General features: G+C 41.2%; 1 protein-coding gene across 4 annotated transcripts; it reads left to right on the top strand.

Moving 5' to 3' along the window:
• Positions 1-4,120: 4,120 nt before the first annotated feature.
• usp2a (ubiquitin specific peptidase 2a) lies at positions 4,121-51,936 on the top strand. 4 transcript variants are annotated; one of them, XM_061073002.1, is made up of 14 exons: positions 4,121-4,276; positions 7,934-8,053; positions 22,541-23,366; positions 42,353-42,403; positions 43,560-43,683; positions 44,024-44,135; positions 44,298-44,408; positions 45,780-45,844; positions 46,055-46,158; positions 46,537-46,614; positions 47,113-47,191; positions 48,386-48,490; positions 49,004-49,124; positions 50,591-51,936. In XM_061073002.1, exons 3-14 carry the CDS (start codon positions 22,596-22,598, stop codon positions 50,673-50,675), a joined length of 1,806 nt encoding a protein of 601 aa, XP_060928985.1. In that variant the 5' UTR covers positions 4,121-4,276; positions 7,934-8,053; positions 22,541-22,595; the 3' UTR covers positions 50,676-51,936. The 4 variants fall into 4 exon arrangements, with proteins under 4 accessions (XP_060928985.1, XP_060928983.1, XP_060928987.1 ...); XM_061073000.1 differs by having other exon boundaries at positions 46,534-46,614; XM_061073004.1 differs by lacking the exons at positions 4,121-4,276; positions 7,934-8,053; positions 22,541-23,366 and adding an exon at positions 32,602-33,090.
• Positions 51,937-52,624: the final 688 nt, after the last annotated feature.

Here is a 52,624-nt window from a genome sequence, read left to right as displayed (position 1 = left end):
GATGGAACTTTGTTTGACATTAAGGCAGAGGGAAATATTCTCAATGTAAATTCATTGGTTACCTGTTGAGTTCATATAGTTTTTGTTATGATGTTATTTATCATGTTCCTTGCTTACTTCCCAAGCTGCTACATGCCAAAAATATTTGCTAAGCCATTTTATAGCCCTTAAAGCCCCTAAAATTTATATTTTGGGTTTGAAGTATTCTTTTTTGTTATCATTTAGAATAAAAGGCTAATACAGCGACAATGAAAGTTATGATTTACATTTAAGAGTATCTTAAATCATATCATATCTCAAAACTCAGCCAATCTGCTTCATCAGGACTGTTTGAGAGAGGTTTGACCCAAAATTGAATGGATTCTTTCTTGACCCATCCACCAGGTTTTGGGATAATCCATCCTGTAGATTTTACATAATCATGCTTGCAAACATGCAAACAAACAGACAGGGGTGAAAACAACCTCATTGGCCGAGTTTAAAAACCAGCAAACGAAGCAAAACAGTGTTGACCCCATCGCTCACAGCAAGAAGCTGGTTGAGAAATTGGTTTTCAGGCCATTACCAGAAATTGCCGACCGAATACCCCTTTAACAGCAGCTATTGGAGATGTGCTGTTTGGTTGTTCCTTCTGTTGTGTTTTTAGCCGTGCTATTCCTCTGCAGTACAGGTCAGCTCAAAATACAGGTCGCTCAGCTAAACCATGAGCAGCAGTGCAGCCGGTAATCGATCAGTCAGCAATCCTACAGGGAGATACCCATTTCAGAGGCAGAGGTAATAACTCCACCAGCAGTACAGTCACAAGACAAGTCCTGCTTCAGGGCCGAGTCAGAAGTGACTGTTCCTTGTGAATACTCTTAATTTTCTAAATCACGATTTCTTATTGTTTTCATTCCATGTATGAAAGTGCATTTAAAGGAAATAGGCTCATTGTTTTTCTAGCTTAGAATTCAATGAGAAGATAAAGAACAATCGTATATGTGTGAAAAATTATAAGCTACCGCAAAATATGCTTACAATTTCATTAGCAACCTATACCTCATTTGTTTTAATCTCTATAAAAAGTGTAGTTTAAAGAAGCTGTGGTTGTATGTGCTGGGCCAAGATTTTTCTTGGCTTTGAAATATCCTGGTAGCCTCCTATGATATCGGAACTTGTTGTTTATACACTTAGTAGTGATCTGTTGACGTGCTGGAGGGTGAAATTGGTTTTCACATTGAGCCGGGCATGTTTTTACTAGTCCTGAGCTATTTGAAAGTTTTTGTGCTAAGCTATGCTAACTGCTGATTGGTGTAGCTTCATATTAGCTGTGTCTCAATTCTGGGGCTGAATGCTTCCGCCCCACTAAGGCTTCATGGGCCACGTTGACCTCGAAGGCCAAACCGAAGTAAGACTGGTCTACTGAGGATTTTCCATGATCGACATCACCAGCTCATCCCGCCCTTACTGGTGTTGCCTAGCAATAGAGCTGAAGCTGGGCACAATGATAAAATGTTAATGCTGTTTGTTTTTTTAACATGTGCCGTTAGCTGTTCGGTTAAGTTGAATTGGATACTCAAACATCGGACATCATGTCGCTTGCCAGTGCCATTAGCTCTTTAAAAAATGGTTTGTTACTGAAGTGCAGTGAATCCTGGAATACTTTGGGCCGGGAAGGATCCACCCTTTGGAGCCTTAATTTGTTGGACGGATGGAAGGATGCAGTAATCTGTCGCATTTTAAGTGCAGCCTCTAAAGGATGCAGCCACTGAATTGAGACACAACAATTTAGTGTACTCATCTGACTCGCTCCTGAGCAATGAATAGGCTTTTTTTCAAAAATATAAAACTACTGATTTAAGTACAAGTTAAGTCATTGAGGATGACAAAATGCATTTAAAGGTTCAGAGTGTAGAATTTAGTGACATCTAGTGGTGGAGTTGCATGTTGAAGCTTAATTTTCCTCATCTCACCCTCCCTTTCCAAACATGAAAGAGCCTGTGAAAGCCTTCAGTTGACATAAAAACTCAAAAGTGTTTAGTTTGTCCAGTATGGGCTACTGTAAAAAAACATGGCGGCCTCCGTAGAGAGGACTCACACCTGGTGAAAAATATAAAGCATTTAAATATAAAGGGTCCATTCTAAGGTAAAAAAAACAACAATTCGAACAATTCAGTTGAAACACACTAGTCATCATTAGGATTATTTTATATTCAATTTCTTCAAATCAATCCCTTTTACCTAAATCTTACACACTGGATTTCAAAAACGAAAATAGAAGATATGACTAATCAAAGTTGATGACATACCTCCTGAAGATCGACTGATGGTGGGTTTTTCCTTCAATTTCAAAACCAGTGCAGTGTTTTCATACTGTAAGAACCAATAGAACAAATGAATAGCAGAAAATGTCGGTAAAAATTTAAACAACCTCTCACAGTGATAAATGTATATTGTGACTGTTTAACACTAATGAAACTCTGGCAGCTTTCAAAACTGCATATTCTATTTGAATGGAGACCCAACAATCTAAACAGCTAGTCTGGATGTATCCATTAGTACACTGCCTGAGTTATCATTTGCCTCTCAAAGTGGTACACCAGAGCTCATGTGGATCTCAGAAGGCTGTGTTTGTCTTTGATTATAGTCTTGTAGATTTTGGTTAGACTGTATGTTGAGGATGCCAAGGTTTCACCACTGCTCAGACCAACACACCAGTGCTTAAGCTAATCAGCTCACCCAGCTATGTAACTGCTCATGATCTGTGGCGTTTATAGGAACCTATATGAAGTATCAAATGGAAAAGAGTGTGTCCTCTTTGCTTGTGTTAGTATGTGTAGAGGAAGATGTGTCACTGAATAGTAATAAATGGAATTCTCCTGACTCAATGTGTGACACTCTCCATCACAACAGCAGCTTTGGAATCATGTCAGGGCTCCAGATGTGTTTCATGGTAGAGATGGATATACTGCAGTATTTTCTATGACTCATTCACTTACTGCAGACCCATTCCCTCCAGCATGAATTACTACTCTGCTGGGGAATACTGATACTAATAGAGGATTAGCATGTCTTAACTCAAAATATGATTTATTAAAGACCTCTTTCAAAATTTGACCCAACCAATCGTGTTAAATGTGGTCATAACTGCACATAAATATATTATAATGTGACTTTAAATGAAAAAACAGGGCAGATGTGGCATATTCCTCACTAGTAAATACTTATCTAAATTTATCAGAGTTCCAGAATAATTTGATTATTTTCATTTCATCATATTGGACTGTCACAGACATCCACAATCGCAGAGTAGCGGGTGCTGATTTCCATGATATAATATTCATAGAATAACATCCTGTGGCCATTTGTCTTCAAAGTAAAAGCACAACATTCGTTGTCGTAATGCTTTATATTGAGCTGAATTACAGAGATTTTTATCTGAAAAAGTTGTGAACTTGGGTCTGGACATCTGAAAAAGGCAACATGCAATGTGTGAAAAACAACATTACAGCACATAATTTAAACTTATATAAAATCCATATACGTTTCGCAATAATAAATAAATATTATTTCATTTCATGAAAACAACTTTTATAAACTTTCAGTGTAGATAAACCAGGTAGGGTGAACACGAAGTTGTCTGACATCACTCTGCACCATAAACTGTTTCCAAACAGGCAGGTTTAGAACGGACATTGCACTAGTCAAACAAAATGAAGTTGTTGTTGTTGTTTTACTGTGTACATTGCTATTAACATTCCTGAATAATTAAACACTTGCACTTAAAGAGCACTATTTCATGGAATGGTATTTCATTCTACAAAGAGCAGGTGTTTCTGTTTCTGTTCAGGCCCAAGACTCTGAAGCCACCATGTAAACTGACTTTTGGAAACAAGTGTCGCACTCTCCCACAAGTGTGAATGTAGCATTAAGCTCAATGAAAGACGCTTCTGATGTTTACGCTCGTCACCATGGTGACTGTGTGGGCGGAGGCTCGCAGCTCCGGGTGATGACGCGCACAGGGAGGTGTGAACCAACCAGAATCGAGCTCCGTCGGCGGACTGACGTCACCTTTAAAGCGCAACGCACCGTTACTCGGACTCGGTAACTCTAACTCGGAACTGCACCGGGGACAGAAGACATGGCTGGACACCAGGCTTCATGAGCAGAGACCATGGCGGTGGAGTCCTCACTGCAACAGCACCGACCACCCTTCACTGCAGCGTAGTTACCGGTGCACATAGGAGCACCAAGCGGGCAGAAAGACACGTTACCGGGGGCGATCTCCAGCTGCGGGGTGAGTGGATGCAGTTACCTTACACCAGCATGGTGCTGATACTCTACGTGCTGGTGTCTCACAAAAAACAAACTCCTACCACATTCTGCCCAAATTGCCTCCCCCTGCTTACTTTGATGAGCCATGTACCCCACCGAGCGCCATCTTAAACGTTCCAGAAGTCACTGCGAGTCCCCAACACATTCGGCAGCAGTGTGAGTGTGAAGTAGCTCCTCATTTTAGAGTAAGAGTGTCATGTTTGAAGACTTGTCAGCTGCAGTAAGTGAAGTGCGTGTGTTATGTACGCAGTGTGGTGAAGTGATAATAAGCAGTGAATTACACTGCAGTTTGGCGGGGGGGGGGCTACATCAGCTAGTTGACTACCGTTTACTGCGACTACACACCGTTAATAACCACACATTGTTTGTTAATAAACGTAACTTTGTAAGTGTCTTCCGCTCACTTCAGGTGACTTGGGGGGGCGGCTAAGTTTCCTCTGCTCCGATCCCCCTCTTTGCCCCCTGTCACTGGGTAACACACTGTCAACGCTGCCCCGCTTCCATGACGCTCCCGGTCTGCCTGCTTATCTAATCCCCTGTGTGTTAATAATAACAGTATGGTGGCGTATGTCTAATACACCGACGTGTGGCCCAGCCCGGGCTCTGGAGAACCATGTATAAACGCATCGAGTGTGGCTGCTTGGCCGGTGTCGTCCCATCTCCTCTCAGTGTCATGTAACGCTACACCCCTCACAGAGACCATCCACCACAGCACTGCTCCGGTCTTTTTCCATTGTCTCACACGCATACCTCAACCGCGTTGTGCTGCTGCAGTCACCCCATTTCATCTGGTCATTTACTGTAAATCCGCCTCTCTCACTGGACAGTAACTACACGATCCAGTTAAACCGGGTGCATCACAGTGCTTTTTTTTATAAATAGAAAGAGGGTTTGGCATCAAGTTTCTTAATAATAATTGATAGTAATTTTTGCTCAAGCCCCAGATATATTACCTATTTACCTTAAAGTATCAATGCCAGTTGCAATATTACAAAGTCAAAGATTTTATTTTTGTATAAAATAAAGCATTATTATACAACTTTTGCTGCTCCTTCATACTTACACATTTAACCTATACCGTATGGAAGTGTGGGGGAAATACTTGCAAAACACACGCAAAATCAGTCTTCATCCTTCATAAAAGAGCCATAAGAATAGGAAATAAAATCACTAATATAGTAAGGAATAACCCACTCTGTATGAAATTTAAAGTAATGAAATGTAGAGATCTATATTTCAGAACTGTCAAAATTATGTAAGTAATTATCACCCATCAGTATCCAATAGTTGTTTCAAATGAAAGAAAACCAGCAGCTTATGGGAGACAGTTTGTAAAAAAAAAAAAAAAAAAAAAGGGAGAACCACCAAAAAACATCATCGAATCACAGTCAAATTAGTTAATTTATGGAATAACGGTACTAAGGAATTTTTTTCTTTTTGTCTGAATGCTCTTAATTGTTACTCTATTAGCTTGATTTGACTGACGTGTTTTGAGTGGTGTATGGTAGCTGAAGCAGGAAGTTTGAATGAGTATGTTTAACATACATTTTGAAGAAAAAATATAACGAAGGGGTAGGACTTGAAAAATTCACACTTAATCACATCCTACACCTTTCTGACGTAGAATGTGCACTTGAATTGTTGTTATTGTTCTTTTTGTTCTTGTCTAAAATGCTCAAATTAACTCTCCATTCATTCATTCATTTTATCCCAAATTACTAATTTGGTACTCAACATAGTCTCGGTATCACTTAGTTGGATGGACATCCTTACAGTTAAGAAGAAACTCATGTTATTCATTTATAAAGCTCTACTGCAGCAGCTTCCGAGCTACTTCACTTCTCTTCTCCTTTTTAAAACGAGACACCACATCACCTTAGATATCCCCTTCACTCACACTAATGCTGGTAGAACTGGGTTTAGTTGTAATGCACCATTTAAAATGAATGAGCTGCAATCTGTCCTACAACTACAGTCTAATCATCTGATGTTATTAATTCTCATTTTAATCAGGTACTTGTTGTTTTGCTTTTATTTGTTGAGTCTTTGTTGTGTTGTATTTACTTATTTATTATTATTTGTATTATTTATCCAATATCTCAATGAGACTGCCTAATCAAATAAAGATTAGATTGAAACTGTGCATGGGTATAAATGTAACCAAAATGACTGTATGAAAATACAATCAGAATAAGACATGACTGATTTTGTAGAAAGTAAAGTTGTGTGTTAATAAGTCATACCAAACAGTTATCACTTTGATATTTGAAATGTCAGAGCCATTGCAGTACAACATAGAATAACAAAGTGCTGCGAATAGATGCACTGTATGAATGTTTGTTTGAATGGGTGAATGTAAAACTGTACTGTAAAGAGCTTTGAGTGGTCATAAAAGACTAGAAAAGCCCTATATAAATACAAAACCATTTACCATTTACCATTTAACAGTGTCTACAGTATCTGTAGCTTCATGCCCTGACACTATTACTGGTGGAACTCAGATGCTTTCTCCTCCTTTCAGACTCTAATTTCAATGAAAGCAGCCAATCTGCTGGCCACCGCAGTGTGCTGTTCTTCATGCTTATCCAGCTTGGCTTATAAACAGCCTCAATGCTAGTCCTTTAAGAGCAAATTGGAACGCCACTGAGTGTGGAGTGACCTGTAGAGGTCATAGGCGTCTGCTATATTTACTGGCTCTGTAACTTGAGCTATGGCATTCTGGTTCGCTGTGCTCATGCTATCCTCTCACACTCTGGGGCCACAGCCTCCCAAGTAGCACCCGTTGCTTTTTGTCCGTTGGCTCGGTGGCTCAGAACAACAAGGGTGAGCCTCTTACAAAACATTTTTTAACTGCTACTCTTCCTCCCTTTTCTTCTCCCAGGTACCCGCTGGTCAGTTAAAAGCATACAGTGTGGGCTGTTAGCTCAGCTGTAATATGGTGTATCTTCTTGAGGAAATGATGACAGATCAAAGGGGATAGCATTTCAGAAAGATCTGGATTTCTCTAGATGGTCTGAGAAGAGCTGTCCGTGGGGTGTAAAACCAGGTGATATGTCGTTGTAGTGAAAATATATCCAGAAGCAGCTGGTTCGGATTGAAAAATGTGAGCTTAGGTTCTGGAAGTGACACATAATAAAGGTTTCAAAGACAGAGTCAACTCTTAATGATCATTTGACAGTTTTTCCAGATGCGATTATACAAACAGCTGATGGATGCGGCATCAATCTTTCTTGGTTGGCCATGAACTCCGGAGAATGCGTGTGCAGGTGGCCCGTACTTTCACTTCATGCTTAACATGTCTGCTATGAAGTGTCACATTTTCCTGTGAGAGAAAACACAAGCAAGGAGACATTGACTTCTGTTATGTTGGTCAATTCCTGGGTCTGCAGGCAATCTGATATTTCTCCTGTGGTGCATTTGCGATCCACAGGCGGGGATTTTCTCACCGAGCAGGCTGTAAGATTGTTGGTGTTTGACAGCATATGTCTTAGTGACATTTACTGGCCTGTTTCTGATCACACATATCTCAAACACATATCCTCAGTCAATAGCACTCAGTTATTGTGTCCTTCTGTGTGTTGACTAGTATCACATGTAACACGTCTGTGCTTTTCCGCAGGACTGATCAGAGCCACAAAGCCTACATGTGTGTGTACGCTGTGGGCTAGCAGGAGTAGGATGAGCTGCCCCAGACCCATCAAAGTCTGGAGGGACTGACGCACAGCTACAAATACGGCAGGTAACTTTTCACACACATGCACACACACACTGATAATCACATCAGACACTATCATTACATATCCACTGCATTAGAGACCAAAACTGTCTTTCAGAGCAAGAGACCAGTTAATATACTTGGTTTTGGGAAAACTTATCATATTTTACAGGTAGAAGAAAAAATAAATAAAAGAGAAAACAAATAGGTTTTAAAGTGCCCTTTTAAAGATAGCAACAACAGGCAGCAACATCAAGAAGTGACAACAATTGTACATTTTCAGCCTTGACCTTGGAATAACCAAAGCCCCCTGCTCTGATGATCTCAATGATCCGCCACCGGTGAGACTAAGTCCTTTACAGAGGTGCCTGACCATGAAGGGTCTTGTGCTGAGAAACATATTCAGGACCACTGTGGTTGAGATGGAGGAGATGTTACAGCAAGCAAAGTGTGATGAGCACAGATGACTTTTTCCATACACAGTAATTATGATGAAGGGATGATTTGTTTCTTTTTCCTTAGTTAGTTCCTAACATCATGTTGTGGTTGTTTTGGAATTGCATCTTCATTGTAAAGTTGTTTCTATAAAAGAGAGATGAGTTATAAAAGAGTTTAGTGCTGAGATACAGCATGTTCTCAAAGAAGACCACTGTATCATACTCTGCATAAGCAATTAATGAAAAAACATGATTATTTGGTGGAAGAGATAAGATTCAAACTACAGACTGACAAATACAGTGTGTTACAGGCCGATACTTGGGTTAACTGTATATCTTTTGTATATATTAAAAGGAAATCTAAACAAACTGATCCTTAAAGGGATAGTTCACTGAAAAATGAATATTCACTCATTATCTACTCACCACTATGCCGATGGAGGAGTGGGTGAAGTGTTAGGTCTACCAAACACTTTTGGAGTTTAAGGGGTAAACTTTGGTGCAGCAGAATCCAAAACAATTGAAGTCAATGGTGAGTCCTTTTTCCTTTTTCAGGCGTAATAAAACAACAGAAAAAAACACAACATGCCTCCGACATTCATATTCGACTCAAACAAGGTTATTTACACCTTGTTTTAACCCTAAAAGTCCACAGGAAGATATCCGTAGACGTTTAGGCTTAAACATCATGTAAATTACAGCGTTTTTGAGTCAAATTTGAACATTGAGGCTTGCGGACTCTTGGATGAAACCATAGGAAAAGTTTGGAGGTATGTTGAGTTTTTTCTGTCATTTGTAATTTTTCTTGTGCTATTAAAACCTTATTTGCATAATATTATGACTTCATTCTTGTAATTTGACGTTGTTCCCCTTTAAGAGACCATATTACTTTGTTGTTGTTACCGGAGTGTACTTGGATCAGAACTTCTGACCCCAAAAAGGGAGGAGTCAATAAACTAGAATTTTTCAAGTATTATACAGTTTTTCAAGAATACACATATATAAGTGGTGCTATTGAACTAATAGCTCACGTCTGTGTAACTAATTTATCTCTAAGCATCTCTTAGAGGAATGGCAGAGATTGATAGGTGTTTAAAATAATAATGTGCCCAATTAATCCAATGATTACCTCAATGAATAAAGTATTACAGCAGCCAGCTGTATAGGCTGGTGGATCAATCACTGTAGCCGGCAGATTCAGCCCTCTGCGAGGTCGCTGCTGCTATTATGGCCTCTCATGTGAGTCACCAACAGATGGTGGTAATGATGAATGCTAAATGGCTCCTCCTCACCAGGTTTTAACATCATCGAAACCAGGCTTTGTAGAGAAGAATTGTAATGGGGGTAGGTTCTGTTGGGAATGGGCTTTGAAGCAGAAAATATATCAGACTGTTCAGTAATGCAAAATATAAGGTAACCGAGTGTGAGGTTACATGGAATGCTGAAAATCTTTTGCTTCTCTCATAGCATCTTTATGAACAAGATATTTTTTGTTTTTGCTTTACTGTATCTTCCTCTACATAATTTCCTTCTTTTCTTTTATCTTAATCTACAAAATAATTATATAAAATATTGTACTGCAGCACACTGAAAAGAGTTTAAAGAGCTAATTTGGAAGGCTAGGATAGGTTTAACTTTGGCTAGTCAGAATAACAAAGTTGTCAAGCCTAATTTTAATATGCTTGCGAACTCGTAGTCAGGCAGATAAGGGGTGGGAAGAGGCGTCAGTGTGGCCCTCACAGACATCACCCATGTCTTATCTGCTCACATTTCAGGATATATATATATATAGTTGCTTGTAAGGCCAAACCCAGCACAGCCCTTAGACCTCCTAACAGGCCCCATGTTGATTCCCCTATGAGAGCAACACTGTTGCTACATTATGTTAGTTTCTCTGGTGTGTGTGTTCATATGCTGCTATAGCAGTTTTGATTTATAATGAGGTGACTAACAGACTTTTCATTGGCATCGAGAAGCTAAAAAAAAACAATCAAGCAAGTTCATGTAATTACAATTACTACATAGCAACTACTACTTTAGTCCTGCCAAAGTCACAGATTGGAAATGTTAAGTCTTGGATATTTCAACTGTAATGCTAGCAAAAGTAATCAATAATGACTTATTTTCATTTATCAGTAATACTGCTACTTGGACACATCCTCAGTAATGAACAAGGATGTGCTGCACTAATAAACATTTTTTAAATAATGAATCACATAATCATCTCTTATTCAGTTTACGGTTGCTTGAAGTGATGAACCCCTAGAGAGTTACGACCAAGCTCTGCAGTTTCCTGTTTGTTAAAGTACCACTTAAATTCCTTTTAGCTCATTGTTTTGGTTTCACAGCACTAAACATTACTGTTGTGGTTCAGAGTCCCTATCACCTCAAGGTTTTCAGTGAAAAAGCTCCAGAAACCCACTGTTTTTCATGCTACAGTAACTGTCCAGTGCTAAACAACAGACAAAATCAGATAGTAACTACAATTGAACATCTGCGCATTTAACAAAGCTAATAAATCAAGAGACCAGAAACCTGATTCTAAATAAATGTCAATGTGTCTCTATGGGGAAGAGCAATTGTGCCATCTGTTCAATATTGCAATATTTGTCATAGACCTGGCAATCACCACGACAACTACCATTTCTTAAGCAAATGTATGTCTAGTTGTTGTGTTCATTAGTGGCCTTCGACAAAATTACTAAGTGATTAGCTGACTGAGAATTTCCCTCATTCAAGGTAGCTACATTGCTACATCCATTAACAAATGCCAATAAAGGTGGATGTCATTGACTTGACAGTTTTTTACAAGTTAACCCTTAGATCAGAAAAGCTGATCAGCATCAAAGGGTTCAGAGCTGCTGAGAACTGCTACTGCAGCTTCTGTGTGATCTGAAATTAACGTCTGCCTGCAAGATGCAGGGTATCTTTCACTGCCGATTGTTCGGGGCAAAACAAATGCCACTGGTCCCATGTTCAGGAGGTCAGGCTGAATGATTGTAGTGAAATGGAATAGCAATTCAGTGCGATCCTCATGCTGTCGACAATGTGCTTTGTCAGAGTTTTTGGCTGGAGATTTAATTATTAAATTTGGTTGCTTTAAGAAATATTTTCACCATCAGCAAAGTTACTAGTCAAATATTAGTGATCAATAATATCGGCTATAGGGGGAGTGACATGAACCTTTTGTTTTGATGAAATGTGACTCCTTTGCTTGGTGAAAGCTTCTACACAGCACTAGTCAGGACAGCAGTGACTCAGCTGAGATTGAGCTAACCATTAACTATCGTATAGGTCACCCACACTCACACGCACACACAGACGCACATACCATCACTCCAAATTACCAGAGAGCATCCTTGCTGGTGTTACATTCATACAATGTCACCCCGGAGCACAGTGGCTGTGGCATCTTGCGTCCTTGCACAGACTCTTCTAACGCACTTTAGATTGGCCTTGCTCTCTAACGGGCCCGGGGGAGACCTGGGAGGACAATATGTTCTGTAAAAGATCTGACTCATTGACTGACTGCAATAATGGGTTTTCTACAGAGGTACATTTCCACAAGAAAATAGAAGCAATCAAAACCAACAAAATATCTGGAAAAATCCCCAGACATTTAAAGAAATACAGACATTTAATTATTCTGAACATTTTCATCCATATTGGTCAGGTTTATTTTCTTAAATGTTCTTTCCTTGAACAAAGTTGAGATGCAGCTGTGAGTGACATCATCAGTGACACAGAGGTGACTTTTGGTCCTGTTGGTATTTTACACTTTGTGAATGGAAAGAGAATGTGTGTGCTGAAAAGCAAGTGGGTCATGTAACTTTAGTACTCGCTTGTGTCTAGTTAGCATTCTTGTTTTTTACTCCTTGTTAAATTCGTGTCTTTTAAATCGCTCTTAAATCTCGGTCCATGTATCAAAAGTGAGTTTACTGTTAAGTATAGCTTGGTTTTCTCAAACCTGCCCTGTAAGTGAAACCTCATCTCTGTGACTCTTTGCTAAGGATTGCCAGCAGTCAGTAGTCGCTCATGCAGTCACTCCTGCATCTCTGTTGACAGCTTTCTTAAGACAGATTTAGGAGTTAGTTCAGTGGACAAACCAGCTCATTCACAGCAGTGGGATGTTGTATTTTTACACAGACAAATTTTCACTTTCTGTTGTGCTCTTCGCTCTCATATTTGATTCTGTCTAATCCTGTTCCATCATTTTCCAACAGCATTTCGTTGGTGGTTTTCTAAAGGTGTGAAGGAAATATAGATCATTAAGCACAGACACCCGGATGTAATTATTGAAATAATATGGAATATGTCCATGTGGTAGCCAAGGTAGCTATGGTAACTAACTACTGGTTAGCACAACCTCAGGGGAGGCTGAAAATGCAGAGTTGCCAGAGTGCATTTGTGTGTGTGAGAGAGAGAGACATTTTTGTGCCTCTTAATTTGTTGTTTCCGTGGAGACATCGCCTCTCAGAAGTGAAATCCAGAGTTAGCTATTACCTTTAAATTCTGGGTCCGTTACTCCCACGGGTGTGAGTCGCTGTTTGTGCTTCTCTCTCAGCAGCTCGCCCACCTGACTAGTCCAAGCTTGTTTCACTCAGCTGCCCTGCCTTGTTGTGGAAATTCAGAGAGGGGTGCATACATAATTTGAGGAGTATTGCTTTAGTGAAGAGCCATGTTTGTTTAGTGTGATTTGCTTATTGTTATGTCAGAGAAAACAAATATTGCAATAAGGATCATGGATGGATTCTTACTGTTTTTTCTCTCACATATTGTTTTGCTATTCTTGTGTGTATACATGTGACGATTCAAATAATGAGGCTCACCAGCTGCAATGGTATGCTGCAGTGGAATCAGGCCACGAGATAGATAATAATGTGGTTTTGTGGGATCACATCACTCACAGGAAGAAGCAGATTGAGAAAATATTTTTCCTGGACCTTGAAGCAAAGTTATCACAGCATCAAACACTGAGTTGTTATGGCAGTGCTTCTGATGCTGTCTCAGACTAGGTCTTATCGGTACAGGAGTAAGGCCTATATGTGCACTGCGCACAAAGTTGATAGCTTAGCTAACACATAATCAGTTAGAAAAGTGTATATCAAAGCTGAGCTCACACTTGACTGTCAGTACTTTCTTCCACCAGTGAGGGGAGCTACAATGCAGAAAGCTACCGAAAATGGCTTAAAAGTTAAATGTTAGAAATTAGATCTTTAGGGAACTGATCATCTCTAGTCTTACAGATGACCATGTTTGGAAGCTAGTTGTCTCTTACAACTGGTGACTCAAATTATCACACTAGTTGTGGTGGTGGATGTTTATTCTATCTCAATTACAGGCTCCCTGACACATTGGCCTAGTTATCTTGGTCTGGTAACTGACAAAGGTGTAGGTGCAGAGTAAAGGCCTGCTTCTGTGTATTATTTTTGCCAACAGCGTATGTTTGCCTGTCTCCAGAATCTGCCTGTCTTCTTATTCCAGATCCATATGCCGAGTTATTGATAAACTTGTGGTCACAGGGACGGGCGGAGGGAGGGAGGGAGAGAGAGAGAGAGAGAGAGAGAGAGAGGGAGAGGGAGAGGGAGATAGAGAGAGAGAGAGAGAGAGAGAGAGAGAGAGAGAGAGAGAGAGAGAGAGAGAGAGAGAGAGAGAGAGAGAGAGAGAGAGAGAGAGAGAGAGAGAGAGAGAGAGAGAGGAAAGATGAAAGATGAAAGAAATAGGAGCCTCCCCAACTAAACTCAACACGGATTAGCAACACCGGATACTTTTATTTATTCAGACAGTGCTGTATATGTGAACCAGAGCCTCTTCCTGCTAAAGGAACACACTGTGATGCTTGCCTGGCTTTACCTCCAACACCCAGCCGGACTCGTCAAATATAGCTGTGAGAGATGCACACTATATATATACACATATATGTGTGTATATATATACACATGTGTGATGTGGGCTCATGTTATCTTATAGTATAGATGTTGTGGCCATCTATCTGTTCCACTTTTCTAACCTCAGGCCTGGGTAACCAGCAGTGCTCTGTAAAAGCCCATAGATACTAGAGTGCAGTTTCACTGAGCCAAATAGATTCACAGTCAAAAAGATACTTATCTAGTCTCATTTGATTATTTTCTGTATAGGGAAAGAGGAGAAGCAATGACAATATATATGATTAGAATAATAATTTTTAAAGAGGCACTTTTATTCGAGTTGTTGAGTATTATAGTGTCTTCTTCTTAAGCAACATTTTTGCTAAACACTTTTACAAAACATCGAATACAATTTGATCAAAACATCCTTAAATCTCCATCCAGGAGCCTTTATAAGAGAAAGACACACTGAATATGCACCACATTTTCCATTATCCTCAATGTTTCTTATATATGTTGCTCCATTGATATCAGTTAGGTTAGTAACTACATCCTACAAGATTATCATACAGTTGAATCAGCACCTAACACTTTCAACACAAATTCACTTCTATATTAGATTGTACACACACACACACACACACACAAATACACAAATACACACACACACACACACACACACACACACACACACACACACACATAATAACAAAGATTAAATTGTAACTCTTATGTCAAACTCTTCATTAAATCCATGACCGTCATAAGTATGGAACAAAAAAACGTTCCTTGCTAAGTTTTGTCTAATTCCATTTGATAGTTTAAGGGTTTTGGGATGTTTATTACATTCTTGGGGAAAATGGATCTTTTAAAAGAGATTTCACCTATTCTTGGTCTAATAGAATTGATACAGCGGGAACACTTGCCTTATACAGCAATGCATGTGCATGTTGCACTATGTTAATGTATTTTTAAAGATAAAAAATAATAGCATTACTGAGAGAGTCAGAAATAGTCAAATGCTACGCATACTTGATTTGAAGTTATTTTTGTTGGACTTGCTCACTGCTGAATTATTTACCACAGAGAAGTGACATATACTGTGTTGACAGTTAAATGAGATATTAATGTTCTTTCATACATTATATGAATAATGTACATAAGTTGTTGTTTGTAGATCTTGATAATGTAGATCACTTGTAATATTTGGCTTTAAACATGAAACAGTGCTATTACTTTAAATAACAAGACAATGACTTAATGTTGTGTTTTTAAAGCCAAATTAATGATAAAGGCTGTCCTAACTGCTACATACAGTGCTGTGAAAAAGTATTTGCCCCCTTCCAGATTTTTTATTTTTTTGTATATTTGTCACATTTAAATGATTCAGATCATCAAACAAATTTTAATATTAGAGTCAGTCAGTCAGTCAGTCCGCCAGTCAGTCAGTCGGCGATCTCAACCGGCAGTGACTCCGCAGTCGACCGGCCAGGGCTTACTCAGTCTCTCTCCGAGGTCCGCTCCTTAGTTTCGAGGGTTTCCACTGCCTCTCTTTCACTTCCTCCGCTATAGTGGTCACGCTGTTTTGCCGGCTTCCTCCACTCTCGACTCGCATCGCACTTCCGCTTTCTCCTCTCTCTTGCGACTCCTTCTCCACCAATAAATAGGCTTGACGTCACTCGCTACGTCATCATCCGGCGACGGCTGTCAAACAACACTCCGGTGGGGGGGGGGGGGGAGTCTCTCGATCCGTTACACCCCCTTCCCCGTGAGAAAAGCCTGAATAGGCGGTCCTTTCCTAGGTATTAGAACCCAAGGAATTCTTCATCCCCAGACTCCTCTCCAAAGATCTCCCTGATGCGACTCTGCTGGTGTTTTTCCAACTCCAGAGCTGTTGGATAACACGGTTTGAGCTGGGCAATGTTGACAACGCGGAGATCCTCTCCAGACTCCTCCAGGACTACTTCGTACGTCAGTGGGCTGATTCTCTGCACTACTCAGTAGGGGCCCTTCCAACGTGGAGCAATTTTAGAAGAAAAGGACTGGCTCATCTTTGAGTAGGGATGATTTTTTAACCAGACTCTGTCTCTTTCCGCAAACATTTGATCTCTCCTATAACAGTCATAGTTGAGCTTCTGGCGCGCTTTCGCTTTTTGCAGGGTTTTGGTCACCAACTGTTGCAGCCCTGATATCTGATCCATCTGGTGGTAAGCAGATTCATCCGGGGTGCATAAGCGTGGGTTTAGTTCAGCGTCCATTGGGCCCTTAAGTGTCCGACTAACATTGAGCTCTGCCGGGGTCACTCCAATAGATTCGTGGACAGCGGTGTTGAGGGCAAACCTGAACTCGGGTAAATATTTGTCCCAGGTTTTATGATCACTCTCCACATAGGAGGCAATCATGGCTTTCAAGTTCCGGTTTACTCTCTCTGTAAGATTGGTTTGTGGATGGTATGGTGTGGTTCTCCTTTGTTTCAGGTTCCATTTTCTGCAGGTTTCCCCAAATACTGACGAGATGAATTGGGGTCCCTGATCCGAAAGTATATAGTCCGGCACTCCCCAAAGAGTGAGTATTTCTCGAACTAATACCTGAGAAACAGTCTGTGCCGTGGCCCGGCGTAAGGTGAACAACTCCACCCAGCGAGAGTAATAATCAACAAAAACCAGTAAGTAAAGGTTGCCGGCGGAGCTTCTAGGGAAGGGTCCCATGATGTCTACCCCTAGCATTTCCCATGGGCGACTGACAGTGGTCTGTTGTAATTTCCCAGGGCATCTTCGATTTTCAGGTTTTTGGATTTGACAGGTTTGACAGCACTGGACGTAATTTTTTACTTCCAGACTCATCCTGGGCCAATACACAAGGGATTGCAGTCTCTTATATGTTTTGTACCTTCCTAGATGTCCTGAAAGTGGATGGTCGTGGAAGAGGTGGAGAAGCTGTTCGCGAAGTGGTGGGGGTATGTAGACTTGGTAGAGGGTTTTATGAGGAAGCTGTGTCACCCTGTATACTTTGTCTTCTATAATGGTGACTTTAGTGGTTGGGTTCACAAGTTGGTCACCAGAATCCAGGATGGTTTGATACAGCTGCCCAATATCAGCGTCAGCCTGTTGAGCTTTCCAAATAACCTCATCTGATATCTGCAGATCTTCAGCCATTTCCCTCTTGGCAGGTTGTATGGTGGCATAAATAGGGACTTGGCCGGGCTCGGCGTCCACAGGAGCTCGAGACAGGGCATCAGGAACAATGTTATATTTCCCCTTCCTATACTCAACCGTAAAGGTGAATTCCTGTAGCCTCAGCGCCCATCGTATCAACCGGGTGCTTGGTTTTTGTGTTTTAAAAACCCATACTAGGGAAGAATGATCTGTAACTACAGTGAATATTCTCCCTTCCAAGTAGTAGCGCCATTTCTCCAAAGCCCAGACAACTGCTAAACATTCCTGTTCTGTTGTGGAGTAGTTTCTCTCTGCAGAGTTCAGGGTGCGGCTAGCAAAAGCAAGGACCTTTTCACTCCACAGTCCAGTTGATTTGGCCAAGACCGCCCCAATTCCAACATCCCTAGCATCAGTGTACACGATGAAGGGCAGACTGAAATCAGGGTGGCCAAGGATTGGTGGTGACGCAAGATGCTGCTTGAGGGTCTCAAAGGCCACTTGACAAGCTGAGGTCCAGATGTATTTGGCACCTTTTTTCTTGAGGGCGTTAAGGGGTTCAGCAATTTGTGAAAATTTGCAACAAAACGGTGGTACCACCCAGCCATTCCCAGGAACCTCTGCAGCTCTTTAAGATTCCTTGGCGTGGGAAATGCTTGTACTGCTTTGGTCTTATCCTCATCCACCTGCACACCGTTCACTGAAACAACGTGACCAAGGAATTTCAGAGAAGTCCTGAAGAATTGGCATTTCTTCATATTAAGGGTCAGGCCCGCTTCTCGCAACTTATCCAACACAGCTTGAACGTCCTGGTAGTGCTGCTCGAAGGAAGGTGAATGTATAATAATGTCATCCAGATACACCATACAGATTTTCCTTGTCAGATCTCCCAAAACGAACTCCATAAGTCTTTGAAACGTAGCAGGGGCATTTTTCAATCCAAAAGGCATCACCTGGAACTGGAACAACCCAAATGGACAGATGAAGGCAGTTTTTTCTTTACTAGCTTCCTCCATAGGCACCTGCCAGTAACCACCGTTTAAATCCATAGTGGTGAAGACAGAGGATCCAGCCAGTGATTCCAGGATTTCCTGTATATTTGGTATGGGGTAAGCGTCTGTCTTTGTTTCGGCATTGACCTTCCTGTAATCCACACAGAATCGAGACCGGGGGTTGTTTTTCTTTGGTACCAGCACGACTGGAGCCGCATACGGTGATGTGGAAGCTGTGATAATTCCATCTGAGAGCATCTCCGCAATGTGTGATTTCATTTCTAGCAGTTTTCCAGGTGAACAGCGGTACGGTTTCTGTCTGATTGGTAAGTCATCAGACAGTAAGATTTTATGCCTCAATATATTTGTCCTTCCAACTTTTCTGGTGCAGACATCCGGGTTCCCTTCAAGTTGGTGATACAATTGTTCTTTCCCTCTCTCCCCCAGATGAGCAGACTTGACAATGGCATTAAGCCCATTTTCTACCGAACCGACGGAGTATGAGTTTTCCAACGCCGTGGCAGGGGATAGAGCAGAGTAGAAATACACCTGAGGGTGTGTGTTTCCAGGGAGTATTACGCCTTCCTTTAGAAAGTTGAATTTTCGCTTATAAGCGGACTTGAACCAGTAAGTGTTCTCCGACACATCAAACTGTAGCCCGGAAAGGGAAACAAAATCCAGACCCAGGATAACAGGAACTGCAAGGCCTGAAGAGGGCAGGACCACGACAGGGACTTTGTTAGTTTGTCGTTGGACATTGAGCTCTAATTCACTCCAACCCAGGGGGTATCTTCCTGAGCCATCCGCCAGATACAAAGGGCCTTGTTGCCAGGGTTGTAGCACAGCATCATGTCCTCGCACGTCCTTCCACAGGTTATCGTTAATGAGGGTATAGGAGGAGCCAGTATCCAAAATAGCTGTTCCTCTCCAGGAATCAACCATGACAGGAAGCACTAACTGCTGTGGCCAGGGTGCTGTTGATGTTGAAGGGAAAGGGTTTTCCCCATAGGGTGTGAATGCATTAAGAGTGGGATGTGCTGGTATATTCTGCGGATTTTGGTTAGTCAGGGGAAATGACGGCTTTTGGAATCTGTTCTTCCCCGATAGGTAGTGGGGACATGATGATGGAGCATGTGAGTTTTTACAGCGCCAGCAGTAAACTTGAGTCGCACCAGCTGGATTGGTCTGAGGGGGCGGAGAACCTATATCTGGTTTTAGCGGTTTCTGCATCAGTTTCTTCCTTTGCTCATAGTGGCGTTGATTTTCCCTGTCCTTCTCCAATTGTTGGCCAAGACGCACCAATGCTTCCACAGTTGTTACTCCACTGCCTCTTAATTGACTAGCCAAGTTAGGGTTGATGTTTTTTAATGTTAATTTGACCACTTCCTGCTCAGTGACATTTGGGTTCCATCTTTTGCATAGGGACCGGTACATATAAGCAAAATCCCCTATACACTCCTCTTCTTTTTGAACACGGGTCCGGACTCTCTCTGCTAACTCATCTTGATAATCTTCAGAGAGAAATGCAGACCGGAACCGCTTTTCAAATGCTGTCCAGGTGGCAATTTCAGCCCTAGCAACATCCCACCAATCACGAGCTGTACCATGTAGTACGTTACGAAGCGTGGCAATTAATTCTGCATCAGTAAGGGGATGTAATGCCAAAAAATTATTGCACTTCTCCAGATACAACAAAGGGTCTTGTGTGTCTTCTAATCTCCCAAACATTGGAAAGAGCATTTTAATTGGGCTTATCCCACGATATAAGCTTTTTGGCTCAATGCACTGTTCTCGTAGGCCTGGAGAATTAAGGTCCTCTTCATGGCCATCGGTGTACATGGTGGATTGTAGGCGTTGATGTGGACCCTGAACCTGGACTCTAGGTGGTAGCTGACTAATTGAGAGCGTTTGGGTCGATACATTGACCAGTGAGGACGAGTGTGAAGTTGATTGGAAGCTCTGGAGGTTTACTACTTCCCCTGATAGGGCACTGACATTCACGGCACAGTGAGTCACTTCATCCTCCAGATGCCGTAGTGCAGTGGCCATCGGAGATAGGACAGATTTCAGATCCTTCAATAGTTCCGCATGGTACTGCTTGAGACGCCAATTGATGGTACTGGTAAGCTGATGGTTGATGTATTGAAATTGTTTTTCCATTTTGGTCTCCAATTCAGTCATCTGTATTTGTCCTGCTGATGTGATTGCCTCCGAGGTTTTCCCCAAACCAGCTTTGAGTCCTTTTTTAACTGCTCATGCTGGGCAGAAACTATCTCAGGGATGGTCATGTTAATAGTGGATGTAACACCTGGTTGCTCTTTTCGTCGTAGTTCTTTTCCATCCCAGAAGTATTGTCCAGTGGTAGTGGAATCAATGGATCACCCAGTTTGGCTTCCTCGCACAGTTCCATTTCCAATAGAGTGTACTTGGTTACTGCAGTGTTCTCCTCATTCCCAGGAGGGCAGATGTAGGATTCTTCCAGAAGGTTGCCTAAGCTCCATGTGCTTTCAGCCATTTTTGGTTCACTCCCTTTCAAAGAATCTATATATTTTTCCTTTTTTTTTTTTTTTTTTTTTTTTTTTTTGTTGTTTTTTTTTTTTTTTTTTTTTTTATTTATTTATTTATTTTATTATTACTATTATTATAATTTTTTCCAAAAACAGGGATTTTTGGGTCCCATCTGGGGTGCCACTTATTTATGTGACGGCTTAAGTTTATTTTTTCTTTCTGGGGTGCCAGCCAGGGAGAGCCCTGACAATATTTTATTTACATTAATTAACTAAGCCACACAAAGGTTATTCTCACATATAACCAAAAGGAAACTTATCAAAATATGAATGATCCAAAACCAATGATATGACTTTTAACTATACATATTACAAACACACAGGAAATGTACAAGTATTGAATCATGGGTCTCTTATTTGTTTTCCTCTGAAGAGACGGAAACATAAATTTGTTCCATTCGAAAAACAATAAACAACCTCTAACAAAAAGAGTCCACTTCAGGATATGTCCCAGAAAAATAGAAATGTCACAACTCAAATAGTCCACATCCAAAAAGGGATGTCAGTAATGTGCGCATGCGTCAGTCTGTCAGTCAGTCAGTCCGCCAGTCAGTCAGTCGGCGATCTCAACCGGCAGTGACTCCGCAGTCGCCGACCGGCCAGGGCTTACTCAGTCTCTCTCCGAGGTCCGCTCCTTAGTTTCGAGGGTTTCCACTGCCTCTCTTTCACTTCCTCCGCTATAGTGGTCACGCTGTTTTGCCAGCTTCCTCCGCTCTCGACTCGCATCGCACTTCCGCTTTCTCCTCTCTCTTGCGACTCCTTCTCCACCAATAAATAGGCTTGACGTCGCTCGCTACGTCATCATCCGGCGACGGCTGTCAAACAACACTCCGGTGGGGGGGGGGGGGGGGGGGGGGTTTAGTCTCTCGATCCGTTACAGTTTGACTGTTGGTATGATGTTGTTTTTATGAAATGCTGTATTGGTCAGCAGTGGCTTTCGCCTTGGAACTCTCCCATGGATTCCATTTTTGCCCAGTCTCTTTCTTATTGTTGAATCACGAACACTGACCATAACTGAGGCATGATGTGTTGCTTTTTGAGATCTTTTAGCCTACTTCACTTTGTAAGACAGGTTCTATTTAAGAGATTTCTTTATTCAACAGGTCTGGCGGTTATCAGGCCTTGGTGTGGCTAGTGAAATTGAATTCAGCTTTCCAAAAAATGTTGTCAATCACAATTCAATCATGATTTATCATGGGGGGGGGGCAATTACTTTTTCACATAGGGCCAGGTAGGTTTGGATAGCTTTTTTCCCTTAATAAATTAAATTATCATTTAAAAACTGCATTTTATATTTTTTTATATTTACTCGGGTTATCTTTGTCTAATATAAAAATTGGTTTCATGATCTGAAACATTTAAGTGTGACAAATATGCAAAACATAAGAAACCAGGAAGGGGGCAAATACTTTTTCACAGCACTGTACATTTCAGTTTCTGCACTGTAAGTATTGCTGCTGATAACTAATGTTGGTGTGTCTTTGTTGTGGCTTCAGTCAATGCAGTCTTCCAGAGGCTCTGCCTCCCTGTGGCTGAGAAACCAGCAGCAGCATGTCCCGTGTCTCCTCGACCGCCAAGCGTTACGCTGGCCCGTCCTACACCAGCCACTACAGCTCCTACACCTCCTCCCTGACACCGGGCCTTAGCTCATACAGCGACCAGGACAGGCTCTCCACCTACAAGTCCCCGACCTCCTCTTCCTCAGGTTACTCCTCCAGCTATCTAAGCAGCTCTACCGCCCGCAGCCGCAACTACAGCACTTCCTCAGACCCTGACATTGACCGGGGTCGAACCATCCCACGCACCGACATCCTCGGAAGTAGCAGCAGCAGCATTAGCCGACGGAGTGAGAGTCTGAGCAGAACCCCCGTCAAGAGCTATGGAGGGTCTGGGCTGAGTGGGGGGTCGGTCTACACCGGCTACAGATCCTACTCTTCATCCTCGGCCCAGCCCAGCTACCTCGCCTCTTCATCAGTGGCCTCGAGCATCTCGCTCAACCGACGTAAATCTGTATCTCAGACTGACTTGAGCAGGGATCTGGCCTCTCTGGGCTTCAAGGACACCTCTTCTTCCACCCCGTCCTCTTCCACCAGTGCCCTGCGGAGCTACCGCAATCGGGCCAGTGAAGTGGCCGATTCGTACACCACTAGCTCACGCCCAACCTACCCAGGCCTGTCGCGGAGTTCTACTCAGGAGGCACTGTCGCGGAGCTCCAACCAGGAGGCCTTTAGCAGCAGCAGCAGCAGCAGCAGAGCATACAGCTCTTCGACATGGGAGCCGAGTCGTAATCGGCTGTCCAGCTCCCCAACCAGGGACTCTACGGTAAGATAAGGTCCTCGGCTCTTGATCTGTGGGGTTCCACTGCTCTAGAGGGGGTCAGTATCCAGTATCCAAGCTAAATGCAATCCCAGCTGCAGCCATCACCACAGAGGCACCCTAAATTTGAAGCTCCACAATGCTTTGTGTCTCATGAGAGTACTGCTTTTACAAAATGAGGACACTGTTGTTCAGATACAGTTCTGTTGTACAATAATTTATATACCAGGCATGTCACTCTTTCAAAAGCTTTTAACATGTACTTTAGTAAACAGTTTGAGCTAATCAGTAAAACAGACATACAACAGCCAGTCCTATCATTTACAAACCGGAAGTCATTATACCTCTGTACGTAAGTAGTTCCATGCTTATATGACAAATGAGCTTTAGCATGGATATCTGGCCCCTTCTAACCCAGCAATTAACCAGCTCACATGTTGCTGTGGGGTTATGATGAGCTGGGTCTGTAGGCCACAAACCTCATCCCTGAGCTCAGTATTAATGATCTGAGCTTCATCTATGCAGGTCAGAAAGCATCACTGACCCACTTCCCCCTGCTGGATTAGTCCTGATGACCTGTTAAGATGAGCGGAAAAGGACTAGAGAGTGGCTGGAAGGGGGGAGATAATGAAAGAGTTTTTGAGTGTTTTTCTCTGCATTTACGATAGGGTTGAAGCTGTTAGTAGTCAAACACAATCTTCAGACATAGGATCAAACACCTTAATTATAATATTACACTGAATGTGGCCCTTACTGCATATTCTGTTGTACCTGCTGTTTTCATTTTTAATGCTTTTTTACATTACATTACAGAACATTATAGGACAAGCTTTACGAACATTTCCAAGTCGGAATAAGGCAAAAAAGAAATCATATTCAAAGTTAAAAATCTCTGAGAATAGTTGGACTCCTTTTTAAAAAGGATTAACGTATAGACTTTATCAGATAATAATGTATGTTACCTGGTCCACACCCTCCAGCAGGAGTGCTGACACCAACTTAGTTTGGATTTCTGGTCGGAGGAAATAGAGACACAGATCAGATTTCTTTTCAAAACAAGGAGTTTGTTAAAGTAGACTGGGTTTCCCATACTCAAAGCCATGTTTACTCTGAAGAATACTCCCTCTGCCTCCCTTTCACAGTGTTGTCTTATGAAATTGGTTGAATTTGCATTCATTGAAGTGAAGTCCTTGTAAAGTTTGCCTGTGATGCCTTTTGGGCTGAAATCATCAATAAGTATCTGAGTTACTCTTGAGGCCTCAGTAGAATCAGTCTTCCTCTTTGTCTGATATATTATACTCATTACCATGAGTTAACTAACTAGTATTTAAAGTGCACTCTGAGATGAGACCTTCCTGTGCTTCTAATGCATCACAATGCATTGTGTGCATAAAGGATATAAAACAGCAATAAAAAAACATAAGGTATAATAGCATGAATAATATTTTTGCAGTGCAATGTAACAATAGAACTGAAACATCTAGTGGATTGACAGATAATTAATAAGAAATATTTTATTTTTTATAATGACTTGTTTTTATAATTTTTCAAACAGAATTTACATATAAGTGTGTCATTACTTTAATGATATGTACCTGCTCTATTTACTTGAATGACTTAAGCATATCAAGTAAGGGAGGTTAAACAGTACTAACTGACTGGCCTTGGAAGAGTTAATTCAACAGCACATTTTGTAGTTATCCAGGTCCTCCTTCTTAGCTCATACAAGTCGCCATTCATGCAAAGATTAATGTGACCTAACACAACCTACAAGTTACAAAATCCTCAGTTCTCCTGAGATAAAGATGAAGATATTTTTTTGACCACGAGACCTCCGAATGACCCATTGATTAACAAAGAGGTGTTGTACTAAACACAAAAATTAACCACTGCAGGATAAAAAGGATTTGTTTTTTTTGCGCAAAACACTCTTTCGAAAGTGAATGTATGTGAGACAAGAAGAGACTGTTTAATATTGCACTCTGACATAAACCCCAAGCGAATGCTAATGTATCAACAACAGTTGGATATCACACTCTTAAGACCTTCTGTCACAATAAGCTACGGTCATATGAATAAAGAGATGGGTGATGCATCTCCTGTTCCTCACACTGTAGCATAAAGCCAAAATATCTTGGATATGGGTGCTGCCATCCTGTGCTGGTGACTTTTTTGAGCCAGGGTGTAGGCAGTAATGATCAGAGAGGCTACCAATCACGGGTCAATCTCAGCTGTCAATCATGATATCTCACAATGTTTTTAGATCCAAATAACTAATTAAGAAAATTAAAACAGTTGAGTATGGTATGAACGTCCTATAATGACAATAACCATATTTTGGGGATTTAATGAGAGGGGCACAGAGTTATATTGCAGCCAGCCACCAGGGTGCAATCCAGATGTTTTGGCTTCAGTTTAGGGAGCAGAAGGTCGTCAATCTTTATATATCATCATTTGTCATACCAGACTAAGAAAAGCTCTGGCAGCACAACTTGACAGTGAGTTAAAGTGAGAAACTGTGCATATTGTTGCTTATGAAGTTTCCCTTCATTTATCAGAGGTCAAATGTTTCATGTCTTTAAAATAGTCCGTCGTGTTGCTTTTATGGATTATTTTATTGACTTAAACTACATCCCTATCTTGCTAAATAATAACCATCACCATTTTAGGGTGAGTTATGGGGTGGGCTTTGTCTAGTCAGGGTTCAGGTAGACAAACAGAAGAGAATGTCTGCCAGGCGAACCATTACCATTGCCCGAACTGTATCCAGCCACATTAAATTATAGACACAAGGAAACTATCAATTTTCTCATCTGATCCGTTAAGTAAAATAAGTCAACTTTAATGGACATTATGGCATATCTGTATTTAGTATTATGACTCAATTAATCCAAACTATAATAAACAGTTGTTTCAACACAGAAAATGTAGAGTTGTGACCCTCCTTTGATTTACACATGAACCTCATGGTTGTACTGGATGATGATCTAATAGATGTGTGCGTAATTATAGACATTATATGTGACAACGGATATGCGTCCCATATGCGTACCTAATGTCCGACACATATTGGGGGCAATAAAACGTCAGGAATGATCTCGTGACTGATGAGCGTCACAATGACAGCTACTGTGACCACCAGTTGGTGTCATATTAGGTCAGGCATCTTCAGACCGGGGGCAGCACGTCCCAAAGGACAGTGTCTTGTTTTCTTGACACTGAGATTGAACCCAAATATATTAGGTGATTGTCATACACGATGAATATGTATTCACAAGCGACAAGCAAACAAAATAGTTTCAGCTTCAGAATTAATACATTAATACAGATATACAGGTTCAGAATATATACAGCACTCTCTCTCTTTCTCTCTCTCTCTCTCTCTATATATATATATACTATGCTTGAGAAAACAGAAATAGAATTGAAAAATTTTAATCAAATATGTACAAGTATTTCTCCACATATTTTTTCAGTCTCAATCCTTTTATGCTCTCATTTTTCCAGTACCAGCAGTATAACAAGAGAAAAACTTGAAAATAAACAACCGCTCATGTCTGGTTGTAATATGAATGTTTAAACATGTTCGTGCCAGTGTTGAAATGTGTCTTTAAATAGGTTTGGCGAAGCAAGGTAAACCCAATCCTGATAGTTTCTCAGAAGCTTACAGTACACAAATAGCAGCCGCTGATGCCTTATGGTCCAGTTCTTCCTGTGCCTTGTTTATGAGTGAGAAAAATTGGTTGAAATGGCTATCATCAGCCTTGTTTTCCATGCATAATATTCAAATCAGACCAGAACACATAAAAAACATTTGATGTAAGTATTTCTTCGGCTCTACTAATAGACAAACAATTGACAGAGTTGTATTGCAGCATAGTCTTATTTTTTGCGTTGTGAAGCATCTCTTTTGTTTGTTTTTTAATTCAGAATCACTTGTATGTAAAATAATTAGATACGGCTTGTTTACTAACTGCTAGTAGTTGCTGTCTTGCATCAGTGGGTTTTGACTTTTGTGCTCACAGTCAATGAACGAACAGGACACAAGGCAGATGTTAATGTTCACAACTTAACCGGTGAATCAGCCCGTGAGTAAGATTGCTGTTAGTATTGTCAAAAACTACACTGCTTTACCAACGGAGCCCAATAGAAAACTATTGCTACATTATTTTATTTTAAGCTCTGGCCAACTTTCCTACCTGTTGTGCTAACTGATAACTAGATCTCAAAATTGCTAAGAATAAGTTCAACAGTGCAAGTTACACACACAGTACATGTTGTAAAAAAACTCAAGTAAGTTATACTTATTTGCCGTTATTACCAACACTTTGACCTACCATGTGCTGCAGCTGTGTGCCTCTTGTGTGTCTGTGCATTGAGATGTTACCCTCAATATTATACGTTAACTGATCTACCTCCAAATTAAAGGTTTTAGATATTCTGCTGGCTTGTTAATAACCTGCTAGAAATCACTATCAGTGGAGGCTCATTTCAACTCTGTGTATTGGTATCTAGTCAAGGTACAGTGATAACTCACCTCAAATCCAGTCACACTTTTTACTCTTTGGCTCCTCCACACATGCAGCCAGTGAAGGGAGAGGGTGACATGCCTGAGTGAAAACTGATTATGCCAGAGTTCATTCTGCTTAGGCTATGTCTCTCGACTTTTTGTTGAGTCAACAATATTTATAGAGTGACTGGAACTCAATTGTTCAGACAGCTTATGGTTGGATTTTTTTTTTTTTTTTAAACGTCCTTGTGAGGTTGGACCTTTGCATTGTTATTTTGCAAATAAGGGCCAGTACTTTTAGTAGCTGTGAACAGTTATCATGGATGGTGTTGACTGGTGGAGTTTTAGGGTCAGTGAGTGGTCATTATTCTTTTCACACACTGAGTAGTACAAGTGCTTTGAAGTCTATTATACAGCATCTGTCCGAGCTGCTCATATAAATGTTAGGGTGAGGGTGAGTGCATGGGATGCAGCTGCCCACAGGTTCTTTTTGACTTTCTCTACATCTGGAAATACTGCTTCTAGGCAGAATCCAAAACCTGCCAACAACTGGTTGCCCAAAATGCCGTTGATGGGCGCGTACTGAAAGATTCATGAAGAACATCTTTAATACATATTTTAAAAAGCAAAACGGTTTCTTATGTTTTGTGGTTTTTATCTTTTCTTCCTTTCCTCTGCTGTTCTCCTTACCTCCTCTTTTCTCTCTTTTCATCTGTCCCTCCTTGAACTCCATCCTTAATTCATGTTCCATCTCTGTCTACTGGGGTAAACACTTGGATTAGATGATTGATTGATTTTTGTGGTGGCAGGCTACCATGGTGAAAAGTGACTAGCAGAAACATTGATAACACTGGTAATGTGCCGCCACATACCCACAGACTTCCTTAGTGCTTACTACTATGTTAAGCTTGACACAGTTCTCTGGCACCAATAACGGTATCATCTAATCTCTTGTGTCAAGCCATAGCGAATGGTGGACAGCGAGGGTTAATCAAAGGATTGAGAAACACTGTCAATCAACTCTAGCGGTATTTGTTGTAGTGAGGTACGCCCCTGTCAGCAACCCGCTATTGGCATCGGAACTAATTCATTTAATTTGCCAACATTTATTTTTGGACCATGCTTATACGCCAAGAAATCATCATTCACTATGTGGTGATCTGTGCTTGGTTGACCTTTTCTCTTCTATTACAAACATCCTCACATTCTCATGCACAGTGAGTCTAGCCATAGACTTAGGATTGTTATGTTGGCCATTTTGGTCACCACCCAAAGCTCATTATTGTAGGTGAATGCTAATGATGACTATAAAGCAATAAATCCAGAGCTGTGCGTCATGGGTCAGCTCCCCCATCAGCCCCACACTCGGATACAATGATTTCATTACTCCAGGTGAAGCCCTTTTATTCCTAGCCATAATGGAAATATAGAGTGTTAATAATTGACCTTGGAAATAGCAGGTGGCTGAAAAATATTACGAAAATTATCCATTTTGTAGGTTTTTTTACAGTTATTTCCACCACTTTCCATGATGTTCATCATCAAATGAAATGTCCTGGTTGTTATGGATATCGCTTGTAATTACATTTTCCTGGAGATAAGCTGCACCTTAAAACTTTAAATTCACTCTTTATCTACTCACCACTATGTCGATGGAGGGGTGGGTGAAGTGTTTGAGTCCACACAGCACTTCTGGAGTCTCTGGGGTAAACTTTGTTCAGCCAATACTATTTTCGTTAATAATGCACTGGAAACGTTTCTCTCTCATTCTATATATATATAATATATCAAATCTGTTAATGTATCTTGTAGACAAAACATTAACAATTCAAAATTGCACCTTTTCACTGTCTAATTAGGGTGCATGGGGGACCACAGTGGTCTCAGTTATGTATGGGGGAGGATCTACAGTGACTGATTTTGAAATCCCCTGATTAAGACAAATAATTCTGAAGTGCGAGCAGATATCGGACATGACTTAGGCTAGTTCAGCTGTTCCCAAACTTAAGAATGTCGCGGCCCAATTTGAAAAATGAAAAATGTGTGCGGCCCACCCACACCTTTAATCACAACTATATGATCCACATACAGGACTATAATTATCTATTACCAAACATATTATACATTTTATAGCTAAAATAATTGTATATAACGTAGGCATATGCAGTGCAAATCCAATAACATCCACATTTAAGCGTAACAATTTGCAAAGCAACCAATGTAGAAAAAAACATGAGGTGCAAATAGTGGATTATTAAAAATATATTCTTGCTGTTTGTATAACAGAGCACAACAAGAATAGCATGGAGAAGACAAACATATGGGAGTCGTAACTAAATATACTTAAGGCGTTTATCTATTTATTTTCTGGTGACCTCTCACGGCCCACCTGCAGTGGCTTCACGGCCCACCAGGGGCTTTGGGAATGACTGGTCTAGTTGATTAAAAAGGTCAGTTAGACATGCTAACAGGTTGGTAATTTTGCTTGCTTATTGATTATGTTGCCAACTAGAAGTTGTGTGACTGCAAACTAAGAAGACTTCGTTCTGTTCTGGAACTGAGACACAGAAGACTTTGTTCTGTTCAGGAACTCTCCCACATACTCTCCTGAACTCTCCCGCATGCTCCAAATGAGGGATTATTTAACAGAAGATTATTTAGCTTGTAGGAATGTATAATGGAGGCCTAGGTTTCTTAAATGCAACAATGAATTGTTTTCATTGCCCTCCAAAGCAACATGTTGTAGCAAGGTTGAATTTAAACACATGAATGAAGAGATTGTCAGTCTAATTTAGCTTAGGGACTAGAACAGCTATCCCTTGGTGCTTGCACTCTGACGTTTTCTTGATAACATTATTTAGAGACTGCTTTTGTCCCATTTTTATACCAGACCGCTTAGCTCTCTGCATCAGATATCAGAATACAAACACTGACTCTTTGCCCCTTCTCATATTGTAGTTTTCCACCTAGGGGATTCAGGACATTCAGACACACACATACACGCGCACACACACATGTGGAGCCTGGTGATGGAATGTGCTTCTGGCCTGTTTGTTGTGTACACACTTGAGTTTGGGTCATGAGATTATTACTAGGGACAAGTTGCATTTCTGTCACTACAGACCTCAGTTCAGCTAAAATCAGTAACTGGTCATCCAAGTGAAAGCAGCTCTATTTTGGGCTGTCCAAAATTTTGAAATGTAACCCTCATTTACCAAAAACGGATGCAACAGCACATCTTTTTTTATTTAGAAAAGAAGACATGCCCACATCTGAAGTGAGCATTTTGGTATCCTCCAGCTTGATATTTATGTTTTATGTTCAGACAGCACTATATAATGGTGAATTAAATATAGTGGACTACGTATATAATGATTAGTGCGTCCTATCTATTAATGAATTGTATGTATTGATGTGTTTTACTTCTGACTAATCTGAGTGTCATGGCTTGATTAAGAGTCTATATACATGTTTATAGATGTTGGAGAAACCTTGGTTTTCTTTTCATCCTCTTAAGGCCCGCGCATGCTTCTGCGTTTTCACGGGCCCGGAAGCATAAGGGCCCCTTAAGTACTTATGTATCCCTTCTTACGTGCTTATGTGCGTCGCCCAATTTTTCTAACTAGACAGCAAAGCTCCGCAAGCGTCACGTAGCTGGCAAGGCTGTGGTTGGTCTGCTAACTACATCATTTCCGGAGTCGCATTTCGGATTCATGCCCGATAATACCGGCGGAAACCACGGAAGATTTAGAAGAACTATTATGGACCAAATAGAAGAGCACTTGGCAGAACAGATCCGAAACTATGACCACTAGTATAACCCGTCACTGACCGGTGGATTCGTCCGCCAGAAAAAGGCTATGAGGAGCCGCCGCGGCGATGTAAATAAACAGCTCTTCTTCGTGCCACACACGAAGAAGAGCCGACTTTGACAAAAAACATTACTCCGCCTAGTGTTCTGGCGGGGAATTGCATGGCAACACGCGCGGCGCTTGGAAAACCATGAATGACAACGAGTCCTGCGTCACAACTGCGTGAAAAGCCGCAGACGCCGCTGCAGAAGCATGCGCCGACCTTTACTACGACATAGCCTGGTGAAAATACTGGCTAACCGCTGTTCTCTGTTGATGCCGGTGAATCATGGGAACCTCATTAAAGGCCCACATTTGGGAACTGGCAGATCCTAATTTTAGATCCACCAGGCCAGATTGTAGTAATAAGTAGTAGTTAGCAGACCAATCACAAGCCTTGCGGGCTGCGTGAGGCTCGCGTCGCTTTGTCGTATAGTTAGAAAAATTGGCGGACGCACGCAAGCCGCAAGAGGGGGCACGCGAGGGGCGTGTTGCGTGTCTTGCGTGCATGCGTGCGTGCGTAAAATCCGACTATAAATCGGCCTTAAGACACACACCCTAATTGTCAGTGTGTCTCTCACCCTGCTGTTAACATACTGTTTCACCGCATTTAACAGAATGTATAGTGGCATATACACAAGTCGCGGCCAGGAGAGTGTATGCTTTCTGTCAGTATGACAGTGAGGATGAAGTGAAGTCTCCTTGGACTTCAGCGTGAGTCCTTCAGGTTGTTACAGCGTGGAGCGGGCTGTGACGTAGACTGCGCGGCTGGAGGCGCTCTCTGACGTCTGTTGAGGGCCGAGCCAGAGGGGGCGGATCTCCAGTCCTGTGAAACGGCACAAGACACGTTTATTACCATTTACTGAGCTGTTACTGACAGAGAACGCTTCCGTTTTACCTGATGACCAAGCGGCCAGTTGCTCCTTTGTCATCAGGTCTTTTTAACCTCTCTACCTGTCAGTACACTGTTAGTTGACCCATTTAAAGGAGACCCACGGGTCTCCTCCTCGGCGTGCTGTGTGAGCTCGGTACCGTTATATGAATGAATGAATGCCAGCCGGCAGAGAGCCGGAGTGAAGCGTCTTATTCAGCTCCCTGCGATAGTAAACGGTTCAGGCACCAAATAGCGGGAGCAGCCGGGAGAAACCTCCGCCGTCGCCTGAATACCTCGCACCGGTAATCGGCTTCCTTCCCCCGCCAGCCAGCCTGCAGCATGCCGAGCATGCGACAGTCCTACACGGTGACCGTACCCGAGGAGCCCCCGGCCGCCGCTTTCCCGTTCCTGAAGCAGGAGATGCGGAGGAAGGGCAGCATGTCGGGCTCGGTGCTGGTCTCAACTTTCGTGGGGCTTCTGATTAACCAAGCCAAGGTAAGAGAGAACCAAGGGAGGCTACATTCCGTCATCTCAGCCCTGAGGGGAACCAGACTCCATTCAAAAATCAAGATATTCTGTTAAATCCCGTTAATAATTGCTTGATTTTTTGAATGGAGGTTGGTAAGCTATTGCTTTGAGAGTGATCGCCCTCTCATCATCAGAGCTCTGACGGGCAGAAGAAGATTTGTGAATGGCCGGTAATGATGAATCAAGGTACAATAGAGGAGCGTATATACCACACAGCCTGGTGCGTGTGTGGTATCCATTATCTGATGTCTCCACAACACTGAGCGAAAAGTCTGAATAAAGTGATGCTTCACGGAAGCTGCATCTATTAAAAGGTTATAACTTCATACTATTTGAGCGGTTGCATTTAGCGGTTGATTGGTGATTGTCTGTGATTGTGGACAGATTTAGTAGAAGGGGACATTATCCTTGAAGGCAGAAAAGAACCACAGAGGACATCGGTGTTCATTTGACAGACAGGCTCATGTATGTTGTGAAAGATGATGTCGGTTGAAGCTTGCGGAGTGTGTCATCTGCAGAGGTAAGCCGCTCTCTTAAGCCGCTGTACTCCGCTGTACCAGGATCAGCAGGCCCGCACTGGCAGGTCACTGGTTATATAACCACCGTTTAATCCCCCTCATACATTACAGCTGCCCTTACTACACTGCTCTTATGTATCCTCCTGTAGGCTTGTGCAAATGAATAAACAAATAACCCATCGTGACAGGTCCTTCATTTATGCACTGGCATATGGAGGCTGTTTGCAGTTGCCTCTGGATGTCTCCATATGGACACACACAGTGATATACAGATAAATGTAGGTCTGAGTACAGAATGTACAGAAAATCATCTGGCATTTAAGGTACTGTTGCCTTCAGATAATGGAATTATGTGAACCAAGGTGGACTAGTAACTAAACTGTAACTTGAGGCTTGTGATTCTGTGAACGCCTTGCTGCTATTGCCATTTGTTGATGTGGTTTTGGGGTATGTTTGTATTGTTCCAAAGCTGCTGTGTGTGCCAGCTTCTGTTATGTAATGAGAAATCACATTAAAATACACCTTAGTGCCGGCCAGGCATGGACACTTGGCATGCTTTCTGTTTCGTTGGCACCATCCACCTGCTCCTCCTTTCCTGTCCCTGTCTGTCTGCTCATGCTCATCGTCTGTCTTCTTCTTCGGCTCCTCCCTCTCTATAGACCACTACGCGCCTGTCAACCACGCTCTGTCTTTCTCTCTGTACATGCTAATATGAATTTATGCCAGGGAAATTTATCATGAGAAGAATATTTGTGGACGACTGTTAGCATAAGGTTGTGTGAGTATGTGTTTGTGTGTGTGTGTGCCTGCGTGCATGTGTGCACATGTGTCTCTAGTGTTTCTGCACATGGTAGCTGTAAGGTTAAAGGTGATGCTGCTACTTTAATTGAAGGCTATTATATAAAAATGTCATGGCAGATAAACACCAAAAATAATGTGACAGTTGCAAAGAAGGCTTAAGTGTTCAAAGTTTGTAGGGTCAGTTAAAGGGTTCATGCAGTTAATAGTAGTTAATATGAACTCACCTTATGCAATCTATCATTTTGTTATTTGAATTTTAAATTAAAGATATTCTTCTCAATCAGCATGTGGTGTTTGGAGAGGGTTAATTTCAGAGTCTGATTAAATCTCAGCCCACCTTTCACTTCAGTGGAACAAACTTGTTGATATTTCACAAGGATCTCATGTGTGGTCTTCCTGTAGTGTTAAACCCAGGGGTGCATGCAGTTTGTTGCACAGATGTATTTGGTTATCTTTAGTGTTCATATCGAGGTCTGTGTGATAACCCATTGTAGTATGTAGTGGATATAGATACTAGCCCAGGGGCCCAGGCTTCAGTGTAATAAAAACAACAGCCTGTTGGCAGTAGTAGCATTTCTACCACTGTGGGTCATTTTTTCCGCTTAGAGAAATACCTACCAGTGTAAAGATGAACAGGGCTGTTATATAAGCAGCCAATGCATTGCTTAATGGCTACATGCTGTCCAGCTGTTCTCTAAAGAATGTGGGGTTTTAGCATGAGACCCCTGGTGGTTGAAGACAGCGTGTGGGTGGTCAGTTCATATGATCAGAGGCTATATTTATCTATACTTCTCAGAAAGACAGCAGGGGATCTTACTGTTTACTTGTTTGTATCTGAGCGTGTGTGTGAGTTGAGAGAGTGATGAGCTGTGGCTCCACGTCAGTGGACACTCAGCCCTGATGACTGATTCCACCCGTCTGTGCTTCAGGAGAAATAAATAGACGGCCTCTCTGTCTCCTTCCGAAAACCCTCCCCCTCATTCGCTCACAAACTAGTGTGCAAGCGAACATGTCACTTTTGCGCACGTGGAAGAAACTCAACGGTAGCAGGAGACGTATGTCAGAAGGAGAGGGTGTGTGAGCGAGAGATTGTTTATGATGGTCTGCAAAATAGAGAAACAGATCAGAACAGACTGTTCTGCTGCTCCTGCTTTTCTCTCTCTCTCTCTCTCTCTCTCTCTCTCTCTCTCTCTCTCTCTCTCTCTCTCTCTCTCTCTCTCTCTCTCTCTCTCTCTCTCTTTGTTGGTATGTTGGTATGTGTGAAGTTTAGTTTACAGCCCCAGAGACACAGGCAGTGCAGGGGAGGGGAAAAGTGGCACTTGTTATTGCATTGGTGTTGAGCAGCATGTTAACGCAGCATTGCCAATACTGCAATTAATTCATCCATAGTGAGTCATCCACAATGATTTTGATTTAGCATTTTTTTCTCTGATTGGTGCCCACAAATACTGTTTTAATACTTTTTGTTTCACTTTGAATATCCCACAATAGTCTCAAAGCTTATTGAAGACTCTCATGAAGACAGTCATTGCGATACGATATGACAATACATACAATCAAATCTAATTACACTCACCCCATTCATATCAGTCAGTGTAGACTATAGAATGAAAAGCACCTGTCTGTATAATGGAATACATTTCCAGAATGATCATACATCTGAATCAATATCTCTCTTTAACAGTTTCAATGAAAGCTAAACATTCTAACTTTCTTTCAGGAAGAATTTATTGCCGGTGTGTTGTATTAGACTGCTGCATGGCAACCAACATGGCATTCTGTCGCATCCCATCTATCCCTTTAATATCTTTGGGGTAGATTATAGATCACATTGGACTATGTTGTAAATCAATAAGCAATTAGAGAAGAAAGATTTTTTTAAATGATGTTGGAACCATATCACTAGAACAGATTATCAAAAAAGAGACATTATCACAAAAGTGGACTGTATGTGTTATACATATAGTAGACATAGTGCTGTAAGATAACAATCTCGATTATATATGATTTCCCCAATTTTTTATGTCATGTATAAGTAGATAATATAAAAAATCTATCCCTACAGCTTTAATAACTTTGAACCCTATTCCCGTGAAAGAAATATGTAACCCAAAATATGTTAAAAAAAAATACGGTCAATTTTTTGGACCAAATTATAATAACCGTATGGATTTTCAAAATGTTCCTGTCCAGTCATGTAAAGTTTGACACAAGCTTCCCTCTGGGATTTCATTAAGGCCGCTTGCTTGTGCTCTGAACTCGTTATTTACTCACCGCATGTCCAGTCTCTATTTGGGTGAGATAACTGAGGAGCTGCTAGCGAGTGCACAGCTGCAGGGTATTTGAGGCAGCCTGTCTCTAAAAGGTTTGGTCCAATAACTTCACATCAGTTCAAATAGGAAGAAGCATTCTTGTCTGCTGCGTGGGCCCAGCAACCAACACAACTCACCGTCTACAGTTCATGTTGAATTACCAGCCGGTGCAGTATGGGATTCGGCATTCACATCATTCTCACACATCTGCTTTCAACAGCAATGAGAGTAACTAAGGATACTACTGTAAGTTTTCTTGTAAACAAGAAAAATATTCAATGATATCTTAGATATTTTTAGGTTTTCTTTGCAAATCTTTATTTGAATATTTGTTGTATCTTGCTGTCTTCTTCCTTTTCTTTGCCACATTGCTAATTTTCTTCTCAAGTTAACCCTGCCAACTGTCGATAGGCAAACCAACGTGATCCTCATGGCAAGACAGTGTATTGCTTCTGTGTTTGTCTGCACAATATGCGACTCACTTATAAGATTTCACACAACAGAGCTACTGTAACTCCTCAAGGGACCTTTAATGGGACAGTCACATCCAGTAAAGATGCTCGGTTGGAGGTTGTCAGCCAGACATTGTGTTCAGCTCCGCTTAGATATGGTCCGTATATGTTCAAACATTGATGGATAATGATTGTCAGATTTCAATAACAATGAAAAACGTTGAAATATTTTCATTTAAAAAAACTAATCAGTGAGTCTCATGATGAACTCCAGTGTCAATTAGAGAAGTCGTTTTAGTTAGCATGTTGGCTCACATGTTGACATGCAGTTGCTTTTAACTCCGACACACATTTTTCTTTAACATTGTAGTTTTGACAGACCTTCAGTAATTTTTGATAAATATCAGCCGCTGCAAGGGCAAAACTGAAAGCGCCTCAGACAGTTGTAACACTGTATTCCATCAATGATGCATGACGTAAACACAGAATACATGTTAGACAGTTTAATCCCCCCGCTGTGAGCCAGAGTTCATCGAGAGTTGATATATGCATTTGTCCCTGGAGCAAAATTAAAATCGTCCTTTATTCTTATTTTGGCCTGTTGTTGTCTCTCTTGACATTGAATCGGTCTGGAAATCTCATCCAGATAATTCTTGTCTTGCTGCTTCCTCACCTTGCTCTGACAAACTTCCTCTGCTCCAGCAAACTTCCTCTGTCCCCCAGGCCAGTAGTCATACATCTTTGAGTTAACAGAGCACAGTGGATGGACGGATTTTACTTCGACCAAGCTGGGCTCAGGCCAAAGGGACATTTCCTCTGTCTCTTATTCCAAGCTTTACGCAGCGGTTCCATATTGACCCTGTAATGCCATTTAATGTGGCCACTGTGTTAGCAATGCTTTTGAGCCTGAAAGGAGTATGGTTTCATGTATGTAGCTCGCTAGCTGCCTGTGACATTTATGAATAAGACATTTATATACAGCTCTCCCCCTTAGGCTGCCTCTTGTGTACAGTATGTATCCGTCTCACATGGAACAACTGTGAATATGAACAGTGGACATATGTTTCCTCATGTGGCTGTTGCTTTCATTTATTTTCTATCTCTTTTTGCCATCCTCTCATCTCAGCCTCTGTAAAACAAGTATTTTTCTTGCATGCAGTGATTCTATGATGAAGCCTTTCTGCTTTAGTTAAATGCACAGTTATATAGAGTAGCTGATTTATGAATATGTTATGTAAAGTAGTAGATAGGTGAAACTTAGACTATCCTATTATATTGTTTAATAGTGTAGAGGGATGAAGAGATGGCACATGTAATATATGTTTTGATTAAAATCTGCCTGTGCTCAAGTTGAAATATATCGACTCACCACAATCAAATTTAAGTCTTATGAGTTTGATCTTCTGGTTTTAGTGTACAGTTTGGTGTGGTGCAGATGATTTCCTTCCACAGTTTGTAAAAGCTGAAGTAAAAGTACCTTGTGCCCTGAATGGATCTACCGACTCACCAAAAAATGATGTCACAAAGTAAAATATAGAGAAAGGTATATTGAGATTATCAACACAGAATACTCACATCTGCACCAACTCATACACTGAGTCACACACACACTCTAGTCTATTTTTTTCATAACTAGCACACACACACACACACACACACACATACATACACACACACACACATACACACTGTGTGTATCTGTCCACGATACAACCCCTCACTGTGCTGTCACCTCGTCCTCTGCCTTTTCCAAATAAATAAGAACAGCGTTGCTATGGAGACAGAGCCGGGACGTTGTTTTGTCATCGTCATGTCTGCCAGGCTGCCCAGAGGATCAGCCAATTGCGAGTGGACAAGCAGGCATTATTAAATGCAAAGCTGCTATTTTTGGAACCAGCTGTGGCATTACTAAGCAGAGTGCAGCAAAGTCAGACATGTACCGTACAGTCCATCAGTGTGTGTGTGTCTGTGTGTGTGTGTGCTTGAAATAAATAGACTAGGGAGGATTTGTCCTGCATAGCGGACTTTTCATTGACATAGCGAAGCTGTGCATGTGTGCAATGTGACCGTGGCTAATAAAGTGCAATGGAATTTACAGACGATTTAATGAGCCATCGCTAATTAAAACTGTCAATTTTTTACCCCTTCACTGTCAGCTGTACTGACTCCCTCATTCTCCAGAATGAGAGACAGATTGCAAAGGTTATTTATATAATGGTAAAGAGCCCTTAAAGTATCAGCACTCATAACTAGATAAGCTGCAGGCTCACGTTACTGATGAGCAGACGAACACACATCCGGTCATGGAAATCTGAGTTTTGCCATCACATTCAGTGTCCTTTCTCTATATCTGCAATGCAACAAAAACTTCAGGTTAGAACTGATATGACTGTAAAAACCTATATGACAGCCTGAATGTTTCAATTATCAATTACATTTTTTAAAGTTACCAAAAAACGCAAAGAACTTATTCTCCAAACTCCGCGTTTCGCCTCAGTCTCACAAAGCTTTTTAGCGTCCGTCAGGTTATTGTTTCTGTTTTTCGGGATACCAGTGTTTCGGTTCAGTCTCACAACTCTCAGGAGCAATTTGAGACAAAAAAGGATCACAAGATAAATGAATACAGCTTTAAGTGAAACAATTCAAAAGGGCCATGTATCTGCTGGTGTGAATTCTCACTGCTCTCCTTAGTTTTTCCCTTTAAATTTGATTCGCCAGGGTTTTGGACTTTTTGCCATCCAAACAAGCAATTTGAAAATCTTCTTGTACTTTGGTGTCTTTGATGGCATTCTTCACTGTTTTCTTTTTGACAGTATGTAGCTCAATCAATTAATCAGAAAATAACAACATTAGGCAGAAGAAAACTCATTAGAGCAAGCCTGTACAATGTTTTTAAGCAATTAGTGAAGCTTCAGCAGCTTATCATAAAACATTAAGCTCAAAGTAGAAATGATGTTGAGGGTTAAGGATACCGTAACGACTCATTTCCTGTCACAGTCACATTACATGTTTTCTCACTGTTAGACTGCTAATAACTTTTTGAACGGTGTGATGACCAAATTCCCTTTGGGTCAGATAAGTCATTGAGTGGACAGACCGTGCAGGCCACTCATGTTGGTGAATTAATCTATGCAGCTGTTTGGACTGTGGGGCTTGTCAGGTCATATCTGGGGTATAGTAAGGCTGCTGACCACAGGACAGTCAGACAGTTTGTCGACTAAAGTCTAAATTAGACAATGGAGGCTTTCACTTTGTTGTCAAGTGCTTGTTGGTTCTCTATTTGACTTAAAACTGGGCTCCTACAAGCTGTTATTGTGTATCTGTAGCAGTTTCATGTCACTTTTCTTTAATCAGAGCTTTAAAAGTAAGCTGCCACTTTTTATGCCCGTATTTGATTTAGTCAGGGAACGGTTTAATGATCTTAATTTGTTTGTTGTCTCTCCTTGGATTTTGCCACTTTTCCAGGTGGTCCAGATACATAGTGCACCACAGTAGAGGTTAACAGTGAGCATGCGGGTTAGATAGATTTCAGCAGCCAGTGAGATCAGGTGACTGATGTTCAGCTGCTGGTCCTACAGAGCTGCTCTCTACCTATAAGCTTAAGTTACAAGACTGTTTTGTCTGCCACTACTTGCTCTGATTAACCATTTTTATGTTTCTCATTATTAAATCACTGGATCATGCTGTTATTGCTCATGTGATTTACATAGTATCAGTCAGTGAGAACGCAGAGGCGGTGGCATCGTCTGATCTCGCTGTTATTGCCAAGAAAATTATTAAAATGACGTGTTCTTTGACAGCGAATGCATTTGATTCAGTGGTACTAGAGGGAATGATGTGAAAATAAATTAACTTTGGCGTAGCTTGTTTTTGAGAGCATAATTGTCTGCTGCCTCTGCTTCTTAGTGAAGGGCACAAGAGCATTTCTTCTCCACCCCCACGTTCTTTGTTACTTCTTCCTCTAGCTTCTCAATTATATAATCACTAACTTATGTAATGAAATTCATCCTCAGCAAGTGATGACATAAGTTCTGCAAAGCATTTTGTACCATTTTAAGATTCAGAAAACATGATAATATGCTCTGCCATTTGTTGCTTTCCACTGAAGTAATGTGCTAAGTGTGTGTGTGTGTGTGTGTGTGTGTGTGTGTGTGTGTGTGTGTGTGTGTGTGTGTGTGTGTGTGTGTGTGTGTGTGTGTGTGTGTGTGTGTGTGTGTGTGTGTGTGTGTGTGTGTGTGGGTGGGTGGTCGGGTGGGTGGTCGGGTGGGTGGTCGGGTGTGTGTGTGTGTCATGCTTTCTTGCACTGAAAATGTTAAACAGCGCAGAAAACCCTCAAGGTTCCGTGATTCGAAATTATCTAATGTTGTTGATAAGATCTCTGCCATCTGGGAGTGATTACCAAGAGAGGAACTGACGACAAGATAACAAAAACAAGTTCCTCTTCTGAAGATAATGCTCACCAGGAAAAACCTCCTGTCCTCTCATTCCTAGCCTCACGACACACACATTCCTCCACAGTGTGGATAGGTTATACGTTTGTCACATAACCTGGTTTGGTTGATTCTCCAGTTCCCTGGGGATGGTGCCGAGGTACAAACCTAGACTTAAACGCCTTTGTGTGTTTTTAAAAAAAAACTGCTGGTGACAATGCACACCACAGTCCAGGGTTATTCACTAGAAAACTGAAATCAAGGAAAAAACAAAAAGTCTGTATCCCTGGTAACTGAAGAGCGTCAACAGTTTTCAACCACTGGTGACGTCAGTATGTGACAGTATCTTTTCTCAAGGTTTTAAAGAGTCTGTTTTATTTCGCTTCCTTTTCAGTTACCATAAACACACAACATTATTATATAAGTGGTTTTTGACTGCAGTCACCTAGTTACTGATTCATTCAAGGTCAAATATTGTAGAGCAGGCTCAAAGTAATGATTCATACACATTACAGTAACACAGGGACAAGGGAACAGAAGTTAAAAAGTTAAAACCATCACTACAGCATAGATCCCCATTCTGTTATCAAAATAATACGGTATGTGAAATTAGCATGTATCTTTAACATGTCTTATGGGTGCTGGAATAAAAACCAGGCTGAAAATATTTGAACATTTACCTAAATAACTCAAATATTGTTTCCTTTGTCTTTCAGAATTCAAAGAGTGCCCAGGGCCTGGTGGGACTAAAGAACCTTGGAAACACAGTAAGTGAAGGAACATAAATGCATCTGCTTTTCAGCAACAGTGACATCTCCGTGAGGAGAAGCTAATATTAAACTTCAGCCAGCCAGTGTTAGTGTCTGTTAGTGTGTGTGTGTGTGTGTGTGTGTGTGTGTGTGTGTGTGTGTGTGTGTGTGTGTGTGTGTGTGTGTGTGTGTGTGTGTGTGTGTGTGTGTGTGTGTGTGTGTGTGTGTGTGTGTGTGCATACTGTAACCTAATCACAGAGCTCTGATCTATCGACCAGCGAGGGCTCGTTCTTTCTATCTCTGTGACTGTTTTCAACTTACCGCATGTCTGGTGGGGCCACGTGATGGGAGCAGTGTATACACAGGACGCACTGTCTTTGACAACATGAGTATATGTGTGTGATCTCTCCACATACCCAGTTATTAAATGAAGGCTCTTTCACTTTGTCTCTAAAGCCTTAAAATTCTTATTTAATCTACATTTTTTAGACAACATTAGAGTCACAAAATATACCCCAAAAAATGAAAATGCAATACAAGTATGAGTCCAACTCAAAGACTAGTTGAGATACAGTTTTTAAAAGTGTGTGCATGTAAGACTCTCCTTCATACTGAAAGGAAAACTGCAATGCTCACTGTTATAAGTTAATGTTTGAATGGTTTATTAATGCACAAAGCCCATCTTGAGGTGGACACATCACCACACATCAAAGTATGATGTTAATGTGCGGGATTAGTTATCAGATTGTTGCTGTGATTTCCCTCGAGTTGCAAGTTGAACATCACACTGTCATATTAATGAGCCAGGCCTCTTTCCAGTCTGTATGCTAAGCTAACGGGAATGTAGCTTTCTATTCAAACAACACAGACTGCAAATAAATGCAAATTCTCATAATGTTGAACTGTTTATTCAATTTGCTAGATTCAGCTGCAGTAAGGAAAGTATGCAAATCAGCAGGGCAACAAGCAGGTCAACTCTGTTATATTTTTAATTAGATTGTAAGGATACAAGTAGTTCTGCAAAAATAACAATATTATAATATATTTGTTAAGTGAATGAGAGTTGTCAGTGACTGAGTGTGTGTGTGTGTGGGGGGGGGGATTGAATTAGATATTTTCATTTGTAATTAAAGTGGGAGTGGAGCTGATGCTTTTGTTGTTTTTCCCCACACAGTGTTTCATGAATAGTATCCTGCAGTGTCTCAGCAACACACACAGCCTGCGAGACTACTGCCTGCACAACTCGCACCGCAGAGACCTTAACAACAACAGCCGCACCAACACAGCCCTCATGGAAGGTGAGAGATGTGTTACACAGGCCCCCTAGAGTCCAAAATAGAAACTCCACACAGCTGCTCGCATCCAACACCCTCACTCCCTCTTTATGTCTGGATTAAATTGCCATCTGTCATATATGTAGGATAAACAGGGAAGCTAGTTCTTATTCTGTGGCTCTGAAGAGAAACTGACAGTTTTATTTTGTATTTGGTCATGAAAATCTTCTAAATCTGACATTGGATAGGAAAGTGACGCTGCACCTTCAGTTCACCAACAAACCTGAATAAATGGTTACAGTTGTGCAACTATCAGGGCACATATCACTACTCAGTGTGAAACTAACTCAAGTGTTTCTGTTAGAATTTGCCAAGCTGATACAGACCATGTGGACGTCGTCCAGCAGTGAGGCAGTCAGCCCGTCTGAATTCAAAACCCAGATCCAGAGATATGCTCCCAGATTTGTGGGATACAAGTAAGCGTCATAATCTTTTCATTAAGTCTTATAAATGCTGCCAAACTTGTTTTCTGCTTTTTTCTGAGATCTGTCCAAGATTATAGGACTGCATGATAAAAAATGCATCTGAGAAGTGGCTGTTGGATTGTTGTTAGCTCTAACTGAGTGTTGGTGTTGCAGCCAACAGGACGCTCAGGAGTTCCTGCGTTTCCTCCTGGACGGCCTGCACAACGAGGTCAACAGGGTCACTGTCAGGCCGAGAGGCACTACAGAGGACTTTGACCACTTGCCGTGAGTATTCTGGTTGACAGACTGTATGTGTGTGTTTACCTGCACTGACACTTTGCTGCGAAGGCCAGTAACCAGGATCTATCATATCTCCTGAAAGAATGCACCCAAAATTTCTAAATTAACATTTTGAAAAGTGTGCCCAAAACAGGGACATTGGTTTGTGCAATAGGAAATAGGAAAACAAATAAGTAAACATGAATCATTAAAGGAATAGTTCACCAAAAAAATGATTATTCACTCATTATCTTCTCCCCCTATGCTGCAGGAGGGGTGGGGGAAGTGTTTGAGTCCACAAATCACTGCTAGAGTTTTAGGGGTAAACAGTGGAGCAGCCAGGTAGCAGATGTATCCAATAAAGATTAATATTAGGGACTTATCTTCAGATGTAAAGAAACAACAAAGAGAAAACATAAGATGCCTCCATACTGCTCCTGTGGTGTCATCCAAGTGTCTAAAAGCCCGACATTCATATTTGACTTGAAACAAGGTCGTTTACACTGTGTTTTAAGCATTAATGTCCACTGATATCTTCTGACGAGGTTCATTCAGGGACCATCAGACATATTAATGTTAGCTAGCTTGCCACTTCTGGTGGACTTTTAGGCGTAAAACACGGTGTATATTACCTCGTTTTGAGTGGAATATGAATGTCGGGGCTTGTGGACACATGGATGACACCAAAGGAGAAGTATGGAGGTGAGTTACGTTTTCTCTTTGTTGTTTCTTTACGTCTGAAGATAAGTCCCTTATATCTTCAAATGTATTGGATTCTGCTGCTACCTGGCTGATATACCGTTTACCACTCAAAATCCAGCAGTCTTTTGTGGACTCAAACACTTCATCCACCCCTCCATCGTCATAGAGGTGAGTAGATAAAGAGTGAATTATCATTTTGGGTGAACTATTCTTTGAAGGCTTCATCATTAAGCTTTAATTTGAGGCTGTGTGAGACAGTTTCACCACCTGTGTTGCGTTGTAATGTCTCTGGGGCTCAGATCAGCTTAATGCTCCAATTCTTCTTGGATATAATTATCAGTTATCTAACAGCAACTTGTTTAAGGGTCACAGTTAATCTCTGCAATTTCAGCATTACCCTCAAAACAGGTCAGCTCTGCCCAAATACTTTAATAAAATATTAAAAAATATTCATTATCAGCTTGAAAATGTGTTTCAGGATAGGGTGTTTTAAAGCCCCTGATACCACATTCTGTCCCCATAGATGTCGAGAATAAAGTAGGTCAGATTCATAATTCACTCATTTTACTATCTTAGACTAACTGAGTGTATACCTTGCATCCTCTCAATGACTCTGTATTGTGTTTATCAATATGAGCTAAACAGTTTAAGGATTAATCTGTGCTCCATGTTCAGGGATGAAGAGAAAGGGAAGAAGATGTGGAGTAAATACCTTGAGAGAGAAGATAGTAAAATAGTCGGTGAGTAGAACATGCTGCATGTCTTCAAGGTATCTAGTTTGGATTTGACAGTTTGATATAATTAAATGAAACAAAATCTGAAAAAGTATGTTTCAGCACTAGGAAAAACAGAGCACCACTTAACAGATATAGTGGTTTCTTATTACATATTATAGCATGTGAGTTGATCCAGTGATGTGTGTGTTGACGTCATGTCTCCTGCTCTGTCAGACGTGTTTGTAGGACAACTGAAGAGCTCTCTGACCTGTAGCCACTGTGGGTTCTGCTCCACTGTCTTCGACCCCTTCTGGGATCTCTCTCTACCTATTGCCAAGGTTCGGAAACGCGTGTGCACACACACACACACACTCACACTGGTGCACACACACACGCACAGGAGTGACAAGTTCATGCTGGTCATCCTTACATAACATGTTTCAGAAGGTCATCAGACACAAATGTCAACACAATCAGTGGTGCAGAGGTGAAATTCTGTTTGTGTGTGTGTGTGTAGGTGTGTGTGTTGGGACGATTTGAGCTTGGACTTTTAGCAATAATAAATATCTGTACACAGCTTTTAATGCAAGCTTTTTGGTTTCCCCCTGTGTCCGTTTTTTCTCTGCTTCCCATTTGTGTGTGTGTGTGTGTGTGTGTGTGTGTGTACGCGTGTGCGTTCATGCTAATGTGAATGCATCCATGTTTGTGTTCAGAAGGGCTGCGGTGAGGTGAGTCTGATGGACTGCATGCGGCTCTTCACCAAAGAGGATGTCCTCGATGGGGATGAGAAGCCGGTAGGTGTCCATTAGGAGAACCAACGGGAGGGTTAAGTCCGTTAACCTTCTGTTGTTTGAAGAAAATGAAAATATGACAATCACTTAACTACATACTCACAAAGTCAGTACTGAAAATGCAGAACTAGATTATCCAATGTGTTTGCAGGTTTATTCTGCATAGAGAATTGCGAGGCAACCGCCTACCAAAAGAAGCCATTTCTTGTTTTCATATGAAACATTACTATTTAAGAAAAACTGTAATATGTTGATAATTTAATTCATTGTGTTTCAATGAAAACACAGAGAAGCGACTGTTAATAAAATGCTATTATTGTGATAATTTTCATTCCATCTGTTTGACGGTTCAGTACCACCCCGCCTCATTTTCGGTCAGGAAAAACCCTCTCCTCAATGTTGAGTTTGTTCACATTCATTTGCTACATGTTAGTTTAAAACAAACTTAAATTTTTTTTTCGATCTGAACATGTCTAAACCATCCCTTTGTTTCTTTTACAGACATGTTACAGGTGTAAAACTCGGAGGAGATGCACTAAGAAGTTCACAATACAGAAGTTCCCCAAGATCTTAGTGCTGCGTATCCTTTCCTCTGGACGTCATGCACTGCCTGATACTGATGTATGATGTGTATTGGCAGTGAAGCTTAGAGAGCATGTAGTAGTCTCTCTCTCTCTCCGTGTGTGTGCATGTGTGTGAGTGCGTGCTTGTGTGTGTGCGTATGTCGAATTGCTATGAGGCTTTCCAGGGCATTAGTGTTTTACATATTATTTCATGTTGGATTAAAAAAATGTAAGTACCATCATTTATTAGAGGGAGTGATTCCAAGTGTGGTTTGTAAAAAATCTTTTTAAAAAATGTCACCTTACACACACATGCAAATAGAATAAAAGTGAATATTAAGTTGTGTGGCGGCTCCTTGGTGCTGCTGCCTTGACAATCTTACGTCAGAGCAGATATTGAACTCTGACAAGCTGAGAAGCCCAACATATAGTCAGAAGAAAAGCCAGGTAGAGTATAATTAGGTGAGATGTGCACTTATGTTGTAACAGTTTGAGTTGGTGTGTCTGGGTTTAAACAGTTCAAAGAGCGTGTAGAATGGCGAAGAAGGCTCCTCGCCCACAGAGGTCCATACAGGGACTTCCACAAAAACTTGATGTGTATTTGACGTAAGCACATTTCAACCTTACATTTGAAATGTTTCACAAAAGCGTCTGCATTTGGGGGGACGAAGGCGGCTGTGGCTGAGGGGTAGAGTGGTCGTCCTCCAACCTGAAGGTCGGCGGTTCGATCCCCAGTCTGACCCATCTGTATGCCGAAGTGTCCCTGGGCAAGATGCTGAACCCTGAATGGCCCCCAATAGAATAACAAAGTGCTACGATTAGATGTACTGTATGAATGTGTGTGGTAATGGGCGAACGTAAAACTGTACTGTATGCGCTTTGAGTGGTCATCAAGACTAGAAAAGCACTATATAAATACAAAGCCATTTACCATTTACCTATCTCATATCAAGGCTACACAGTGTGCTTTAAATTTCACAATATTTCACAATATCAACCTTAACGACATTCACAGATGACAAATGTTTCTGAGAGCTAATAATCGATTACTTACGAGTTCATATTAGATCACTTTTTGACTTGCGTCTAAATGTGGCCTGTACTCAAGCGATTAATGAAGATTCAATGTGAAATTGTTTAAAATGTATTGTGTGATGTACGGAAAGCCATAATGTATCCTGAGCTGTTCCTTGACTCCTCCTCCTGTCCAGACCTGAAACGCTTCTCTGAGGCAAGAAGAACCAGCAAACTGTCCACTTTTGTTAACTTCCCCATGAAGGATCTTGACTTGCGGGAGTTTGGCTCTGAAAACAGCAGTAAGTATAATAAAGTATGTAAATACATACAATCAGTAGTTAGTTTAAGGTGACCTCTAGAGACTGACACATTATTAAAAGTTCACAAAGTTTTATTACCAAGTAAAGAACATACAAAGCAAATCGCAAGAGGGGTTGACTGATAAAAGCAAAGGACTATCAAATCAGAGGGGAAACAGGGTTCCAGAGTCTGATACAATCCTTAAGCTGAGCAGAGAGTCTGAGATGATAGTTTCAGGAGAGCAGGCAAAACAATACAAGGCTTTCCTAAAATCTCACCAGACAAAAATTGGCTGAAATGTCAGTACCACAAGGCACACAGCATTTTAAAAACAAGTACAAGTGCGGAAAATGTAAAAGATAATAGACTTATTTTTATTTTAGAGAATATTGCCGGTGTTTAAATATCAGCTGCTTTAGTTTACATGTCTAATACTTCAAAGACTCCAATGCTTTTTAAAAGAACCAGTATCTGTGGAATGAAATGTTGTGTTTGTGTCTCTGTTGTTGCAGTTAATGCAGTGTACAACCTGTATGCAGTGTCCAACCACTCAGGCACCACTATGGGCGGTCACTACACAGCTTACTGTCGCAATCCCAACTCGGGAGAATGGTACACCTTTAATGACTCCAGGTAGGTTCCCCGCACTCAATCTAACGAGACATCAGAGTTCATACCAATGCAGTTTACATCACGATGGAAAGATGCAAACATACCACACATAGCATGAGTCAGTTCACTTATATGCAGTTGTAAAACAGAGCTAGTTGGAATTATGTTGGTAAGAAAGGGTTTGTTTCCATGTTATAACTTATAAAGCAGTGTAATATATTTTCAGAGAAGTCAGAGAGACATTAAGAAAATGCTTTCTATATCATCAGTGGCAGCTGGTCATGCAACTGCAGCAAACACAGTGTAATTGTATGATCATCATTTCTATCTGTAACTTATTATATTTTATATATGCAGGAGGTGAATCATTCATAATAAACCCCATTAGTAGATAACATGACATCACTGTGGTTACAAGGTGGAACTAAGGAAACCCAATGAACCTAAAATGAGTTCAAACTGAAGCAGAGTGTTGAAGGAATACAGGTGAAAGCAGCAGATAATCCTCCTCTGCTGCTTTATCTGGCTTTTTCCTGCTGCGCTGCACTCATTCATAAGACTCCTCTCTCATTCTGACTGAATACAGTGTGTCACAGCGTGCAGAACAATGCAGAGCGTCATCACCACACACCACGTGGGCTTTTGTGTGTCTGATAGTCCTTATCTTTGTGATGTGTGCTTAAGTCTTTTCAACACTATAATCACATGATCATAGCCTTTACCTAGTGTATATACTGAAATAATGTAGATGCTTTCACTTTAATAAAATTGTTTCAGTTCATGACTTGTTTCAGTGCATGAACTAAATATCAGAAAATCTAATCAGAGCTTAAAAACACAGATGTCTTACACACATGCCATATATGTCCATGTACTGTATAGCAACCACGGTTGATTGTTGAATGTGCTGTCTTCCATAATGCAATACACTTAGGCAATGGAGGAACTGTTTGGATGAGGCTGCTCCAGAAAGACCTTTAAAAACAAAAGAATAACAGATTTATTAGGAATTCAAATGTTAACCATTTATTATCTAGACTGTGGCAGCCTGACATTTTCCTGTTTGTAATTCATAATTAGCTGAAAAAGCTCTATTTGCAGCGCTATTTAAAAATGCAGTTCACTCTCTCTCTCTCTCTCTCTCTCTCTCTCTCTCTCTCTCTCTCTCTCTCTCTCTCTCTCTCTCTCTCTCTCTCTCTCTCTCTCTCTCTCTCTCTCTCTCTCTCTCTCTCTCTCTCCAGTCTATGTACCTGTCACTCTTAATCTGTTGCACAACCTTCAGGTGTGTGCACTTGCATCTCTGCATGGATTTTTAATAAATGCAAGGTGAAACTGTGGATTAATAAAGTTTGATTTGTAAAGCACCAAATCACAAGTACTTATCAAATATATGTTTTAAGATTTTATCTCTCTCTCTCTCTCTCTCTCTCTCTCTCTCTCTCTCTCTCTCTCTCTCTCTCTCTCTCTCTCTCTCTCTCTCTCTCCAGAGTAACGCCAATGTCCTCCAGCCAAGTGCGCAGCAGTGACGCCTACGTCTTGTTCTACGAGCTTGCTTCTTCCTCACGGATGTGAAGCCTACCGGAGGACGACGGCCTCATCACCCCACTAACTGACGGACAGACACATGGCAAAGAGAATGTTGGCGGAGTTGGGCCTTTATTGTACTCATATCTGGACATATATCTCACACACACAAAGGCACACACCACTACCAGCCTACAGGCTGGTTCTCTCCACAGAGAGAGCTGGGGAAGGGGAACTTTCTGGACACCACAGGACCCTGATCAACCAGCACTGCTTTCTTTCTCTCTCTGTCTTTACTCTTGTGTCTTGCTCATTCTGGGTGGAGGTCTGTGTGTGTGTACTTGTGTGCAAGCGTGTCTGTGTGCGTATGGTGCGAGGCTAACACAGGCAATAATACCATCCGACCGACCAACCGGTGTATCCGTCTCCATCTCAGAAGTCCCTCTCTATGCACTGCAAACCAAACTCTCCTGACTGCGCCTTTTGCTTGTTTTCTTCAAGTCTTGATTTTCTCGTTTGCCTAAAACCATTTTTTCTGCTTTGAATTTATGTTGTTTTTATGTTTTTTTGGTTGGGGGTGGCAAGGTTAATTATCATGTCATCACCACCACATCCCCACTTTGGACTGTGAATAAACCCAGTGCTTAGAGTGCGACTGTTACTGAACATAACTGGTATTTGTTATGAAGAGCTTACAGCCAACGGCCTGCTTGGTTTTCATGGATAGTCTGCACTACAACACTCCCATGTCTCTGTTTGCATCTTCTTCACTCTGTCTTTCTCTTCCAGTGGTTGGGAGGCAAGTGGCACTGTGAGCGTTACATGTTTCAGAGGCCAACCCTCTACGTTGTGTTTTATTTAATTTGTTTCTCCCACGTGTGGCTGCTACTGACGTTTTTAAAGCGCTGTGAATGGATGAATGGACAGTCCAGTGCGGATCTGCTAGGGGTTAATGAAATATGATAACGTGACACTCCTCATTGTCAGTATGAGGTCTTTTCTTCCTCTCTTGTTTCATGCCATTGAACAACATGGAAAGAATGTTTTAAAGAAGAAAAAACCCACTATATCTGTATATTTTTATATTCTGATGCAATATAGAGAATGTACTATTCAATGGTGCTGAAAATGACCCATAACTGTTTTCAGTTGGTTTCTTTACCAGGTTTCAAGAGAGAGAAAAAAAGTTCTTATTTATGCTTACAGGTGATAATGTGATGAGTCACACTTTTTAACAGTGGCAGTCAAAAACATGAGTATATAAATATATATATAAAGATATATATGAATAAAAGTCAACAAAACGGTGGTTTTACTTTGAGTCCTTGTCTTTTTTTGGCCTGAATTTTATGAATGAGAGTCAGCACTGTGGCTCACAAACAGAAACTACAGTGGTGCCTAGTGGACAGGTGTGGAGTAGCAGATGTGCAGAGGTGTGTTCTACAACAGTTTGACTTGTCACAGTGTAAATGATGAAATGGTCGAATTCTGTGTGATTCAGCTTCAGGGTCCTTGTGATGTTTATGCTGGCTTACTGTTGCACTGTAATGTCTCACTGAGACCTGAAGTGAACAGAGCCAGGAGAGCTGTTCTTTTGTCTGTTATGACACATCAGAATGTCTGCTGTGAAAGAGGCCAATGACAGGATGATGTATATTAAAGTGTAAATTCAGTTTACTCATCACAATGACTACTACTCTGTAGTAGTTGTGTCTGATGTTGCTGCTTTTAGAGCTTGAACACTCAGAATGTTGATCCCCATTCTGTCTTTCCCAAGCATCTTTGATTGGTTAATATTCACATTTTGATTTCAACTTTTATCACACATTTCGTATGTTAGATCTTAGATTCTATATAGGAGTTCAACAGTCTAAAGAAAACCGTTGATGTGGTTTAAACTGTCATAAGACTCTAGTTCAAATGTTGACTGTACTGTAAAATCTGATCTTACAGTCTAAGTCCTGCATTTCCATACCAGTGAGAAAACCACAGAGGAA

This window comes from Limanda limanda, chromosome 6, assembly GCF_963576545.1.
Source record: "Limanda limanda chromosome 6, fLimLim1.1, whole genome shotgun sequence".
In the NCBI taxonomy this organism is placed as follows: domain Eukaryota; kingdom Metazoa; phylum Chordata; class Actinopteri; order Pleuronectiformes; family Pleuronectidae; genus Limanda; species Limanda limanda.
Note: the sequence above shows the minus strand (reverse complement) of the source record. Positions and strands in the feature narration are given on the sequence as shown.

What these genes read in the sequence shown, in the direction of transcription:
- usp2a (XM_061073000.1), top strand. Translation starts at nt 22,596, where the DNA reads ATGTCCCGTGTCTCCTCGACCGCCAAGCGTTACGCTGGCCCGTCCTAC. An exon ending in AGAAGATAGTAAAATAGTCG is followed by an intron (nt 45,845 to 46,054) that starts GTGAGTAGAACA and finishes CTGCTCTGTCAG; the next exon opens with ACGTGTTTGTAGGACAACTG. An exon ending in CCCCAAGATCTTAGTGCTGC is followed by an intron (nt 47,192 to 48,385) that starts GTATCCTTTCCT and finishes CCTCCTGTCCAG; the next exon opens with ACCTGAAACGCTTCTCTGAG.